Source organism: Erythrolamprus reginae, chromosome Z (genome assembly GCF_031021105.1).
Source record: "Erythrolamprus reginae isolate rEryReg1 chromosome Z, rEryReg1.hap1, whole genome shotgun sequence".
Taxonomy (NCBI): Eukaryota; Metazoa; Chordata; class Lepidosauria; order Squamata; family Dipsadidae; genus Erythrolamprus; species Erythrolamprus reginae.
The window spans coordinates 121,212,927-121,285,015 of NC_091963.1; the positions used below are offsets into that span (position 1 = coordinate 121,212,927).

General features: G+C 38.0%; 5 protein-coding genes across 5 annotated transcripts in view; all 5 read left to right on the forward strand.

The window, feature by feature from the left end:
• The first annotated feature begins 6,552 nt into the window (after positions 1 to 6,552).
• On the forward strand, positions 6,553 to 7,491 carry LOC139153908 (olfactory receptor 10A7-like). Its single transcript, XM_070728329.1, has one exon. It carries the CDS (start codon positions 6,553 to 6,555, stop codon positions 7,489 to 7,491), a length of 939 nt encoding a protein of 312 aa, XP_070584430.1.
• A 1,768-nt stretch (positions 7,492 to 9,259) lies between these two features.
• Positions 9,260 to 31,210, forward strand: LOC139153909 (olfactory receptor 10A7-like; the record flags this gene model as incomplete). Its single annotated transcript, XM_070728330.1, has 3 exons — positions 9,260 to 9,358; positions 26,645 to 27,550; positions 31,193 to 31,210. Coding segments are annotated over exons 1-3 (1,023 nt in total), but the record flags the coding sequence as incomplete, so codon positions are not given.
• Positions 31,211 to 31,611: 401 nt separating this feature from the next.
• Positions 31,612 to 47,784, forward strand: LOC139153910 (vomeronasal type-2 receptor 26-like). The gene is made up of 6 exons (XM_070728331.1): positions 31,612 to 31,622; positions 31,928 to 32,219; positions 32,818 to 33,675; positions 35,095 to 35,322; positions 36,608 to 36,734; positions 46,883 to 47,784. The coding sequence occupies exons 1-6, from the start codon at positions 31,612 to 31,614 to the stop codon at positions 47,782 to 47,784; spliced, it is 2,418 nt and encodes an 805-aa protein (XP_070584432.1).
• Positions 47,785 to 54,940: 7,156 nt separating this feature from the next.
• Positions 54,941 to 62,736, forward strand: LOC139153911 (vomeronasal type-2 receptor 26-like). The gene is made up of 6 exons (XM_070728332.1): positions 54,941 to 55,200; positions 56,409 to 56,700; positions 57,333 to 58,178; positions 58,807 to 59,034; positions 60,134 to 60,260; positions 61,835 to 62,736. Exons 1-6 carry the CDS (start codon positions 54,941 to 54,943, stop codon positions 62,734 to 62,736), a joined length of 2,655 nt encoding a protein of 884 aa, XP_070584433.1.
• Positions 62,737 to 66,053: 3,317 nt separating this feature from the next.
• Positions 66,054 to 72,089, forward strand: part of LOC139153912 (vomeronasal type-2 receptor 26-like) — a 10,019-nt gene continuing 3,983 nt past the window's right edge. Inside the window, exons 1-4 of the mRNA XM_070728333.1 lie at positions 66,054 to 66,147; positions 68,540 to 68,708; positions 69,908 to 70,199; positions 70,832 to 71,677. Coding sequence (XP_070584434.1) covers positions 66,054 to 66,147; positions 68,540 to 68,708; positions 69,908 to 70,199; positions 70,832 to 71,677 — 1,401 coding nt within the window. The remainder of the gene's footprint in view (positions 66,148 to 68,539; positions 68,709 to 69,907; positions 70,200 to 70,831; positions 71,678 to 72,089) is intronic.

The window sequence follows — 72,089 nt, forward strand, 5'->3', positions numbered from 1 at the left end:
TTGTAACAATCTTAACCATAGTAAGCATAATTAGAAATAATTTTATGTTAGTTTACGTTGGAACAATTTTGCATATTCCTAAGTTTTTCTTCCTCAAAAAATTATTATTATTATTATTATTATTATTATTATTATTATTATTATTATTATTAATTAGATTTGTATGCTGCCCCTCTCTGTAGACTCGGGGCAGCTCACAGCAATAATAAAAACAATGTACAACAAATCTAATATTTAAAAGTATCTAAAAAACCGTTATTTAAAAAGCAAGACATACATACAAACATACCATACATAAAATATATAGGCCTGGGGGAGATGTCTCAATTCCCCCATGCCTGATGGAAGAGGTGGGTTTTAAGGAGTTTAGGAAAGGCAAGGAGGGTGGGGGCAATCCTAATCTCCGGGGGGCTGGTTCTAGAGGGTCGTGGCCGCCACAGAGAAGACTCTTCCCCTGGGTCCCACCAGATGACATTGTTTAGTCGATGGGACCTGGAGAAGGCCAACTCTGTGGGACCTAACCGGCCTCTGGGATTCGTGCGGCAGAAGGCGGTCTCGGAGATATTCTAGTCTGATGCCCTGAAGGGCTTTATAGGTCATAACCAACACTTTGAATTGTGACCGGAACTGATTGGCAACCAATTCAGACTGCAGAGTGTTGGGATAACATGGGTATACCTAGGGAAGCCAATGATTGCTCTTCTAGCTGCATTGGACACGATCTGAATCTTCTGAACACTTTTCAAAGGTAGCCCCATGTGGAGAGCATTACAGTAGTCGAACCTTGAGGTGATGAAGGCATGAGTGACTGTGAGCAGTGACTCCCGGTCCAGATAGGGCCACAACTGGTGCACCAGGTGAATCTGGGCAAACGCCTCCCTCGCCATTGCTGAAAGATGGTTCTCTAATGTAAGCTGTGGATCGAGGAGGATGGCCAAGTTGCGGACCCTCTCTGAGGGGGTCAGTAATTCCCCCCCCCAGGTTAATGGACGGACAGATGGAATTATCCTTGGGGGGCAAAACCCACAGCCACTCCATCTTATCAGGATTGAGTTTGAGTCTGTTGACACCCATGCAGACTCCAACAGCCTCCAGGCACCGGCACTTCACTTCCACTGCTTTGTTGACTGGACATGGGGTGGAAATGTACAACTGGGTATCATCCCCTGCCTGCTATTTAATATCTACATGAAACCACTGGGCGAGATCATCCAAGGCCATTGGGTGAGGTATTATCAGTATGCTGATGATACCTCACCCCATGGCCTTGGATGATCTCGCCCAGTGGTTTCATGTAGATATTAAATAGCAGGCAGGAGAGGACCAACCCCTGAGGCACCCCACAAGGGAGAAGCCTAGAGGTCAACCTCTGACCCCCACTAACACCGACCACGACCGACCGGAGAAGTAGGAGGAGCACCACTGAAGAACAGTGCCTCCCACTCCCAACCACTCCAGCCGGCACAGAAGGATACCATAGTCGATGGTGTCGAAAGCTGCTGAGAGGTCAAGAAGCACCAGGACAGAGGATAAACCCCTGTCCCGGGCCCACCAGAGATTATCCATCAATGCGACCAAAGCTGTTTCCATGCTGTAGCCGGGCCTAAATCCTGACTGTTGAGGGCCTAGATAATTGGCTTCTTCCAAGGACTGCTGGAATTGGAGCGCCAGCACCTTCTCAACAACCTCCCCCATAAATGGGAGGTTGGAGACTGGACGGTAGTTATTAAGCACGGTTGGGACCAGGGAAGGCTTCTTGAGGAGGGGGCGCACAAGTGCCTTCTTGTAAAGAGCCAGGAAGGACCCGGAAGCGTTGATAATCTCCTGGACCCACCTCCGCGTCACCTTTCAGCTGGCCAAAACCAACCAAGAGAGACATTGATCCAGTAAGCAGGTGGCGGAACTCACAGCTCCAATGGCCTTGTCCACTTCATCAGGTGTCACCAAGTCAAACCCCTCCCGGACAGGTGGACAAGGATGGGACCCAGTCACCTCAATTAACTCCTTGTCATCCGACACTGCTATCCAATTGGAGTCAAGGTCTGCCCGGATCTGAATGACTTTATCAGCAAAAAATGAGTTAAACTCCTTGGCACTGCTCTGTAAGGGCTCCCCAACTCCCTCCTGGTTAAGAAGGGAGCGGGTCACCCTAAACAGAGTTGCTGGGCTGGATTCCACTGATGCAATCAAGGTGGCATTGTACATGCATCTTGCCGCCTTGAGCGCCACTTTGTAAGTCTTAATGTGAGCTCTTACAAGTGTTCGGTCAGATTTGGATTTACTCTTCCTCCATCGCTTCTCTAGACGTCTCTTCTGGCGTTTCAACTCCTGGAGTTCCTCAGTAAACCAAGAAGCCCTCCGGGGTCTAGTGCCACAGAGAGGTCGCAACAGCGCAATTCGGTCAAGAGCCTCCGTCGCAGCTCTATTCCAGCCCACAGCAAGAGACTCTGATGAGCTGTGGATGAGTGAATCTGGTAAAACCTCAAGCACTCTCTGAAAGCCCTCTGGGTCTATCAGGAGACTGGGGCAGAACCACCTAGTATTTCCTCCTGCCTGCGGGGAAGGATTGGAGCCAAGGAATCAAGCTGCAGTAGAAAATAATCTGATCATGACAAAGGCAACACTTCTAAGCCCCATAGTCTCAGACCATTACTCAGTAGCTCTGAGAGGAATACCATGTTGGGTGCGTGTCCACCCTCATGAGTCGGACCCTAAACTACTTGAGTCAGGTACATGGCTCTCATGGTGGCCATGGTGCTAACTCAGAGGAACCGCTGAGTGATGGCAGATTGAAATCCCCCTGGGCAATGAGTATATATGCTCGTATATTGCTGCAGTTGAAGGTAAAGTGGTCATTTACAGGAAGGACATTTTGGTATATGATTTTATGAACTACATTTAGATCAGATCGGAGGCGACGTAGTTGTAAATTATCTAATCTCAGTATTTCAAGATTGATGAAGCAGGATGATGCTGGAATTGTCATTTCAACCATTGAGGATGAATTCCTGACATGAAACATTTCCTTTTTTTTTGTGCGGAAAAGTTTTTAAAATTTTTCTCCATTTATAAACTATACAAGGGCTGCAAAAAAATCGAATAAATAAATAAATAAATAAATAAATAAATAAATAAATACAATATTATATACTTTCAATCTTCAATACAATAAACTTAAATTTATTTTCAGTATTTTTTTATTTATTTTTTATTTATTGGATTTGTATACCGCCCCTCACCCAGGACTCTCCCAGGACAACAAATGCTGCCTCCTTTATTTTTATTACCTGGAAAACTTCGATATAAACTTTTTCAATATCCTTATTCAAATTTACAGTACTATTTGCTATTACATTTAATCTAATTTTATTATATAGAGATCAAAGTGCTTATTTTCAATTGTCATGCATCCTTATTTACTTCTTAAATATTTCTTTACCTTTGTCTTATTCTAAATGCCCTTCAAAGAAAATCGCTTAGTCTTAAAGATTAATTATCCATATATATATATGGAACACGAAGCTTGGAACTTCAGCCTGATGATGGTGAATGTGATTTCACCGAAACGTCGCATAGACATGCAAAATATTACACAGGGCAAAACCCGAACTCAGAACAATCTACATATATATATATATATATATATATATATATATATATATATATATATATATATATATAATCTAAATATTACAAAATGTTATCATAACAATATCATTCCAGAGAAAGAGAAAAAAACCAAATTATATCAATTCAAGAAGTTCTTCGTCCTTCTTCTTTCCGCTTCCTTTCTTTCCATTATAATTCACACAAAAGGACAATATAATGTAATGTAACAATCTCAAAAAACAATTATCTTGCTCTATTTCTAAGTTTTCAAATCTTTTTTAAGTTTATATCTCAATCTAAAAATCATAATAATCCTACACACGCTGTATCTTTCCTTTTTTTATCCCTCCTTCCATTGTAATCAATTGCATGTGTTCTCTCATTATATTCAGTCAGTTCGCTTTACTCAGCTAATTCATAGGGTTTTTTTTTCCTTTGTCCAACAATAACAACTGGTTATTTCTCTCACAGGGAAAGTGAAACCCACCACAGCTATGGAAGTCTTGATTAAGCAATGCACAAGGACTTCCAAAACAGCCAGAGCAGTTTCAGACTGTATCTAGAAAGGCATAGTGTCAAATCACATTGGAAAGAATATAACAGCCATCACAGTTATGGGAATCTCCCTCTAGATTTGTCTTCCTAAATTTAAGAAATTCTGAAATTTCTTATCCAGAAACTTAAATCTGAATACAACCTAATCTAAATCTAAAACTGTTTAAACATTGGATTTGTATGTGATGTTTTACTTGTTGTGATCCGCTCTGAGTCCTCGGAGAGGAGTGGCATACAAATCTAATAAATTATTATTATTATTATTATTATTATTATTATTATTATTATTATTATTATTATTATTATTAATTATTATTATTAATTATTATTATTAAATGTTAATAACAGCAGTCAACCATTCCTTTTTATTTAAACAGGGAATAAGTTTAAGCAATTAATTTATCAACCACTTATCACATAGATTTTTTTAAAACAAATGTTCACGAATATGAAATAGCAGTTGAAATTTATTCATTTCTGTGTCTTTCCTCTTTGTTCTGAATTTGGCTGCATTGAAGAAAGAACTTTATAAATTATTTGGAGAGCTATTAAATGAAGTTATGGACTTCTTTCACACGGCAATGTGGTATATCTCATGGGAAGAAAATCTGAAAATCTGAATCTCTATTAAATTTATTTACATTACTCAGGTTGATTTATGTAACTGAGCTCAGGGAATTCATTACAATAATTTTTCTATACTTTGCTTTAAAGAGGATTTAAGTTGTTTTTAGTACTATGAAAACATCAAGCAAACCATAATTCAACAGTGTAGAATAATCCATTGATACATAACTATACAACTACCTATATAATTGCAGTGTTTTTGTTATATTTTTGGAAAATTGTAAGGCAGCATAGACACACTGACCAACATCGATAAATTCTAGTGATTATAATATACATTCATAGAGTGAATCCCATTAATCACAATGGGAGCTTCTTCTGGATAAGGTTAGATTTACTCTGTGATCTTAGCACATTTCAGGAAAAAAATAACTCAGTTTTAACAGGACACCACTGATTAAATCACTTCTTTTCATATTGATTCAGAATTTTCATGCTTGAAAAAAAGACCATAATTCTCTTTTAAGAAAGGAAGGCGACATCCTCAATAATTACATCTTTCTAATAAAAATTAATAGAGTTTTGGATTCTCTCAATTATCCAGTGAACTAATTATGAACCTTTTTGATTAATTCATTCTATTCTCCTGAGAATCTACTCTTACTAGTTCTTTGGGAATGCTTAATAAGAGAAGTATGTATACCAGTGAAAAGATTTAATAATGGCTAAAAGAGATGGAATCTTGTGAAAGAAGGTAGGTAAATCATTTATTTCTTCTGTACGAAACTTTATAATCAGTTCCTGTAGCACGGTAAGATATGAGTCAATGTTCATATTTGCTGGTACTATGTAACTAGCCATGATTGTAGCTTCATAAAGAGAAAATGATAAATTGTATATCAGTCAATGAACATGTAACACAGCCAGCTTAATACTTGTTGGTTTTCCCTCCCTTCATTCCTATTTTTAGAAATGTCTAGATTTATATTTAACTGTTTTCACTCACCATTAGCAGAATATGAAAACAAAGTAAAAGGAAGAGTATGGAATTCTTTGAATGTTTTTAAAATTGAATAGGAATGTTTAAGGACAGCACTTTGAGACATTTAAGTATTAACAGAAGCAACAACATTTACTAACAACATGCTGCTAGTAGAATTGGAGTCATTTAGTTTACTGTTCTTCAAAAATTCTAGAAAGCAAAAAAGGTTCTAGAAAGCAAAATCACTTATATAGATTGACCTGTTTTTTCTTTTTTTCTTTTATTTGTCCTTAGGATGGGGTGGAAAAACATCTTTAGTTCCAGGAATGCAGCTATTTATTTCTCTTTCCACTGAGTTAAAATGAGAATGTGGCATTCATTTTTATGGCTTCCTTGAATCTTGTTTGAATGTTGGTTTTTATCACCATATGACATTTATCTATAAGTGGCTCCCATTAATGTTTCCAAAACTTCTGTATATTCTCAGATTTTTTTTACACCCTCTAGAGTGAGTTGAGCTAATAAAAAATTCTCCCTATTTCCTTTAAATTTCAGCTAGTCTGTAAATGACATCTAGATTTAAAACATATGTAATAGAAGAGAAAGAATAGAAATATTCTTTCTTTTGTTTTAAAAATGGTAAATTAAGAAATTAAAAATCAGTCTTTGTTTTTAAGAAAGATTGTTTGGAATATATCAAATCTAAATTAGGATTTAATTATATTGAAATCTTAATGTACTTTCTGTGTCTATCCCAAATCACTAGGTTTTTTGTAAATACTTTTATTTTTAAAAAATATATTATTGTTATTATAATCATCATCCAGATAAAATCATCAATGGAAAACCAGAATAAAAGCACCAGATTTATTATTTTGGGATTTTCTGGTAATCTGGAAATGCATGTCTTGCTTTTTATATTGTTTTTGGCCATGTATGTCATGTCATTGTTGGGGAATGCATTAATATGCATTGTCATCAGACTTGATCCTTCTCTTCACATGCCAATGTGCTATTTCATTGCCAGTCTGTCTTTTGTGGATATTTGTTATACATCTGTCACTGCTCCCAAAATGCTAGTAAACTTCCTTTCGGAGGACAAATCTATCTCCTTTGTTGGCTGTGCTGCCCAGCTATATTTCCTTCTCTCACTAGGAACTACAGAGTGCTTTCTTCTTGCAGCCATGGCTTATGATCGCTTCTTGGCCATCTGTAATCCGTTGCGCTATCCTTTAATTATGAACAAACAGCTTTGTGCCTTTCTAGTAGCTGGGTCATGGGCTAGTGGGATTTTGCTTTCACTAGGCCAGACAACTCTGATATTTTCTTTGTCTTTTTGTGATGAACATTGGATCAACTATTTCTTTTGTGACATCCCACCACTCTTGAAGCTAGCCTGTGGAGATACCTATCTAAATGAAATCACAGTCTTTATGGCTGGGCTGCTAATCACTCTTATCCCTTTATTGCTAATCCTGTTTTCCTATGCCCACATAATCAACACTGTGCTGAAAATTGCATCTGCAAAGGAGAGGCAGAAAGTTTTTTCCACCTGCTCCTCACACATTATTGTTATCACTTTGTTCTATGGATCTGCTAGTGCAATGTACCTGAGGCCCAGATCTATCTATGTCTTTGAAAGAGATAAATTTCTAGCTCTGCTTTATTCCATTGTAACACCAACTTTGAATCCTATTATTTATAGCTGGAGAAACAACGAGGTAAATAAAGCTCTCAAAAGAAGGTTTGCTTTAACATTGTCCCCTTACAGAAGATAATTAAAAGTAATGAAATTAATCCAAAGAAATTATTTTGAGGTGATTACATTTTTCAACTTCTTATTTGTGTTAAAATGTCACATATAAGTCAATAAATGTCACATATAAGTTTAGTTCATATTTGTAGTGGTGTATTTTATTTCTCAAAAAGTTGTATTTTTATTTACTCTTTTTTCTTAGTAGGTGGACTGAGAATCAACATTTCCATTAGATAGTTAACAGTCAAGCTGAAATTATAAATAATAATAATAAGTTAATCAAATAAAAATAGTAAAGTGAGCAAACTTCCTCAAACCTCCAAATATGTTACCCAGATCAAATCTACATATCAAAACATAAAGTCTGTAAACACAAATAAAGTTAATAAAATTTGGTCTCCCAATATAACTGCATGTCCACAAAAATAAACATCAAAGATATACATACCCACACAGAGACACACACCCTTCAAATGTAGCCATAGAAACAACTTATAGATACTTTTCATACTATGACAAACCTCCCTATAAAAACATGTCTCTGTATTCCATTTCTCTGCAGCTGACCCTAAATGCAAAGTTTTTTGCTTTTAAGAATAAATTTATTCTTTTGCAATTCCTCTTCAAGTTGGAACCCCAAATTATTCTTCTGACATTATTAAAACATAACTAGATTAGACTCTACAAACTTTAATAGCAACAAGAACAATAATTTGACAAATAAATTATGTATGTGATATAATCAATTTATGGTTTAAGTTTTGAGATTTATATGTATTTAATGCAATGATCAAAATATTATATATATATATATATATATTATTAATACATACATACATACATACATACATACATACATACATATATATATATTCATAGATTTTCACGGGTACAGGTATGATGATCTTGGCATATTGCTGAGCCAGCGACTTACCCTCCACCGGATTTGCTGCGGTGCCGGGGAAATGCGGTCCCGGCGTAGCCGCCATCTTGTTGGCCAGCATCTTGTGAGATTTCATGAGATCCCACCCAGACCTGTCATCGGCGCTGGCTGATGATGTCGTTCGGGGTGTGGCCAGCAAGCCCTTTATAAAGGGCAGCACTGGCTTGGGGCATCCTTTTCACCCCGACGACAAGCAGGCAAACACCCGGCTGGAGTTTGCCAAAGAGCTGAGTGGCCATTTTGAAGTGGCCTCATGGCGTCGGCTATTTTAGGGGGCAAGAAGAGCCTCGCATCCCCCCCACTTGTCTCAGGGGGATCCGGTTCGGGAATCAGCCCTTACTTGGCCCTTTGGAGGCCTGCTGCCCCTTTTGGCCTTGCTAGGCCCAGGGGTGTGGGTGGGATTTGGACAGGCCTTCAGGCCTGGTCTAGGCCTTCATGGCCCTGGTGGTACTTTGGGGCCAGGCATGGTAGCTGGCTCCACACACCCTCTCCATGGGAGGATTAGGGGTTTCTATTCAGGCATGCTTTTAGTTAAAAGGGAATGGGTTGCTTGGTTGGCATAGCCCCTAAGAAGCAAAGGGCCTTGCCTCCCGCCCCTGAGCCGGTGGCTAGGCCACACAGGATATTACAGCCCTCGGTCAGGGCTAGGCTGGCCAATGAGGAGGCCCAGAATAGGGCCAGGAGGATAGGGGGTAGGCCTCAGGACACACCGGCGGGTGACTCATCTTTACCTGCTCATTCCTGGTCTAGGGTCATAGAACATTTGGATGAGTTGAACGCCAGGTGGCTCTCCATTTATGGGCCGGGAGGCCCAGCCCCTTCAGCTCCTGTGGCCCTTGGGAGACCCATGAGTGATGTGGAGGCCCAGACCGGGCAGGCTTCGTCTCTGGCAGCGGTATCTGGAATGGTCTCTGCGGGATCTTCTTCAGGGACACCTGGTGCCATGGTGAGAGGGTCATGCAAATGCACTACACACTGCCCCTCCCCTTATCTGGGCAGGTTTTCATGTCCCCGGCTTTGGGGAGTGGGGCCACTAGCTATACCGGGATTTGCCCTGCTTTTACGTGTAATCAGGTTTGGGCTACACCTGCTGCTTCCGCTGCAGTGGCCCAGACTCCCATGGCATCTGCTGCCCCTCTGGCTGGGGCAGGCACAGGGGCCATGGTGGCAGCTATGGTGCCAGATCCTTTGGCTTCCATCCGGGCTGTTGCCATTCCCTGGGGATTGCCTTCCACCCCCTTGGGCTTTCACCTGCATCCCTCCATTAGGGAGTGAATTTGGAAGGGGGAATATGTGGATTTGTTCTCCCTTCTTAATCGTGAAGTGCCCAAGAAGGACAAGGAAAAAGAGGTGAAGACTGACTGATCAAAAAAGTTCAAGGTAGATAGGTGCTTCAGCTCATGGCTGTACGCCTTTTTGACCTATATGTCAGTGGTCATTGAGAGGGAGCCCGTGCTGGCTGCCTCCATGATTAAGTACATTGATCTCATCGGCCGGGCTCACTACGAGTACGAGGGTACTGCATGGTTGCAGTATGATGAGTCTTTCAGGATACGTATGGCATTTGAATGCACCCTGCCTTGGGACATGGTGATCCCCAATTTATGATTCCATGCAACTCAGCTCACATGGGCTGGTGAGTGCACTGAGTGCACTGACAGTGGCCACTTTATGAAGGCCAAGCCAGTTACAACTCCCATGACTCGCACTGGAGTTGGCACGGGGACGAGGGCTGCTCCCCCGTGTCATGATTTTGCAGCTAGGGGCCTTGTTTTTGCCCCTCCTGCAGATTTAGACATGCATATGGGAATTGTGGGGGCTCCCACACTACCCACGCTTGCCTTAAAAGGAGGGCCCCAAGGATGGGAAGGAGGGGGCTGGACCGTCCAAATATCAGCCTCCCCCTGGGGGAAAACGGCCCCAGTCCAGTTAGGCTGGAAGTGTTAGAAATTATGCTGAGGGACTATCACCCATGTAGAAGCGTGGCTGCACTTCTGCAGGGTTTTCGGGAGGGCTTTAGGATACCCTATTTTTGACCTAGGGGGGCCTTCATGTCTAGCAACCTTAAGTCGGTTGTTGGATATGAGGACATTGTTAGATCTAAGATCCAGAAAGAGGTGGCCGAGGGCAGAGTTTTGGGCCCTTTTGCTTGCCCGCCTTCGCCTGCCCTACGGGTTTCACCTCTGGGGGTGGTCCCCAAGAAGGCCAGTGGTGAATTTCGGTTGATTCACCATTTGTCCCCTAAAGAGGAGTCAGTGAATGATTACATTCCTGACGAGCTTTGTTCAGTTCACTACGCGTCCTTTGACGCAGCAGTGGGTCCATCTGTAAAATTTCTCCTATTATCTCTGCCATCTTTGCTGTTAAGTTTTCATCTTTTTCCTCACTTATATTTTGAAATCTCAATCCATGTGAGGCAGATCGTAATTCCAAATTGTTTGGTAAATTATGAAAAAGTTCATCTAAGGAAATTTTCTATGTAGTTTTTATCATACGTGATTGCTAAACTTTAACTTTCTTTTTGGAAACTAAACCCCTACATCTTTGAAGGACTTGTGCAAAAGGATAAGCTGAAAAGATGACTATAATAATATGTATCTAATACCAGTCCAACCTAGAATGATCTATTAGAACATCATGACATTATCACATAATTAGGTGAAAAGTTATTAAGTCATTGAAACTCATTTCAATGTATACCTGCACAGGATTGCACTAACACCTTGATTTCATTCAATGTTCAGACTTGTATCTTCTTTTGTTGTTTCTGTCCTGCCACAAATAGTTTGAATTCCATGCAAGTCTTAAAGCACTGCATAGCCAATCTATATTTATCTTGTTTCCCTGTATCAACTTCAGATCTTCTCCCCTATTTCAAGAATATGTCATACATATTCCCACAATTTCTGCGTCTTAGAAATAGTATTTCAATGCATTCTTCTCACAATGTGAATAACCAAATAATTGAATGCAAAGGTAATTCAACTGCTAAATTAAGTTTCCTTTAGAGCAGGGGTAGGGAACGTTGGCTCTTCTGTGACTTGTGGACTTCAACTCCCAGAATTCCTGAGCTAGCATGATTGGCTCAGGAATTCTGGGAGTTGAAGTCCACAAGTCATAGAAGAGCCAACGTTCCCTACCCCTGCTTTAGAGTGTCAACTCTTAAAACTAGTACAGTGGTACCTCGAGATACGAGTTTAATTCGTTCTGGACCTGGGCTCTTAAGTCGAGCAGCTCTTATCTCGAACGACTTTTCCCCATAGGAATTAATGTAAATAATTTTAATTGGTTCCAGCCCTCAAAAAACTCACAAAGTTAGTCTAAATTATGCAGAAAGACATGTTTTTAATGAAGAAATGTACATGTACATATAAATGAATAATGAAGTTTCTTTCACTTAACTTGTAAACTTTCTTAAACTTTTAAATTTACATATGTTCAACTTCTCTGCCACCCAATCCTGTAGGACAGAGGTCCCCAACCCTTTTTGCACCAGGGACCGGCTTTAAGCGATCAAGAGAGGAATGGGTGAATGAATGGACGGAGGGTGGGAAGGAAGGAAGGAAAGAGGGAAGGGACAGGAACAGAGGAAGGAAGCAAGGAAACTTATGAAAGGGGAGAGTAAGAGAGGAATGAGTGAAGGGAGGGAGGGAGGGAAGAAGGTGGGAAGGAGAAAGAAAAGAAGAAATAGAGGAAGGGAAGGTAAAAGAGAGAAAGAAAAAGAGCAAGAAAGAAAGAAAGAAAGAAAGAAAGAAAGGGGGAAGGGACAGGAACAGAGGAAGGAAGCAAGGAAACTTATGAAAGGGGAGAGTAAGAGAGGAATGAGTGATGAGAGGGAGGGAGGGAAGAAGGTGGGAAGGAGAAAGAAAAGAAGAAATAGAGGAAGGGAAGGTAAAAGAGAGAAAGAAAAAGAGCAAGAAAGAAAGAAAGAAAGAAAGAAAGGGGGAAGGGACAGGAACAGAGGAAGGAAGCAAGGAAACTTATGAAAGGGGAGAGTAAGAGAGGAATGAGTGAAGGGAGGGAGGGAGGGAAGAAGGTGGGAAGGAGAAAGAAAAGAAGAAATAGAGGAAGGGAAGGGAAAAGAGAGAAAGAAAAAGAGCAAGAAAGAAAGCTGCAAGCACCCCCCGAGCCCCCCAGGCCGGCTGCAACCTTTTAAAACACGCGCGCCACTTCACAGCTGTCTCCTGAAGCCGAACGCGGAAGTTAGCGTTTGGCTTCAGGAGACAGCTCCTTGGCGCTTGTATCTCGAATTTGGGCTTGTAAGTAGAACAAAAATATCTCTCCCCTCCCAGCTCTTATCTCGAGTTGCTCTTAAGTAGAGCAGCTCTTATGTCGGGGTTCCACTGTATTTCAGTAAAAACAATTGAAGGAAAGCATTCTGATACTTTCAATCTCCTTAAACAGCTTTTAATTCTGTATTTGTGTGAATTTCTGATACGCCTTATTAAACACTTCTCCTCTCCCCCTCCATTGGCTGTCATAGTTAGTAACTGTTAGAAAGATAATTTATTACAAAATAATCACCAAAACCTTCATACAGCAGAAAAGTCTTCTCCCAGAGAAGATAGGGGTTTTTTTTAATTCCCTTATGCAGATTCCAAATGAGAATTTAATATTGCAAAAATTTCTCTCTTTAAAAAAGAGAAAATTGGCAGACTAAAAGGCAAAAAAAGAAATATAGAATAAATTATAAACTTCCTATCCACAAAATATAAAGCAGAATGTTCATTTTTTTTTAATGCTAGAATGGTTTATTCTAGGGACTTCTTTTAAAATGTCATTTTTATATTGATTAGTGAGCTTCTATTTTCCTATTTTATGATTCCTTTGGAATTCTGAAAATATTTCACCCCAAAAAAAGCCATAACAATTTTTGTCTTTAATCCAAGTGCCAGATTTTTTAAAATAGATAATATATATTTCAAAACCTTTCAATATATTCACTTTGTTGTTGTGAGCCGCCCCGAGTCTACAGAGAGGGGCGACATATGAAGAGTCATTTTTGTTTTTTTGTTTGCTTGTTTATAACATTGCTTTAATAACACTGTTCAATATACTTTTTTAAAAAAGTTTTGCTTTCTAAAAAACGTTTAGTGAACACTTATGTATTTTTAGAATAACTGTATCACATAGAGCTCAGGAGAAATATGAAATTAACTTTTAATGACTATAATATATTTAAACACATATAGTTTCTGACATGCTGTATAAGTTCAAGAGGGCTAAAAGTGTTTTAATGGTGATTTTCATTGTATTCAGTGTCCATAGCATCTTGCAGCAGTGTCAAACAATAGTCAGCAAGTACTGATGGATTCCGGTTGCGAAATCATTCAAGGTTGCCAACATATCAAAAACATTTCCCCCTCCTATTTTTTCAATTACAACTCTCTGAAGGAAATTGGGCTGAAGAATATCTTACAGCTGCAGTATACAAAGGTTAGGAGACTTTGAGGATTTTTGTTGCTTTAACAACCACTTTGAGGTTTTGTTGCAAGGTGAAGTGCGCCACAATAAACAAACAAACAAAAAGGAACATGGTGGGGGTGATTTATTATTTATTTATGTTTAAACAAACTGCCAGAACACTGGAAAAGAGTTGATGTAGTTCCCATCTTCAAGAAAGGGGGAAAAAAACCCAGATCCAGGGAACTACAGACCTATCAGCCTGATCTCAATACCAGGGAAGATTTGGGAAAATATAATTAAGTAACAAATCAATGAACACCTAGAAACAAACAAAGTCATAACCAAAAGCCAACATGGGTTGTCAAAAACAGATCATGCCAGACTAATCTTATTGCACTCTTTGACAAATTGACAAAATTAGTGGACCAGGGGGATGCTGTTGATTTGGTTTACTTGGACTTTAGTAAGGCTTGTGTCAAAGAAGACCATAACCTACTACTAAATAAAGTAGAAAAATGTGGGATGGACAGCAACACCTCCAGATGGATTCAAAACTGGCTAACCAACCACATTCAATGTGTAGTACTTAATGGAACTACATCTCCATGAAGGGATATATGCAGGGGAGTACCCCAAGGTTCTGCTTTATGCTCAGTATTCTTCAATCAATGACTTGTATGAGGGGATGGATGGAGAACTTATCAAATTTGCAGATGACACTAAACTGGCAGGAATAACCAACACTCCAGTAGATAGGCACAAAATACAGAAGGATCTTGACAAACTTGAACAATGGGCGCTATCTAACAAAATGAAATTCAATGGTGAAAAAAGTAAGGTTCTACAATTAGGCAAGAAAAACAAAACACACAGGTACGGTATATCTGGTACATTGATCAACAGTAGTAACTGTGAGATGGATCTTGGAGTCCTAGTGGACAACCATTTAAATATGAGCCAGCAGTGTACAGCAGCTGCCCAAAAAGCCAACACAGTTCTAGGCTGTATTAACAGAGGGATAAAATCAAGATCACATGAAGTGTTAATACCACTTTATAAGGCCTTGGTAAGGCCACACTTGGAATACTGCATTTACCATGATGCAAAAAGGATGTTGAGACTCTAGAAAGAGTGAAGAATAGAGCAACTAAGATGATTAGGGGACTGGAGGGTAAAGCATATGAAGAATGGTTGCAGGAACTGGGCATGGCTAGTTTAATGAAAAGAAGGACCAGGGGAGAAATGATAGCAATGTTCCAATATCTCAGTGGTTGCCACAAAGAAGGAGTCAATCTATTCTCCAAAACACCCGAGGGGGGAGTAAGAAGCAATGGGTGGAAACTAAATAAGGAGAGAAGTAACTTAGAACTAAGGAGTTAGAACAATAGGACAATTAATCAGTGGAATAGCTTGCCTCCAGAAGTTGTGAATGCTCCAACAGAGGAAGTTTTTAAGAAGATGTTGGATAACCATCTGTCTGTAGGGTTTCCTGCCTAAGCAGTGGGTTGGACTAGAAGACCTCCAAGGTCCCTTCCAACTCTGTTGTTGTTGTTGTTGTTGTTGTTATATAGTCTTCGGAGAGGGGCGGCATACAAATCTAATAAATATTATTATTATTATTATTATTATTATTATTATTATTATTATTATTATTATTACTACTACTACTATACTTTCCTTGGTTTGTATATCCCATTTAGTTTTTTATTGTTTTTAAAACTAAGTGCTATGACCAAAAAAAGATGTAAAGTAGAGCACTTCAGAGGCATGTGATCAACCTTCACCAGGAGTGCCCAACTTTTGGGCCAGAAACAGGCTACATAAGCCCCATGCACACCCACCGGCTGCTCACACAAATGGAGCTGTGCATGCTTGTCCACACCTGCTTATCACTTGCAGGGAACTATCTTTCCCCCTTCACTGGACCTACAACAAAAGCTGGGGACCACTGGCCTGCCCCAAAGCAATACATACACTTTACTATCTCAAAGAGATTAAATATGCAACAAAAAGGCTAGCTATGAGCTGAATTTTGCTCTGTACTCAAATGTATTTTTAAAATATACCTAAATTCAGGCTATTCCTCGCCCCCACTTTTTGGAAATTAAGAGTCAAATACCTTGTTTGTCACTTTGACACTTCCAGTTTATCTTATTTGATACCATATTTGATACCCACAACAAGCAAATGCATCGAACCTTACATAGTTACTTAAAAAATAGCATAAGACAATAACAAAATAAATATATACTATATGTATTTTTTACAAACTACAATGACGTTTGCTACTGAGACACTTTTTCTTCCCCTTTCATGTCCCTATAATTATTTTAGGTGTATTTTACCCATCTGGAATTCAGACATAAATTAGAAGATTCTCTATCCAGAAGAAAAGAACTGTACTTCATCTTGCAATTATCTTTATTATATTGCTCTGCATAAACAAAGTAAAAAGGCAAAATCTTTGCTTAAAATGATTATGCATATGTGAGGGTGCTGCAAAGTCCCTGAGGGGAACGAGTCTTCAGAGGGACTTAGAGCAACCCCAGCCATGGGGGGGGTCACTCACGAACGCGAATCCTAGAAAGAAAACTTGGACACATTTCTCTCCGGGTGAAATGACACAGTATTGAGCTGTGCATGTCCTTTTATTGGGGGAATATGCAAATGGGAGTGATTACACGTACATGTCAAGTGATATAAAAACATCCAATAACGTAACTCTAAGATATGACACAACTTCCGAGTCCTTCCTATCTACATATGGCACGTAACCAGTTTCTACTGAACAATGTCTCTCATGGCCAATTTTCTGGGACCTTTTGTTGTTTGAAAAGCTATCTCCTGTTTACCACAAAGCAAGGCCTATTATCGCTGCCTTCGTCCTGTTTACCCCAGGAAATGTAAACATGCATCCTTTAATCACACAGTTCTCATTCTGCTGACACATTCTTGTTATTCGAGGAAAGCTGCCTTGAACCGCTTTATGGCCAGTCACTTCCTCAAGCAGAGTTCACCAGAAATGCAGACTTATCTTATGTGGTTTTTACGTTCAGTCCTATTTTGGCTAATGAAGTCGGAGTGTATGAGGCATTTATGTCAGAAGTCCAGATATCAAATCCTATCCTAACATTATGTGGCAGCTACACATATGTTTACATCACTAGCATTGTTGTAGATGCATTTAAACATTGCTTTCCTATAATTAAAACGTCATAGAAACAACAAATTTGAAGAAAATGTGTTTGATTTACATTTAATTATATTTAATTTAAACCAGTCTTTGAAATGATTCAAGATTCATACATTTTAACTCCTTGAAAATTAAGTAAATTTCTTTACCCTCCTGTTCCCTCACAGTGAATCTAGAAGAAGAAACTAGTAAAAAGATCGGCTGAATTTTGGAAAATTATAAATTCTAATCCCACCTTAGACAAAACAATTTACAAGCATTTGCATAAGCACAGCATTGTGCTTACTGTCCCTGTCTTACTGTTCTATTGTCCTCATTTATCTGTACTTAATTTGTTTATCTTTACGTCTATACCTATACCTGCTATCTTGTTATATTTGACAAACAAATTTTTAAAAATGATGTTGGACCAGTCGTTCTCTTCAACTTTATTTTATAAACTATAGTTAATAAAAGCAAATTGTAATCTATTCTGGCATTGCACAGTTGCAAATTCTAATTAGTTTTTTTAAAAAAAATGCAATTATCACCTCAATGAATCAGAACATGGCATTACCTAAATACATTTTGAACTTGGAAATTGTTGTGGACAGTAATGGTGAATAGAGCCTATAAATCCATTCCTAGTTATCCCAAGCTTTTATTATTATTATTATTATTATTATTATTATTATTATTATTATTATAGAATAAATGTGCAACAGAATAATTTTTGCATTTTTGAAAATATTTTGGAATAAAAAAGTATTATGATTCAAATCATGCAGATATCTATTGTTGACTTGCATGTGGATATAAGGTTGAATGTAGAGAAATTTGGCTTCCCAGATGACCTTGCATTAAAGTAGGTGTCTGCAATAATAAATGCAATTTTTCAATTGGAACAAGCATCCTCATTTTTAAAAATTTAACAAACTAGGCTTTAAGAAAATTTTGAAAAACAAAGCATAAAGAAATATACAAATACATATTATATGGTTTAAGATATGTCTTTATCATCATTAACAACAAAATCATCTACCTAATTGTAATAATGGCAATAATAATTTAAAAATTAGATGGGTAAGGCAATATTTTGAGGAATTGTCTACAAAATCAACAAAAATAATGTTCCATACTCATACAGAATTTTGCTAGTATCTGTTTTATGGCATCTTTTACTGGTTTGTTTCTTAGACTGTAGATAACAGGATTAAGCATTGCAGGGCCCATTGTATAGATGAGAGAGAGGAGCTTGCCTAAAGAATCAGAATAATCAAACTTGGGACTTAAGTAAGCAAACATAGCTGTGCAATAGAAGAGGATAACTGAGGCCATATGTGAAGAACATGTGCCTAAGGCCCTTTGCTTTCCAGCTGGTACAGTAAGTTTAGAGATGGCAGTAATAATCAAAGTATAGGAAACCAGGATGAATACAAATGGGATGATAAGAACCAGGAATACAGCTAGAATATTTTCTACATTATTTATAAAATTTCTTGGATAATTCAGTCTCATCAGTGGAGAGATATCACAGAAGAAGTGATTAATAACATTAGAATCACATAAGGGTAGAGAAAATATCAACCATGTTTGTAGTAGAGATACAAACAGACCAGTAACCAAACACCCAAAGACAAAGAGGAAACAGGTCCTCCTGGTCATAAGTCTCATATAATGCAAGGGATGACAAATTGCCAAGTAACGATCATACGCCATTACAGCCAGGAGGTAACATATAACAGTTCCCAGGAAAATGTAAAAAAACATCTGCATGGCACACCCCAAGAATGAGATAGTTTTCCTCTTTTTTATAAAGTGTACAAGCATTTGAGGCAGAATGACAGATGTAAAACAGATATCCAAGAAAGATAAATGCCTAAGGAAAAAATACATGGGAGTGTGTAGAGCCTGACTAGAAATAGTGGCCACAAAAACTACCAGGTTGCCCATCAGGATAAAAATATAGATTATCAGGAAAACAGCAAAAAGCAAAGCTTGTAAATCAGTTCTTGCAGAAATTCCAAGGAGTACAAATTCAGTAGGAGTAGTATGATTCTCACTCATAATTTTTGAGTGCCTTTTCTGTATGGAAGGAAGCAGAGAACAAAGAAAATACATATATATATTTAGGACTTGGTCATTTCTTACATTTATGACAAGAGAATCAACAATGTTAACTTTATTCAAATACCAGAACCTTACTTATGGTGTTGACTTTTAAATTGTAAACATATGATTTGTACTTTTCTAATCTGAAACAAGTTTGATTTTATCTTGAATTCTTCTGAGTTTGAAATGTACATGTGCATTCAAAATCCATTTACAACATCCGTTACAAGTCAAACATTAAATTAAAAGGGAAGGAATTATTTGATTGCCAATAAGAAAATTGATTGAAAAGTGCACTTCATATATCTTATCTAAGAGTAACACTAATAATAAATTCAGCTGAATATATTGCTCCAGGTTTGTTCCTTTGTTAGACTATATAAGGGAAAATATTTATGATACAATTTTTCTGCTTCCATTCACTGCTACATAAGATTAAAGAATTAATATCTCTTATATTTAAATGAAAGAGATACAAAATGCATTCACTTGCATGTATCAAGAATGTAAAGATGTTAAGAGAAATTTGGAATGTTTTTGAACAATTAAGTATTTGAAAACCTAAGACCAGAAAAATAAATAATTATGTTTATAGACACAAATATGCTTATATCTGCTCTTAAGATCTGCAAATATATGACAATTTGTGTTTTTTAAATAACTAAAGGTATTGATCTCTATAATTGAACTATATCCCTATAATTATAAGCACTATCACTGTTTTCATGGAATCCTCTTATATCTTTTTCATTAATTCTATTTCTAGCTAAGCTCAGGATATATAGCTCTTACACAGTTTTATATAATCTACATATTGATAGAAATGCTATTTTTAAAATGCATTCTACTGTATATATTTTGACACATATAGAATATCCTTGTTTAAAACAGTAAAAATAGCTAGCAAGATATCTAAAAAGAATTTTTAAAAATCTAGGCTGAATATGATCTGAAGAGGAATATTTACCAGTGAAAAGCTGAACTTCTCTTAAAATTTTAATGTAGTTTTCAAATACTCATGCAGTAAATAATTATTGACGTTTAGTGATTATAGTTCACTTTCTACAAAGAGTTCTAAGCACTTCTATATAGGAGAAGGGGTTATATTGAAAGCAATAGTATACAGAATGATGACTGAATTTAATTTCTTTCAATTAATTTCCATTGGGAGTTCCCATAGGAGAACCATGGAATATTTCAACAGAACTTTGATTTAATACAATTTACACACCCTTTCCCATTTATTTGACAATAACTGTTGGCTTGCTCTGCCTGCCTGCCTGCCTGCCTACCTACCTATCTACCTACCTACTTGTCTGTCTGTCTGTCTATCACTTATGCTTGTAGGATTTTGCTGCTATGTGATGACAGACTGCCATGAACTCTAGGGTGTTATGAAGTTTGGGATTCTTTGGGAAATGAAAGTAAGTGCTCTATCTCCTTGAGACATCCAGCTGGAAGAAGGAGCTGCATATTAAACTACACTTGGACTGGGTATTAAGAAAACATCCTTCCCGAGTCTGATTAGCTATACTGAGGTGGACAATAAGAGACAGTTAATGGAGGGGAAAGTAGAACCTAAGGATTTTGACAGTTGTGTACTATACAGTGGTACCTCAAGATAAGAACCCCTCATCTTATGAACAACTCGAGATACGAACCCAGGGTTCAGAAAAAATTTGCCTCTTCTTACGAACTTTTTTCGTGTTACGAACGCCAAAACCGAACATCCAGGTTCGGCATTCGGGAGGCTGCTGGGAAGCCCCCTGGCTGTTTTAAAAGGTGACAGCCGGGCTGGGGGGCTTCCCAGCAGCCTCCTGAACCCCAAACTTTTGCCAAACGTCCGGGTTCGGGGTTTGGGAGGCTGCTGGGAAGCACCCCAGCCCGGCTGTGACCTTTCAAAACACCCGGGGGGGTTCCCAGCAGCCTCCAACTGCCGAACGCGGAAGTTCGGCTTTGGCGTTCGGCTTTGGGAGGCTGCTGGGAAGCCACCCGGCTGTTTTAAAAGGTGACAGCTGGGCTGGGGGGCTTCCCAGCAGCCTCCCGAACCCCGAACTTTTGCTGAACTTCTGGGTTCAGGGTTTGGGAGGCTGCTGGGAAGCGCCCCAGCCTGGCTGTGACCTTTTAAAACAGCCGGGGGGCTTCCCAGCAGCCTCCGAACCCTGAACTTTTGCCGATCTTCCGGGTTTGACAGGTCAACCACAGGACCACCTTCTTTCTCTGCCTTTCCTTTTCCTATGCAAGACAAAGCCACTAGCGCTGTGACCTTTTAAAACAGCCGGGGGGCTTCCCAGCAGCCTCCGAACGCTGAACGCGGAAGTTCGGGTTTGGCGTTCGGCTTCGGGAGGCTGCTGGGAAGCCACCCGGCTGTTTTAAAAGGTGACAGCCGGGCTGGGGGGCTTCCAGCAGCCTCCCGAACCCCAAACCCAGAGGTTTGGCAAAAGTTCGGGGTTCGGGAGGATGCTAGGAAGCCCCCCAGCCCAGCTGTCACCTTTTAAAACAGCCGGGTGGCTTTCCAGCAGCCTCCTGAAGCCGAACGCCAAACCCGAACTTCCGCGTTCAGCATTTGGAGGCTGCTGGGAAGCCGCCCGGCTGTTTTAAAAGGTGACAGCTGGGCTGGGGGGCTTCCCAGATGAAGGTGCAGCATTCAGGTTGAACTAGAATTAGAGAAAGAATGCCTTGTAAAACTTAAATGCCCACGCAGCAGTAGAGCCTTTGTATTAGACAAAAAAAACATCAAAATCAGATACATGAAGTCGCCCCATGTTTGAACCAAAATTAAATTTCCGAGCGCACTAGTGGCTTCAGATTACATAGAAGAAAGAGATGCAGAGATAGGAATTGGCCCTTGTTTTACCCAAAAATAAATTGAAAGAGCTCTAATGGCTTTTTTATATATAGAATAAAAAGAAATGCACAGAAAGAAATTGAAAGAAAGTGGCCCAGAGGTGGACCCAAAAGTACGAGTGCCAGAGGTCAGTAGTGAGACAAAAGTGCCCTTCCACCCCTTTTTATGCATTTATTTATTTTTTCAATTTTTATGCCACGATTCTCCTTAGAGTCTGGCCGGCTTACAAATTGTTAGCCATTGCACTTTTTAATTACTTGAATGGCTCGATTGATCACTTATACATGAACTTTTTGCACCCAACCAATCTGCACATTGGACAAGTCCCCCTCCCTCTGGATACAGGAAATGGCATTTGTCCTGCAAGCAGGTGTTGCTTTGCAAGACTGGAAGTTCTCCAGACTGCACTGGAGACCTTTTCTTCAGACAGGTACAGGAGTCCCCCTCCCTCTGGATACAGGAAATAGCGTTTGCCCTGCAAGCAGATGTTGCTTTGCAAGACTGGAAGTTCTCCAGACTGCACTGGAGACCTTTTCTTCAGACAGGTACAGGAATCCCCCTCCCTCTGGATACAGGAAATGGTATTCGCCCTGCAAGCAGGTGTTGCTTTGCAAGACTGGAAGTTCCCCAGACTGCACTTTTCATTTGTCATTTGTAGAGAAAATGAATGAAAGGGAAAAAAAAGTTGAAAAATGTTAAAGTGCAAGTATGATGTTGAAGAGTTTTACATCATCAGCGAAGAGGACACAGTTGCTTGTGATGTAATCGCAAAAGTCAATGATGTAGAGAATGAAGAGCATTGGTCCCAGTACACTACCTTGGGGAACACCGCTTTTAACTGGGATGGGGGTGGATATGGTGCTTCCTATTTTGACCACTTGTTGTCTGTTTGACAGGAATGCTGTAGTCCAGCTGTGGAGGGATCCTGAGATGCCATAGGATTGGAGTTTTAGGAGTAGTTTGTTGTGGACCACTGAATCAAAGGCTTTGCGGAAGTCGATATAAATTGCATCTATAGATTTGCATCTAGATGTCCATATATTTTTGCAGTAGAGGAGCTGCAGGCTGCAGGATAGTTTTTTTTCTGAATCCAAATTGTTTGTTAGAGAGCAAATTATTAATTTCTAGATGGAGAGTAATTGATTTGTTTATTATTGATTCCATGACTTTTCATGGGATGCAGCATAGTGATATTGGTCTGTAGTTATCGACAAGAGAGGGCTCTCCTTGTTTGAAGATGGGGATGACCATTGCTTTCAACCATAGCTTAGGAAGTGTGCTGGTTCTGAAGGATTTTTCTAAAATTATGCTTAGTTGTTCAGCTATGGCAGAAGGGAGCTTTTTTAGGAAGTAAGCACATAGACCATCTGGTCTGACTGATAGAGAAGGTTTAAGGTCAGGTAATGCTTTTTCAACTCAGTCTTCAGAGAAGTCTACTTTGGTTAGGTCGTTGAGGGAGTTTGAGGTGCGATTGATGAAATTGGGGGATGAACCATTGCTGTTAACAAAGACAGAGCCAAAGAAGAGTTGAGGATGTTGGCTTTGGATGAATCATCATGGTATTCTTTGTTGTTGGGTCCTTTGAGAGGTGGGATAGGTCTTGTTGAAAAAGTTGTAGAAAGCTCTATTAGATTTAGTGCACAGGAGGTGTTCTTCTTGTTTGCTGTAGTAGCTAAGGCATTCTGCTTTTACTTGATTGCAAATGCTTTTATATCAGATTTTGAAGTTGGCATCAAAAAAGCTTTTCTTCCAGAGAGGTGTTTTACTTGTTTGTAATTTTCTTATTGAGATGGGGAGATTTTTTGGGTTTTTTTGTGGTACATGTTAGAGGTATACGAAGCCTGATAATAATTTTCATTTTGAGTAGGAATGTGTTGTAGAGGTTATCAGTGGTGTAGCATTCAGAGAATAGAGTTTTCCAGTTTAATGTTGAGAGGTGGGCTTCAATGAGTTCATAGTTCGCTTTTTTGAAATTGAATTTTGGTGTTTTATTATTTTGGTGGATCATAGTGTGGCTTAGGTTGAGACTGAAGTTTATCATGTTGTGGTCGCTGTTGGAAAATGGTTCTGTTATTTGTAAGCCATATATTGCACTTTTGCTGTTGCAGAAGATGAGATCCAGACAGTTATCAAGTCTGGTATTGTTAGTTACTAGTTGGTTGAGTCCCAGATAGGTGACGGTATTATATATAATAGAATGGATGGGTTCCGTGCTGCATTCATTTAAGGATCAGTTAATGTGTGGCAGGTTGAGGTCTCCGAGAAAGATAATGGGGTATGGGCAGTTGGTTCCCCACTTTAGTAATGTTGATAATTTGTTTGCATGTTCGATGTTGTAGTCCAGGGCTCTGTAGCAGAGTAAGAAGCAAATTGTCATATTTAGGGATAAATCACAGACAATAGTTTCAGGTATCAATAAATCCTGTGCAACTTTGAGGATTTTTAGGTTCAGCAATTTTTTGTAGAATATAGCTACTCTGCCTCCTTTGCGGGATTCACGGTCTGAGCGGAAAACATGGTAGTTTTTTTATGTGATAATGGAGTCCGGGTAGGAAGCATTTAGCCATGTTTCACATATAAAAATTATATCGAGGTTGGAGGTGACAAGTAGAAAGAGTAATTCAGACATCTTGTTGACTAAATTTCTAGCATTTAATAGTTTAGATTTGAGATTGGTATTCTGTTGGGGATTGGTTTTGGGTTGGTTAGAGGAAGCCTTATGCCACACCAGGAGGCTGAAGTCAGAATTTCTTCCATCCTCTAATACACACCCGTTTCCTGTTTTGTTTGATGGATTAGCATAGGTGGATTGACCTAGTTTTGCTGACCATTAAAGCTAGGTTTCCCACAGCTGAGAATGAACATTTGTCTTGTAACCAGCACAGGTGCCTAATCAGCACCCTGAAAACTCCATCTCTCAAGGAGCCTAGCCAGACTTTTGCATGCCAGTCACTGAGATGGAAGGTGAGGTGGAGCTAATAGGTGGCTAAGCTAAGTGCCTGAAGAATCCCAACTAGCAGGCAGGGAGGCAGAACATCCCAACTCTGGCAGCTCTGCAGGAAAAGAAACTGCTTTTTTTTTCTTTTTTGGCAAGACGACCTGATGGAGGGTTGCATTGTGGCTCTGTGTCATAATAGGTTTCAGGAGGAAGACGGGATTCCCGTCTCTCTTATTGTGAAGCGTGTGGGTGTTCATTCAATCTATTTCAACTTCACAAGATCTTTTTATTTCACAAGAAGTTGGAATTGATTGAGTGAAACAGAGAACAGAGAAACACAATTGGAGCTGGGTTGGGGTGACTACACGTGTGTCAACAGAGAGGGTACTGCCTGCCATGTCTGGTATATATGCTTATGAACAGTGAAGGGCTACCAAAATGTTCACTACCACACTGTGCGTGTGGCTTATGCAGGACACTCTGCATTTTCTTTCAACATCTTTCAGTGCAAACTCTGGGGTGGAGCTCCATTTTCACTACCTCACTGTGTGTTGTGTCCCCCCCAATCCAGGTAGTAGCCCACCCCTGATTATGAAACTTTGATTTCAAAGGTTCGCTATCAGGGGGCTAGACAGTTCAGTTCAGAAGAATGTATGGTTGCAAATCAGAAAGCAAGCCCAATGAAAAAAAGATGGACGTAATTGCTGTAAATGGATATTTAGCCTTAATTGGAAAGCTATGAAATGATATGATAACCTCTGTATATCTCTATATCCCAGACAGGATTTGAGACTAAGATCAAGACAATCATTACAGGGTGCAGACTAATGTCAACCAAAGAAAATTTCTTGTCAATCTTTGAAGCCATTTGATTTCATAAGAAACTATAATTTAGGCAATCAATTTAATTCCCAATTGCATTTTCTCAATACCCACTGTGTATATTTTCAGTTTTACTTGTTATGTTTACATAATAAGTTAGAATCCATAGAGTCCCGTAGATTTTAATGAGAATATAAATTCATTACTAACTATTAAACAAGTAGTCCATGATGTAGTGGCATCATCTGTTTTTCTATTCAGAAACTAATGCTCTATTACACCAGAAGGAATATACAACCATCATAACAACTTTACCAAAACGACAAAGAATATATCATTTTATGCAAAGACATTTACAGCCAGTGAATCAGAATAAAAGTTAATCATTGTTCTAGAGGTAAACCTCTGCTTTCTCTTTTATTTTCTTGACTTGAGTGAAAATTCTTTTTTAAAAATATAAATTAATGGAAATAATTTTTTCTCCACTGTAAAGGAGAAGAAATAAATAATCCTTATTTTATAGATATATCTTCATTGAACAATTGTGAGTTTAAAACAAACACTGTTTGAAGATAACCATAAATATTTATTTTACATTTTAAATACAGACATTTCTGGACTAACTTTAATCATGCACTCAGCATTTGAAAAAAAAGAAAAAAAATCCAAACAGAATGTATGTTTCCAATAGCTATATACCTAAACATTGCATATACTTATCACTATATTAGAATGCAAGATCATTTTATATTTTTAATACATGCATTGATTTAACAATACAAAATTAATACAAACAAATATAAAAAAGAAAAATTAAAAAGTGCAAAATAAAAGGAAATAAAAAGGAAAAGAAATGGGAAAAAATAAAGAAGTAACTCATAATGTTCTGTACAATGAGAATTTTCATTTATCTTTTTTTCATTTTCTCCCTCAGATGATATTTATTGGGGACTATAGCCTGATAAATCAAACCCTGGCACCTGGCTTCATCTTCCTTGAATATACCAATAATTCTGGAGTGCAAGTGTTACTGTTTGTTGGGTTCTTTACTGTGTATACACTGACACTTTTTGGGAATGGATTGATTATAATCCTCACTTTTATTGATTTAGCCCTTCATACACCCATGTACTTCTTTTTGCGAATCTTGTCTTTTTTAGAGATTTTGTACACTTCAGTAACCCTCCCTAAGATATTAGTGAATACTATATCTGAATCCAAAACTATTTCATTCATAGGTTGTGCAACTCAGATGTATTTTCTTCTTTCTTTTGGAACAGTTGAATGTTATCTCTTGGCTGTCATGGCTTATGACCGTTGTATAGCAATATGCTACCCATTACATTATGTCCTGGTTATGAACCAAAATGTTTGTGCTCAAATGGCTATTGCGGCTTGGATTTGTGGAATTGTAATGCCACTTGGCAATGTAGTTTGGATTTTTTCTTTGCCCTGTTGTGGTCCCAACCAGATTAATCACTTCTTCTGTGATGTTCCACCACTGTTGAGGTTAGCTTGCACTGATACCACAAGAAATGAGATATTCACCCTTACCTTAAGTGTGCTAATCACACTCTTCCCCTTTCTGCTGATTTTGGTTTCTTATATCCGTATCTTTTTCACTATAGTAAATATGCCATCAGTTAGAAGTCAAAATAAAGCATTTCCCACTTGCTCATCACATCTCATTGTGGTTACCTTGTTTTATGGTTCTGCCAGTGCAACATATCTACATCCAAAATCCAATCACATAGAAAATGTAGATAGGATGATTGCCTTGCTTTATTCCATTATCACCCCAATGTTGAACCCTATGATCTATAGCCTGAGAAACAAGGAAGTGAGGAATGCCCTAAGAAAATTAATGGGGGCAAAGAACTGATTGCCTTGAGAATTGGACAAATACTTTTGTGGAAAGTTTTTATTAGATGTTTTTAATTTATTTAAAATAGAATAGAACAGAATAGAATTCTTTATTGGCTAAGTGTGATTGAACAAACAAGGAATTTGTCTTGGTGAATATGCTCTCAGTGCACATAAAAGAAAAAGATACATTTGTCAAGAATAAATAAATATTATGTGCTTTACTTTGAGAGATCAATGCTTATGATATACATTTTCTGACAATTTATCTCATTTCCATTTCAGATAATAAAGATATTAAAGAGTGAGGGACTGTGTGGTGATGCCATCTGCTGGTGGAGGAATTGTTAGTGAGAAATTGCATATGCTCTGAGTGTCTGTTCAGCTGTGCCTTGAAGAAAGAACTTAACTGGCTTAAGTAGAGTGTTGATAATTTTCCTTTCTTATAAAATGTTATCAATAAGAAATGAAAGAAAATATTGTGAACCTTAAGTATGAATTTTAAATGAACTTCAGAAAAAATAGAAAGTGATATTAAATATTAAATATTAAACACTAACAAACAATTTGGTTTCAGAAAAAAATTATCCTCCAACCTGCAACTCCTTCACTGCAAAAATATATGGATTACACATCTTGATCAGAGAAAATCTATAGATGCAATTTATATTGACTTTTGCAAAGCCTTCAACTCATTGGTTCAGGACAAACTACTTCTAAAACTCAAATCTTACGGCATCTCAGGATCCCTCCATAGTTTTTCTTTTCTTTCTTTCCTCACTTTTTTTCTACACTTTTCCATTGTCTTTTCTCTTCTCTATTTTTCCCACCATTTGCTTTTGTTTTTTTATATATTATAACATAAACAAATTAAAATTGTTAAAAATGGGAAAAGAAAAGTGATTATTTTTCTGAGTTCTTCTGATCCATTGTCTATTGCTAGATCTTCTAAAAGGCAATATTTTTCTCCATTCATATGCAAATATATAAATATAATGGCATTACAACTGAGCTCCCTGTCTCAACAGAAAGGCTCTTTTCTCCCTCAAGCATTTAGTCATTTCTTGGTAAGCTAGAAAGATCTCCAACATCATGGAAAGTCAATAAATATGTTTAATTTCACTATGGGAATCAGGGAGATTGGGAGCCAGGCAGGTAGGGATCAGGGAAGAGGGGAGAAAGAGAGGCAGGGACCCAAGAAACCAAGGATGCAGGGATATGGGGAGGCAGGAAGCCAGGGAGGCAGAGTGGCAGAAAGGCAGGAAGCCAGGGATTCAAAGAACCAGGAAAACAGAGATGATAGTTAATATCTCCAAAAGACATTAGAATATTGGACACATGAATGCTAAGTAACCCAAAAAGTTATCCAATGTGCATAAAATTCACAGTATTTTTCCCCAAATATGATCCTTTTATTTTCCATAATCAAATAATTCCATAATTAAATATCAATGATAAATATATTAGATAAGGCAACAGTGATGTTATGAACAGAGCAGATGGGAAAGAAATGTTGCAATTAAAATAAAATGAGTATATGGTTTCTGTGCTATTATTACTGATACCTCCTATTATCTGGGATAATAGGGAAGTATTATCACTGGGAATACAATATTTTAATTTCAAAGGGATCAGAATAACACTTCATGCACAATCCTTTCTAGATTAATATCCATTCTGCTGTAAGAAACATAAAAGAAAACAGGTATCATAGGGTAGATTTGATTTGAGGATGTTGATATTAATATTCTTGCTGCTTTTGTTTCCTCATATAGTGAGTCAAATTCAGGTTGCTCTGTTTAAAGCACAATTTTCCAAGTAAAGAGTGCACAGATATTCATTGCCAGGGGACTTCATATATGGAGGTATTGTTTTCTTTTCTATCTTCAATAAGAAGCAAATTGTCTTTAATCAACTTCAACTGGAACCTGACTTATCTAACATGTTGATATTCATACCTTCATTTTCCTCTTATATACTTATATTTCATATGTGGCATATTTCATATGTGGCAGGACCCAAAATGTGAGAAACATATCTAGTACTCCCTGCATAACATTTCCATTTTTTCCAACCCACCAGAGGAGAGTTTATTTATTATTTTATTTATTTATTTATTTATTGGATTTGTATGCCGCCCCTCTCCGTAGACTCCAAGTTTTCTTGAATGGCCACTTATGTGAAACAGTTTCTGTTTATTTGGAAGGTAATTTTAAGAAATGAAATGAGATTTCAAAAGTTTCTGGCTTTAAAATTCCAGCAAAGTAATATTCTACCCAACCTCCCACAGAAGAAACTGTGTAAGGACTTTATTTAGAATAGCCCAAATACACTGCAGCAACCCACAACATCAGAGAAGGGAAATATCCAACATATCCACACAACTTTATCAAAAAGTCCCCGACTACTCAACCCAATATTTAACAAGCAACACAAACTCTAAAAGAATCACACTGCTATTCATCAAGAACATCTCAGAAACCAATAAAAGACTACATGGAATCAACTAGCACACAAGCCAACTAAAGCCCCTCAAAACATTCTATGCAAATCAAAAGTCCCAACAACCCCAGAAGAAAACACAGGAGTCATCTTCAACATACAAAATAAGAACTGCAACAAACTCTGGACAATAGGTAGAACATATCCATGAACACCAATAGAAGACATGATGAAAATTCTTTAATTTCACAACATATTGACAGTTTTAATCATAATATGCATTGAAATATTGCATCCTGGTCTTCCTTCTCAAACTTTATCTCCCCCCCAACTAATTATGCTAATTTGTTAGTTAACAAATAAAGAAAATAAGAGAAATAAGGATTTTTTTATGGACAAAAAAGAAAAAGAAAGGGAACAGCCCCCACGACATTGCTGTTGTTAACATGAACATTATTATTGGTACCTGCTATTTAGCCATATCACAGGAATACAAGATTTTCAGTCCAAAGGGACCAAAATAATTATAATTGGAAAAGTCTTCTTCAGGTTGTAGTGACCAAAAATAAAACTATAAGCAGTAGTAATCAGATATTCTCATGACAATTCAAAAAAAATGGGAGAAAGAAAAAGGAATGCTACTTTGCAAGGCAGATTTGAATTTAGTATGTTGATACTAATATTGCTACTGCTTCTATTTCTTCACACAGTGAGCCAAACTCATTTTGCTAAATGTAGGGCATGGCAATTTCCACCAAGAGTTCACAGATATTCACAGTCAGGAGATTTCCTATATGGAGGTATTGCTTTATTGAGCATCTTCGATACCAGGCAAATTGTCTTCAACCAATTTCCTCCTGAACCTGACTTATCTGAGATGTTGGTATCCTTATTTTTTTCCTGTTACCAATTTATATTTTGTATTTAGTCGAATCCAACATATAGGAAATATATTTAACTCTGCTTATAAAGCCTTTCCCTTCCCTGGAAAAGAGGAATTGCCAGGGATAAAAATATGCTTTGTGAAAAAAATTATGTATTCAAGCTGTGACCTGTTTCTTTTGAAAACAACTTTAAAAAATTAAGCAAGATTTTTTTAAAATAAACCAATAAGGATTAATTTTTTCAGTTCAATTTTCATTCCATTGTGTGCAGAAATGTTCAAACTTGTTTCCAGGTGAAAAAAGCTTTCAAAAAGACCAAATATAAGTACCTAAAATGATCAGTTTGCAGTCCGGGTCAAATAGACCCGGGAACATAACATTAGGGAGTTTTTTCGAACAGAACAGCAGGGTTAAAATACCACTATATAATTTTTTAAGGTGTGATCTTTGTAAATCTGGTTTGGGATGTTATTGTTGTTACTATGATTGTGAAATCTGTAAACTGTCAAATCAAATTAACATTAAGGATTATAGAAAGTCATACTACGGAGACATAACTTTCCTTTCGCAGATTTTAATAGTAATTTGTTACATTAATTGTCTAGCATCACTAGGAGATATACTTTTTGACTCACATATAACCCCACAAATATATCATTATTGTAAAGCTCACTAAGGCAGTCAATTATATTCCCACTTCCATTCCACAAGAATGCATAGGATGTTGTCTTTTTCTCACTTCATTTGTACTCTTATCATTTAAAAATGTTTGTTTATCCATGTAATTAAATTAGTCACACTGCTCTTAATGGCAGATAAAACTGGTTGAAGCATGAGATATGAATATCAGGAAAATTTCAGTTTCAGGGGTATTACACAAAACAAGAAATAGTGCCTTCTTTATCAAGATCTTACAATATTTTAATGTACAAGAAAAAGCTTACTGTAAAAAACCATAAGGCTGACATTATAATAATAAATATAAAGTTTGTCACATGCTGAAAATATATATTGAAATCCTTTTGCAGGGTAGTGACAGAGAATTATCAACACATCTTAGCTTTGGCCTTTGCTGTAAAGGAAATAAATGAAAACCCTATAATGTTACCCAACATTACATTGGGGTTCAATATTTTTGACAACTATATGAGTTCCAAGTGGACCTATCATGCTGCATTACAATTTCTCTCCTCAAAAAACAATCTTTTACCCAACTATAAATGTGGCACCCAGGATGCTCTATTGGCAGTTACTGAGGATCTGACCTCTGAACGTTCCCATCAGAAACCCAATATTTTGGGCATCTACAAAATTCCACAGGTAGGATGCATATATGTAGAGAATAAGGTAGAAAATGTGTTAAGATTTAATGCTAACAAATATTCATTGTTGCTACTGACAATTGTGAAGAATAACTTTAGAATACATTGCCAATAATTAAGGGAGGATAAACATGAAGGTAAGGATGAGGAGGAGGAGGAGGAAGAAGAAGAAGAAGAAGAAGAAGAAGAAGAAGAAGAAGAAGAAAACGAAGAAGAAGAAAGATAAATGAAGAACCCAAGTCATCTACAGGGTTTCTGAACTCAATAACAATTATAAAGTAAGAGAAACTTTGCCCACATACTGTATATCATATGTCTCCATCAAGCCATAGCCACAAACTTTGTTTTATATTAAAATACCATATTTTGCTCAGTGTTACATTTTTCTGAGTACAAACGGGGTAAACAATTTCATTGTTTTTACTTAAAACAATTCAATAAAATTTAAAGATCTGAAATTAAGATATCATATACTATTAAACTGCAATGATTGTAACAATTGAAAAAGAACAAACTCAGAAAAAGATCTGGATTATTCAAATACTGAAATTCCATTATTTTTGAAAAGCTCTTTTTTTCTCTCTATGTCTTTTCAGTTTATTTATGGCTCTGGAATGATAGTAACAGAAAAGAACAATTTGCTTTACTACTATCAGATGATTCCAAATGTACTGTTTCAATACAGAGGGATTATGAAATTACTCCATCATTTCAACTGGAATTGGATTGCATTCTTTATTGCCAATGGGTTGCATTTAGAGAGTGTCATAAATGTCATCATTCCAGAATTTTCAAAAAATGGAATCTGTACTGCAGAGGTATTTACATTCATTTTGTGTTCTGATGTAAACTTCAGAAAATGTGCAGCAAAATTTTATTATCAAGTCATGAACAGCAAAGCCAATGTACTGGTTTTCAGTGGAGACATGAAATCCGCGATCTTCTTAAGATGGTTACTATCTTCTGTAGTTCAACGCATGATAAAGAACTCATTAGAAAAACCTAAAGGCCATGTTTGGCTTCTGACTTCTGGGATGGAGTTAAAGAGCCTTATTGGACATACTGATTGGTATATATCAGAATTCCATGGTGCTTTTTCCTTTATAGCTCAGTCCAATGAAATCCAGAGATTCCAGCAATTTATCCAGAACAGAAACATTTTGAATTCAAAAGGAGATGGTTTTGTAAGAGATTTCTGGGCTAGGGCCTTTGATTGTCCATTCCAAGGCTCTAGGTTTCATAATAAGAATGGGGATGCCTGCACAGGGTTCGAAAAGCTAGAGAATCTCCCTGAGCATGTCTTTCCAATGAGGATATCTGGCCAAAGCTATAGTATCTACAATGCTGTTCATGCTGTGGCTCATGCCTTACATGCCATCTGTTTATCAGTTTCCAGAAATAATTTAATGGAAGAAAGAGATAAAATGAAATGCCTGAATCAGCAGCCTTGGCAGGTAATTAACTTAAATAGAGTTTATACTTTAAATACTTTTGCTATTGATTTTAGCCAAATATCAGGATGTATTAATTCTTTCAATCCATAAAACTGTTTCTCCAGCCCACTTATTTCACAATATTTCTCCAAAATAACTGAAGACTTTAGTCCTGCTTGTTGTGTTTTCTTTCCTCTCCTTTCTTGAAAGGAATGCTCTATAATATTTATAATCCACTTTCCTTGCTATTTCCAACCTTCTCTTTTTAAATACAAAAAAACCATTCTATTTTATACTTTTGCTATTTCTATTTTGTATTTGGTTGTGCTGAATCCCAAGAATGTTATTAAAGTTAGTCTAAGTAAGTGTGGTGTTAGATTACAATACCATTTAAAAATGTTTACTACTTGTGATCTTTTATAGTTATCTCTCCTAATTAGTTGTAGATTTATATTTTTCATTGTAAAATTATTGCAGTTATATACGATTGTTTTCATTTTAATCTTGTTCTGCAATTTTATGTTAATAATGTTATTGTTCCCTTATTTTATTCCATCCATGTGACTTTGCATCTTTATTTCCAATTTATATAGAATTGTTATATATTAGTTATTTGTTCCATATTGGTTTAGGACCAAATATTTTAATTTTATTATAGTGTTGTTATCATTTTTTCTGAAATAAAATTGATTGAACTCCTGACATGTATGCATTTTCATAAAATGACTAATAGTTCAATTAACAAAGAAGAAAATATATCTTGTGATATGAAATTATGATATAATTTTCTTAAGTAATATTTAAAGGAAAAATTCTGAGTATAAGAGGTGTAAATCTAAATCATATTATTTTTAAAATGTATCTTTTTGACTGGAAAATGTTTTGAATCAGAAGGCATGTGAATGAAAGTCCCTTGGGCAATTTTGTTTTATGTACAGAACTACTTACGGTGCTGAATGTATTGAGCAATGTCCTGAATAAACAATAAGGAGAAAAAAACATCATAGTACTAGAAAAAAATATTATTATTTGGAAACAGATATAGGAAGGACAAAAGAAAGAAGGGAAAAAGTAGAAGTAGGAATTAGTAGCATGAAGCCTGCTGAGTGACCTTGTACAAATCATTATCTATCAGCAAAAGGAAGAAGGCAATGACAAGCCATTATTGCAAGAACAGTTATTAATCCATCTTGACTTTAAAACCAAAAAAAATAACTAAACAGAAATTCACAGAAAGAATGGAGTGGAGATACAAAAATAAGTGGAGAATACTATGGATAAATACTTTAATAATAAAGATCAGTTTTTCATTTTAATTTTTTTTAAATAAACTGTTCATATGATGGTTTCAAAGACAAATTAATCTTAAGGAAAACAACTCAAGGCAAAATTGAAGTCAGTGGAATCTCAATAACTTTTTTCTGTCTGTTTTCAATCCAGCTATCTTATTTCCTAAAATCATTATCATTTAACAACAGTGCTGGAGACAAAATTTCCTTTAACCAGGAGGGCTCTCTGGTTGCAGGATTTGACATCATAAATTGGGTCACATTCCCAAATCAATCTTTCATTGGAGTGAAAGTTGGAAGGATGGATCAATGGGCATCTCCAGATAAACAACTTATCATTAAGGAAAAGAAAATAATATGGCACCAAGGATATAACCAAGTAGATAAAATATATTTTTATTATTTTTTTGTTTTTCAATTTGTATTGTTTCCCCATCTCATGAAATTAATCTGGGTGTTGTAAAATAAATATCAACTAAGAGGGAGGAGGAATCACATATTATAATTGGGAACTATTAAATGGGATCCTCTTTGCACTCAGTGCTCAAGGACGTAGAACTAATTCTTTAAGCCCTTATGTAAGCATCCTGATTTTTGTATGGGTGGTTCACATAAGGCTATAGCTGAATAGAAAAGACACATTTTATAGATCCTGCCAATAATCATTTCTTGTCCCAAAGCATGCCAATCTTGTACCAATGGAAACATCCAAATGCTCTTTATTGCACAGTTTGTTGCAATAACTCATACAGAAAGTTACACAATCCTGGGTGATAGTAAAGAAAACCACTCTGTCTAGGAGCAATTGTAATTGTCACATAATCCAAATATGTACAAATATTATTCTAGCTATAGTTGCCATTTGTTCTTTTAGCAGGAGACATGAGTGTAAGTAAAATCCCAGATTGTGTAACAAGCCTGTCTGGGATTGTGAAATACAGTAGTACCTCTAGATACGAGCTGCTCCACATGCGAGTATTCCAAGTTACGAGCTGAGCCGTGAGCAAAATTTCTGTTCGACACAAATTCGGGATATGAGCCGAGCGTCCACTAGGTGGCGCAAGAATTCCATTTTTTCCAGTTATCTCGGCGCAAAAAGCCAAATCTAAATGCATTGGTTCGAGATATGAATTGATCGACATATGAGGTCGGCTCTGGCACGAATTAAACTCGTATGTCGAGGTACCACTGTACTAGTGTATCTCAGAAGTAAAGATGGAACAACCTTGACACCAATAGGCCAAAATAGCCAAAGCCACTCAGCTTTATTTATGTACAGCTGAAGCCTCCGATACCCTATCCTGGCTCCTATAACCTCCTGGCACTTGACCAGGATGTCAAATCAGGAAGCTTAGGGTAGACATATAGAGCTGGATATTATTAGCATACTAATGATACCTCACTGCAAACTAGTGCAGTACAGATACCTCACCTGGTAGCCGCAACAATTTCAGTTAAGCCTATGTTGATTAAAAGGCTATAGAATTACAGACTTGATTCTATTTTAATATGCGCAACAGCAATAGTAAAAACTTCTATACTTAAAAATTTAAAAACCTTTCTACATGTCATGTTCCAAGCATTAATGATTACAAGAAGATATAACTACTTTAAATAAAGCAATATCTTTATGAATAATCTTCTTCACCTTATACTGCCAACAGACAAAACCTATCTCTATGTGTAATGCCAATTGTAAGCCTGGTTATCACAAGGAGACAAAGGAAGGAGAACCATTTTGTTGTTACAATTGTGTACCTTGTCCAAATGGGTGGATAGCTAACAAAACAGGTAAGGTTGTTTGTAAGATATAAAGAAACTGAACAAAAAAAATGATGCAACATGAAGATATTTCCTATTATGATATGAATGAACACATCCTAATTCTCTATATAGTATTTATGAGAGTGCAGAAGCAATACAATGAGAATATGATTTGGCTAAGAAGATAGATGGAAGAACTGTCGACTGACTGACTTTCCCTTTATTGTTATTTAGTTTTTTAATGCTTTTATTGTTTTTATTGATTTTTAGCTATGTCATATAGCTGAATTAGTATTTTAGTATTAAGATAATTTTAATTTTATTTTTAACTTCTTTTTAATTAAATTATTGGGGGGTTCTTAAAATGATGGATAATTGGGGTGGGTATAGTATGTATGGAATGAATAATTGTTATGGGTGGGGTGGGTGGGGTTATGATATGGGTGAGGTGAATGGGAATGATGCAAATGATATATGTGGACTACCTGACGCTGTAGAGGCAGGAGGGAGGGCACCTATCCCTGGGGGGGGGGGGCAGAGGGTCAGAATATTCCGGTGTTGATGGGGAGAGGCAGATATGGTGGGAGCCACGGAGCTAGCCATTCCAGGGGAAGGAGGGATTGCTGCTTAATAACGATCCCTTGTTCCGGCTCTGTGAGCTCAACCCAGAATACTGGTGACGAGTGTAATTCTGGCCCTGGGCTCAAGCTGCTGCTACCCAATGCCAGGTCGGTGGTAAATAAAGCTCTCCTCATCTGAGATTTGATCCTGGATCAGGAGGCCGACCTGGCATTATTTATTTATTTATTACTTAGATTTGTATGCCGCCCCTCTCCGAAGACTCGGGGCGGCTCACAACATGTAGAAACAAATCATAAGCAATCAGACAAATTTAAAATATTTAAATATTTAAAAAACCCCATATGCTAACAGTCACACACACAGACATACCATGCATAAATTAAACGTGCCCAGGGGGAGATGTTTCAGTTCCCCCATGCCTGACGGCAAAGGTGGGTTTTAAGGAGTTTACGGAAGGCAGGAAGAGTAGGGGCAGTTCTAATCTCCGGGGGGAGTTGGTTCCAGAGGGCCGGGGCCGCCACAGAGAAGGCTCTTCCCCTGGGGCCCGCCAACCAACATTGTTTAGTTGACAGGACCCGGGGAAGGCCCACTCTGTGGGACCTAATCGGTCGCTGGGATTCGTGCGGCAGGAGGCGGTCTCGGAGATATTCTGGTCCGATGCCATGAAGGGCTTTAAACGTCATAACCAACACTTTGAATTGTGACCGGAAATTGATCGGCAACCAATGCAGACTGCGGAGTGATGGTGAAACATGGGCATACCTAGGTAGGCCCATGACTGCTCTCGCAGCTGCATTTTGCACGATCTGAAGTTTCCGAACACTTTTCAAAGGTAGCCCCATGTAGAGAGCATTACAGTAGTCGAACCTCGAGGTGATGAGGGCATGAGTGACTGTGAGCAATGAGTCCCGGTCCAGATAGGGCCGCAACTGGTGCACCAGGCGAACCTGGGCAAACGCCCCCCTCGCCACAACTGAAAGATGTTGTTCTAATGTGAGCTGTGGATCGAGGAGGACGCCCAAGTTGCGGACCCTCTCTGAGGGGGTCAATAATTCCCCCCCCAGGGTGATGGACGGACAGATGGGATTGTCCTTGGGAGGCAGAACCCACAGCCACTCCGTCTTATCCGGGTTGAGCTTGAGTCTGTTGACACCCATCCAGGCCCCAACAGCCTCCAGGCACCGGCACATCACTTCCACTGCTTCGTTGACTGGGCATGGGGTGGAGATGTAAAGCTGGGTATCATCCGCATATTGATGATACCTCACCCCATGTCCTTGGATGATCTCGCCCAGCGGTTTCATGTAGATGTTGAATAGCAGGGGGGAGAGGACCGACCCCTGAGGCACCCCACAAGGGAGAAACCTAGGAGTCGACCTCTGGCCCCCCACTAACACCGACTGCGACCAGCCAGAGAGGTAGGAGGAGAACCACTGAAGGACAGTGCCTCCCACTCCCAACCCCTCCAGCCGGTGCAGAAGGATACCATGGTCGATGGTATCGAAAGCCACTGAGAGGTCAAGGAGCACCAGGACAGAGGATAAACCCCTGTCCCGGGCCCGCCAGAGATCATCCATCAACGCGACCAAAGCGGTTTCCGTGCTGTAACCGGCCCTGAAACCCGACTGCTGGGGACCTAGATAATCGGCTTCTTCCAAGGACCGCTGGAGCTGGAGTGCCACCACCTTCTCGACAACCTTCCCCATAAAGGGAAGGTTGGAGACTGGACGATAGTTGTTAAGTACGGCTGGGTCCAGGGAGGGCTTCTTGAGGAGGGGGCGCACAAGCGCTTCTTTATAGAGTGATGGAAAAACTCCCCTCCCCAAGGAAGTGTTGGTAATCTCCTGGGCCCAGCTCCGTGTCACCTCCCTGCTGGCCGAAACCAACCAGGAGGGACACGGATCCAGTAAACAGGTGGTGGAACTCACAGCTCCAATGGCCTTGTCCACTTCATCAGGTGTCACCAGATCAAACTCTTCCCAGACAGGTGGACAAGTACGTGCCCCAGTCACCTTGACTGACTCGTTGTCAGTCGACTCTGTTTTACAATTGGAGTCGAGGTCGGCTCGGATCCGAGCGACTTTATCAGCGAAAAACGTGTTAAAGTCCTCGGCACTACTCTGTAAGGGCTCCCCAACTCCCCCCTGGTTAAGAAGGGAGCGGGTCACAGTAAACAGAGCGACCGGGCGGGATTCCGCTGATGCAATCAAGGCGGCATGGTACGCGCATCTTGCCGCCTTGAGCGCCACTTTGTAAGTCTTAATAAAAGCTCTTACAAGTGTTCGGTCGGATTCAGACCTACTCTTCCTCCATCGCTTCTCTAGACGTCTCTTCTGGCGTTTCAACTCCCAGAGCTCCTCGTTGAACCATGGAGCTCTACGGGGTCTAGCACCTCGGAGAGGTCGCAAAGACGCAATCCGGTCAAGAGCCTCCGCTGCGGCCTTGTTCCAGGCTTCCGCAAGAGACTCTGCCGAACTGTGGACAAGTGCCTCTGGTATAACTCCAAGCGCCGTCTGAAAGCCCTCAGGGTCCATCAGGCATCTGGGGCGGAACATCTTAATTAGTTCCGCCTCCCTGCGGGGAAGGATTGGAGCCAGGAAGTCAAGCCGTAGTAGGAAATGGTCTGACCATGACAAAGGCAACGCATCTAAGCCCCTTAGTCTCAGACCATTACTCAGTTGCTCAGAAAGGAATACCATGTCAGGTGCGTGCCCTCCCTCGTGAGTCGGACCCTGAACTACTTGAGTCAGGTCCATGGCTGTCATGGTGGCCATGAACTCCTGTGCCAACCCAGAGGTTTCGCCGAGTGACGGCAGATTGAAGTCCCCCAGGACAATAAGTCCGGGGAACTCCACCGCCAACCCGGCTACCTCCTCGAGTAGCACAGGCAGGGCTTTTGACACGCAGCTGGGAGGCAGGTACGTGAGAAATAAGCCCACCTGAACCCCTAAGTCCAACTTCATCAAGAGAGACTCGCAACCCGCAATTTCCGGAGCAATGAGTCCACGCAGGCAAAGGCTCTCCCTGGCAACAATAGCCACTCCTCCCCCCCTTCCCTGGGGTCGAGGTTGATGCCATATCTGAAACCCGGCTGGGCAAATTTCAGAGAGGGGAACACCTCCCTCCGGGCCCAGCCAGGTTTCAGTAATACAAGCCAGGTCGGCCTCCTCATCCAGGATCAGGTCCCGGATGAGGAGAGCTTTATTTACCACCGACCTGGCATTGAGCAGCAGCAACCTGAGCCCAGGGCCAGAGTTACACTCATCACCAGTACCCAAGATTGGGTTCACAGAGCCGGAACAACGGACCGTTATTAAGCAACGGTCCCTCGTTCCCCTGGAACGGCTAACTCTGTGACCCCTGCCGTATCTGCCTCTCCCCAGCAACACAGGGATATTCCGACCCTCTGCCACCCCAGAGATCGGTGTAACTGAAACCTGGCTGGGCCAGGAGGGAGGAGTTCCTCTCTCTGAAATCTGCCCAGCCAGGTTTCAGATATGGCATCATCCTCGATCCCAGGGAAGGGGGGGAGGAGTGTCTATTATAGTAAGGGAGAGCCTTGGCCTACGTAGACTCGTTGCCCCAGAGATTGCGGGTTGCGAGTCCCTCCTGGTGAAGTTGGACTTAGGGGTTCAGGTGGGCCTGTTTCTCATGTACCTGCCTCCCAGCTGCGTGCCACAAGCCCTGCCTGTGCTACTCGAGGAGGTAGCCGGGCTGGCAGTGGGGTTCCCCAGAATTATTGTCTTGGGGGACTTTAACCTGCCGTCACTCAGCGAAACCTCTGGACTGGCAAAGGAGTTCATGGCCACCATGACAGCCATGGACCAGACCCAAGTAGTACAGGGTCCAACCCATGAGGGGGGCACGCACCCAACATGGTATTCCTCTCTGAGCAATTGAGTAATGGTCTGAGACTAAGGGGCTTAGAAGTGTTGCCTTTGTCATGGTCAGACCATTTTCTACTGCGGCTTGACTTCCTGGCTCCAATTCTTCCTTGCAGTGAGGCGGAACCGATTAGGTTGTTCTGCCCCAGATGCCTGATGGATCCAGAAGGTTTTCAGAAGGTGCTTGGGGTTATTCCAGATACACACGTCCACAGTTTGACAGAGTCTCTGGCTGAGGCCTGGAACAAGGCTGCAGCAGAGGCTCTTGACCAAATTGCGCCGTTGCGACCACTCCACGGCACTAGACCCTGTAGAGCTCCATGGTTCAATGAGGAGCTCCGGGAGTTGAAACACCAGAAGAGATGTCTAGAGAAGTGATGGAGGAAGAGTAAGTCCGAATCCGATCGAACACTGGTAAGAGCTTACATTAAGACTTACAAAATGGCGCTCAAGGCAAGATGTGCGTATCATGCCGCCTTGATTGCATCAGCAGAATCCCACCCAGCCCCTCTGTTTAGGGTGACCCGCTCCCTTCTTAACCAGGGGGGAGTTGGGGAGCCCTTGCAGAGTAGTGCCAAGGATTTTAACACGTTTTTCACTGATAAAATCACTCGGATCCGAGCGGGCCTTGACTCTAATTGGAAAACAGAGTCGACTGACAATGAGTCAGTCGAGGTGACTGGGGCCCGTACTTGTCCATCTGTCTGGGAAGAGTTTGATCTGGTGACACCTAATGAAGTGGACAAGGCCATTGGAGCTGTGAGTTCTGCCACTTGTTTACTGGATCCGTGTCCCTCCTGGCTGGTTTCGGCCAGCAGGGAGGTGACACGGAGCTGGGTCCAGGAGATTGTCAATGCTTCTTTGGGGAGGGGGTCCTTTCCGGATCCCTACAAGGAGGCATTTGTGCGCCCCCTCCTCAAGAAGCCTTTCCTGGACCCAGTCATTCTCAATAACTATCGCCCAGTCTTCAACCTTCCCTTTATGGGGAAGGTTGTTGAGAAGGTGGTGGCACTGATTATATAGGCCCCCAGCAGTCAGGATTCAGGCCCAGCTACAGCATGGTAACTGCTTTGTTTGCGTTGATGGATGATCTCTGGCAGGCCCAGGACAGGGGTTTATCCTCTGTCCTGGTGCTTCTTGGCCCCTCAGCGGCTTTTGATACCATCGACCATGGTATCCTTCTGCGCCAGCTGGAGGGGTTGGGAGTGGGAGGCACTATTCTCCAGTGGTTCTCCTCCTACCTCTCCGGCCGGTCACAGTTGGTGTTAGCGGGGGGTCAGAGGTCAACCTCTAGGTCACTCCCTAGTGGGGTACCTCAGGGGTCGGTCCTCTCCCCCCTACTATTTAATATCTGCATGAAACCACTGGGTGAGATCATTCAAGGGCATGGGGTGAGGTATCATCAATATGCAGATGATACCCAGTTTTACATCTCCACCCCTTGTCCAGGCAGTGAAGCAGTGGAAGTGATGTGCTGGTGTCTGGAGGCTGTTGGGGTCTGGATGGGTGTCAACAGACTCAAACTCAACCCTGATAAGATGGAGTGGCTGTCGGTTTTGCCTCCCAAGGACAATCCCATCTGTCCATCCATTATCCTGGGGGGGAAATCATTAACCCCCTCAGAGAGAGTCCACAACTTGGGCATCCTCCTCGATCCACAGCTCACATTAGAGAAACATCTTTCAGCTGTGGCGAGGGGGGCATTTGCCCAGGTCCGCCTGGTGCACCAGTTGCGGCCCTATTTGGACTGGGACTCACTGCTCACAGTCACTCATGCCCTCATCACCTCGACGCTCAGCTACTGTAACACTCTCTACATGGGGCTATCTTTGAAAAGTGTTCAGAAACTTCAGATTGTGCAGAATGCAGTTTTGAGAGCTATCGTGGGCTTTCCTAAATATGCCCATGTTACACCAACACTCGGCAGTTTGCATTGGTTGCTGATCGGTTTCCGGTCACAATTCAAAGTGTTGGTTATGACCTTTAAAGCCCTCCATGGCATCGGGCCAGGATATCTCCGGGACCGCCTTCTGCAGCACGAATCCCAGCGACCGGTTAGGTCCCACAGAGTTGGCCTTCTCCGGGTCCTGTTGACTAAACAATGTCATCTGGCAGGACCCAGGGGAAGAGCCTTCTCTTTGGCAGCCCTGACCCTCTGGAACCAACTCCCCCCAGATATCAGAGTTGCCCCCACCCTCCTTGCCTTTTGTAAGCTCCTTAAAACCCACCTCTATCGTCAGGCATGGGGGAATTGAGATATTCCCTTCCCCCTAGGCTTACAAAATTTATGCATGGTATGTTTGTATATATGATTGGTTTCTTAAATTGGGGTTTTTAAACTACTTTTAATATTAGATTTGTTTATATTATTTTTTACTGTTGTTAGTCGCCCCGAGTCTATGGAGAGGGGCGGCATACAAATCTATTTAATAAATAAATAATAAATAAATAAAGATGGGGAATTCATCAAATTTGCAGATGACACCTAACTAGCACCAATGGCCATTACTCCAGAAGATAGGCTTAAGATACAGAGGGATGTTGACAAACCTGAACATTGGGCACTATCTAATGGTGGTGGTGAAAAAAGCAAAGTTCTACATTTAGGCAAGAAAAACAATTTTCATAGGTACAGTGTATGTGGTAGCTTGCTAACTGTGAGAGGGATCTTGGAGTCCTAGTGGACAATCATTTAAATATGAGCCAGCAATGTGCTGCGGCTGTCAAAGAAGCCAACAGAGTTCTAGGCTCATAAAAAGAGGGATCGAATTAAAATCATGTGAAGTGTTAACACCACTTTCTAATAGCTTGGTAAGGCCACACTTGGAATACTGTATCTAGTTTTGGTTGCCATTATTTTAAAAAGATATTGATACTCTAGAAAGAGTGCAGAGAAGAGCAACAATGATGATTAGAGGACTGGAGGCTAAAACATATGAAGAACAGTTGCAGGAACTGGGTATGTCTAGTTTAATTAGATTAATTTAATTAGAACTAAGGAGAAATTTCCTGATATAACAAGGACCAGTGGAGACATGATAACAAAGAAGAAGGAGTCAAGGTATTCTCCAAACTACTGAAGTTTGCATAGAATACAACAGTGATTGGTCTCATTTGAGACAACACTGAAACTGCATACAGACAGGAGGTTGAACAACTAGCCTTGTGGTGCAACCAGAACAATCTAGAACTGAACACACTCAGAATTGTAGAAATAGTGGTAGACTTTAGGAGAAACCATCCCATTCTGTCACCTCTCACAATACTAGACAACCCAGTATCAACAGTAGAGGCCTTCAAATTTCTAGGTTCTATCATATCTCAAGACCTAAAATGATCACCTAACATCAAAAACATCATTAAAAAAGCACAACAAAGAATGTTCTTTCTGCACCTACTCAGGAAGCTCAAACTGCCCAAGCAACTGCTGATACAGTTCTACAGAGGAATCATTGAGTCTGTCATCTGCACCTCTATAATTATCTGGTTTGGTTTTGCAACCCAACCAGACTGGCACAGACTTCAGAGGATAATCAGAACTGCAGAAAAAAAAAACAATTGCTGCCTTCCATTGTGGATCGGTATACTGCATGAGTCAAAAAGAAGACTATAAAAATATTTACTAACACCTTGCATCCTGGACTTAAACTGTTTCAACTCCTACCCTCAAAACATCATTACAGAGCACTGCACACCAAGACAACTAGACAAAATAACATTTTTTTCTCAAATGCCATTACTCTGCTAAGCAAATAATCACTCTGCTAAACAAATAATTCAAACTATTTACTAAGTCTGCACTACTATTACTACTAGTTTTTTCTCATCATTCGTATCAGCCATTTCCTCCCACTTATGACTGTATGACTGTAATCTATTGCTTGTATCCTCAAGATCTTTATTAATATTGATTGTTTCTTCATTGCTTATTTGACCCCTATGACGATCATTTTGTACCTAGTGAAGGGCTACCAAAATTTTTACTACAACTCTGTGGGCATGGTTTATGCAGGATGCCCTGCCTTTGCTTTCACCTTTCAGTGCAAATTGGGTGTAGAGCTCCATTTTTGCTACCCCACTGCATCCCTCCCCATATGGGCAGCAGCCCACCCCTGGTTGTATCTCATAATTCTTGACAAATATATATTTTCTTTTATGTACATTAAGAGTATATGCACCAAAGACAAATTTCTTGTGTGTCCAATCACACTTGACCAATAAAGAATTCTATTCTACCCTATTCAAAGCACCTGAAGGTAGGACAAGAAGCAGTGGGTGGAAAATAGTCAAGAAGAGAAGCAAATTAGAACTAAGGAGAAATTTCCTGATATAACAATTAATCAGTGGAACAGTTTGCCTCCAGAGGTGGTAAATGCTTCAACACTAGAAGTTTTTAAGAAGAGATTGGATAACTATTTATCTGAAGTAGTGAAGGGTTCTTTACCTAAGCAGAGGGTTGGACTAGAAGACCTCCAAGGTCCAAACTCTGTTATTTTATTCAATTTTTTAAAAACATTTTTGCTTAATCCTCTTGATGAAGATTAAAAGAAAACTATTAATTTGATAATAGTAATGATCCCAAATTGTTTCCCCAGCCTAGATTTTGGGCTCCATCTCAAGCAAAATGTAGTGGGAAAACCTTTATTCAGTTTCACCTAGTGTTCCACTAGGTGTTTACATGCTTATTTCAATCTTAATGTCTAGCAATGCTAATTTATTCTTTTATTGCCAATTAAGAGGTTTAAAATCTTATTAAAGGTTCTGCAAAAACTACTACACACATAAAACTTCTATGTAAATGGCATTAAAAAACATTATTACTTTTTTCTTATTAATTTTCTTTTTTTAGAAACTATTAAATTTTCAATTTTTATTGAAAAACAATAATATGATTATACTTTTAGTAATTCTGCATTGTTACATATAAATGTTTCATAACTACTTTTCATCACAGTACTCTTATTCAAACCTTATTACTTTAACACAATTATACATTTCTATTTACATATACAGACATATTTAGATCGTATATCTTTGTTAATTTTGAGTTATCCATGAACTCTCCTAAATTCAATCCATTTTTTTTGCCACTGTTGCCATGTCCCATAATATTCTGATTCTTTTTATCGTTCCATTGTGAGTTTGTCCATTTCGGAACATTCATAAATTATATTGGTTATTACTTTTCCTGGGGGGAGTCTCTGCATTTTTCCAAAATTGGGTGAAAGTAATCCTAGCTGCAGTTGTGATATGCAATATTAAGTATTCTTTTACTCTTACTGTATTCTTTTTTTAAAATTTCCAACAAGAACAGCTCTGGAGTAAATTATATTGTTATATGTGTTATTTTCTGTAGCCATTTATGCATTTTATTCCATTTTTTTTGTCTCAGAACATAACCACCACATGTGAAATGTGTCATTGGTTGTTTTGCATTGCAACAATTTGGATTTATTTTTAGATATATATTTTGCCAATTGGGTCAGGGCAAAATGCCATCTATAACACATCTTATAATAATTTTCTTTATATGTTACAGATTTGGATAATTTAAGGTTTCCATTCCATACTTATTCCCAATCTACCAAATGAATATTATGCCCTGTATTTTGTGCCCAGACTATCATAGGTTGCTTGTCCACATCTTCATTCCTTTCATATTGTAATAAATAGCTATAGAGTTCTTATTAATTTTCTAAACATTTCCAGATATGGATGATTGTTTCAAATGCCCAGAAAATCAATATGCAAACCAGGAACGAAACATGTGCATTCCAAAGATTTTAAGCTACTTGTATTATGAAGAACCATTAGGTATCAGCATAGCAAGTTGCACAATCTTGTTGTCTGCTATCACAATTCTGATCTTAAAGACATTTTGGAAACATCACAATACTCACATAGTGAAAGCAAACAATCGAGACCTTTCTTACATTCTTCTCATCTCACTTCTGTTCTGTTTCCTTTGTTCATTGCTCTTCCTCGGAAGGCCACTAACAATAACATGTCTCCTCCGCCAAACTACCTTTGGGGTCATTTTTACTATGGTGGTTTCTTGTGTGTTGGCAAAAACTATTATCGTAGTTCTGGCTTTCATGGCCACAAAGCCAGGATCCAAGATGAAGAAGTGGGCAGGGAGAAGACTGGCGAACTCCATTGTTTTCTCTTGTACTTTTCTTCAAGTAGGGATATGTATTGTATGGCTCGCAACATCTCCCCCCTTCCCAGATAGTGATATGCTTTCCATGAGTGAAGAAATTGTCCTTCAATGTAATGAATCATCACCCATCATGCTTTATCTTGTTTTGAGCTACATGGGTTTATTGGCCATTGCCAGCTTCACCGTAGCTTTCTTTGCCCGGAAGCTGCCAGACACTTTTAATGAAGCCAAATTCATCACTTTCAGCATGTTGGTGTTTTGCAGTGTGTGGCTGACTTTTGTTCCAACTTACTTGAGCACCAAAGGAAAATATATGGTCACTGTGGAGATTTTCTCTATTTTATCTTCCAGTGCCGGATTGCTGGCTTGTATCTTTGCTCCCAAATGCTACATTATTCTGTTGAGACCTGAACTGAACAAAAAAGAGCATTTAATCAGCAGGAAAACCTGAAGATATCATCTTTGCCGAAGTTGATTCATGGATTGGAGTCATATGAAAGATACTTAAGAGATTTAGTTATACTTTCTCATGATCAATGTTCTTTTTTTATTTAAAAAAGTCCCTAGTTATAGTTGTAATCTTTCTCCATGTATCTTACCTAATTTTTATTTTGATATATCACTATAAAAACTTATTTTGATAGCTATGTTTACAAAATAACAAATAGTCCTGGAATTTTATTCATTTTCCAATATAATTAAATATTAGACCTTGTATTCTATTGTAGCATGCTAATCACTGTATATGGTTATGCCATGTTTAATCTCAAGTATTTAATAAAAGTGAAATAGTAGTCGAACGTGGCTTTAGAAACATTGCTACATCATTTTATTCTTTGAACCAAGAGAAGTAACATTTTTTTAATGTTATGAATCCCACACATCTGATTGTCAAATTACGTTGTTGCAAGTTGCATTCATTATTCTTTTTGATAAAATCTCTTTCTTGGTATCTCTCCATATTTAATAGCTAAAAAGGTGGCACCTTGGTCTCATAACATTAATTAAGTTGTGGACTTTCAATCAATTTGGAAATCTATATTACATTTGAAAATTTGAATCTTTGATACTTTTTAGTTATTTCATTCCCAGCTACAGTGATACCTTGTCTTACGAATTTAATTGGTTCCAGGACTAGGTTCGTAAGGCGAAAAGTTCCTAAGATGAAACAATGTTTCCCATAGGAATCAATGGAAAAGCGATTAGGTTAGGTTAGGTTAGGTTTATTGGATTTATATGCCGCCCCTCTCCGCAAACTCGGGGCGGCTCACAACAATAATAAAAAAACAGTACAGTACACAATACCAAATCCAATGCCCACCCATCCAGTTACAATTTAAATTAATAATCTCATAAAAACAGTATATATAAAAAACAGGCACACAGTCAATCAATCAACAAAACAACATGGGCAAGGGGGAGGTGTTTTAGTTCCCCCATGCCTGACGGCAAAGGTGGGTGTTAAGGAGTTTACGAAAGGCAGGGAGGGTGGGGGCAATCCTAATCTCAGGGGGGAGCTGGTCCAAGAGGGTCGGGGCCCCCACAGAGAAGGCTCTTCCCCTGGGTCCCGCCAGACGACATTGTTTAGTCGACGGGACCCGGAGAAGGCCAACTCTGTGGGACCTAACCGGTCGCTGGGATTCGTGCGGCAGGAGGCGGTCCCGAAGATATTCTGGTCCGGTGCCATGAAGGGCTTTATAGGTCATAACCAACACTTTGAATCGTGACCGGAAACTGATCGGCAGCCAATGCAGACTGCGGAGTGTTGGAGTGATATGGGCATACTTGGAGAAGCCCATAATTGCTCTCGCAGCTGCATTCTGCACGATCTGAAGTTTCCGAACACTTTTCAAAGATAGCCCCATGTAGAGAGCGTTACAGAAGTCGAGCCTCGAGGTGATGAGGGCATGAGTGACTGTGAGCAATGACTCCCGGTCCAGATAGGGTCGCAACTGGCGCACCAGGCGAACCTGGGCAAACGCCCCCCTCGCCACAGCTGAAAGGTGTTTTTCTAATGTGAGCTGTGGATCGAGGAGGACGCCCAAGTTGCGGACCCTCTCTGAGGGGGTCAATAATCCCCCCCCAGGGTAATGGACGGACAGATAGAATTGTCCTTGGGAGGCAAAACCCACAGCCACTCCGTCTTGTCTGGGTTGAGTTTGAGTTTGTTGACACCCATCCAGGCCCCAACAGATTAATGTGTGCAAGCCCAAAATTCACCCCTTTTGCCAGCTGAAGTGCCCGTTCTTGCGCTGGTGGGACTCCCCTGAGGCTCCCTTCCATGGGAAAGGCCACCTCTGGACTTCTGTGTTTTTGCAATGCTGTAGGGGAATCCCAGCAATGCAAAATTAGGCGTGTCGCTGGCAACGGAAGGTCCGGAGGTGGGGTTTCCCAACGAGAGGAGCCTTCGCCTGGCAACAGAAGTCCGGAGGCGGAGCATCCCAGCAGAAGTGGCAGGTTCGTAAGGTGAAAATAGTTTGGAAGAAGAGGCAAAAAAATCTTAAACCCCGGGTTCATATCTCGAAAAGTTTGTATGACGAGGGGTTCGTATCACTGTATAGGACAACTCCACTGTACATTGGTTTTCAACAAAGTTCTTAACTGATTCAATTATCTGTTTACTGTTGACTGATTTTAAAACATTCTCATAATCAACAATAACACTTTAAAAATAATAGGATTGCTGTTAAATGAAAATTAATTGCTGCTAGTGATTTACAGCATTTTTAATAAAAATAATATACTGTTTTATTTTGTTTTGCTACATGTAGAATATCTCCATGCTATACATTTGAGTATTTTCTTTTAAAAAATAACTAAAGACCCTTACTCTTCCTAAATAAAATAAAAAAGATTATAAGCTAAGAAAAAAAGGATGATAATAAAAAAGAAAAGAAAAAGGAACCAAGCACTCTTACTATTAAAGAATTTAAAAATAATCAAAAAGAAAGGAAAAGAAAGAGAAAAAAACTCCAAAATATTAATTACTCATCAACTCATTGTTTATCATATGCATTTATCATATTATAATCATATAGCGTATAACATGTTGTAAAATTCCATCAATGCTTCAATACATTCATAATACCTTTCCACCTTTGCATTGCTATATATATTTCAATATTTCCGAGTATAGTTAGTATTAAAAAAGGGAAAAAAAGGAAAACTTAACAATTTCACAATCATTAACTCGCATCAGTATTTTACTATTATAAATGTAAATGTAGCTGTAAATTATTATCCATATAATTCTATACTTCTGATACAATTTTATAAATTCATATATCATTTTTAGAACAATGTTAATTTTGTTTAATTGTATCTTTTTTTCAATTCATATTTAGTAATCAATCATCCATCCTCAAATTTCCAGTTCTCTTGCCAAACCCCTATTGTTTTATATCTAATCTTTCTTGTCTTTTAAATGTCAAACACTTTCTTCCTCTCTCTCTTTCTGCCAAAAAAACCCCCCACCACAAAACAAAACATTTTTCCAGATTTTTCACTTTCCATCCCAATTTCTTTCTTATTTTGTCCATTCCAAGGTGTGAGATCACATCTATTCTCAATTCTAGTGGTTATTTTTATATAATCATCATCCTTCTATGTCATCAAAAACAATTTGAGTGCCGTTCACTTTCATCCAACCAAAGGGAGCTTCAGCTAATTTCAAGCCTGGAGCAAAATCTGGTCTAAAACCACACAAATGTAAATTTCTTCTTCTTTGACAATTCTCCAGATTGGTAAGCCTATAATTATATTGCTTATATTTATGAGTGGCTCTTCAAATATATGTCATGTGGCTCTTCAAATATATGTCATGTGTCCCAATAAACATCTGAGAAATAAATCAGAATCTCAAGATTAGCCTTCTTTCAAGTTCCAATTTATTAACAGAGCCATGTGAAATATGAACTGTAGTCAAACTGATGCTAACTTTTCTTACAGTTCTCCACCCAGGTTAAGCTTCACTTCCTGCCCCCACACCCTTCAGTTTATCACGTGGACCACTCCGGTTCTCTCTCTCTTTTTAAAATTACTTTTTATTGAAATATTTGTATTAAGAGCAAAACATATAGGCATTTCAAACAAACATATATATACACAAAAACATGAAAAAAGGAAAAAAGAAAGAAAAAGAAATCAATCAATAAATAAATCAACCAGTTTATTCATATCCATTAAATACAATGAATAATTAATTATTTTAACGGCTTTTACAAATGGTGATATTTTTTAAAAAATAATAATTTCGGTTATTTAATTTATTTACATATTTCTTACACTTTCAACTGCCTGTGATCAATCAGAAGTGCAATAACACATTTCATGTAAATCAAATTATTCATATTTTAACTTTAAATTATTATAACTTAAGTTATTTCATCATTTTTGTTTTATATTTAACTGTTTGTATCTCAATTTTGTCCTTTTCTTATTTCTAACCAATCATAAAAATTGTTCCAAATTTTGTAGTACTCTGTCTTCCTTATTATTTATTTTAAGCGTCAGCATATCTGCTTCACTGCAATCCATAATTTTCTTTATTAATACAAAATTATCTGGTAAATCTTTATGTTTCCAAAATTGTGCAATTGAAATTCTAGCTGCTGTTAATATGTGTAGTGTTATATAATGTTTTTTCCCATCCTTTATTCAATAATACCTAATAAAAATGATTCTGGTTTTTTATTGATTTCACATTTTGTGAGCTCCTTTAACCAGTTTTGTACTTTATTCCAAAATTTCTTTATTTGTGGACATGTCCACCATATGTGGAAATAAGTCCCTGCTTTCTCATTATATCTCCAGCAATTCGGTTTCAAAGAGATACATTTGCGCCAGTCATGCTGTTGGAAGATGCCACCTATAATACATTTTGTACATATTTTCTTTATATGCCGCAGATTTAGTCAATTTATAATTTTTATTCCACATTGTGTCCCATTTATCTAAGTTAATGTTGTGTCCCAGGTTTTTGTGCCAACTATGAATGTTCCCCTCCAGTTCTCTCAATGTCCATGATCTGCCCATGTACTTGCACTGGTGCTGAACAAAAGATTACCTTGAGTGTCTAGAAGAATTAATATTTTTCCCTCTCATGCAACCACTCCCTCCCCATTTTCCACAGTGCTATTCTACTTCTGGCAGGCCAAAGTCTCTAACTCAAAATGATGGCTTTGGCCTGACAGGCACCCCCTCTCCCTCAAGTCAGAAGTATGTCCTGCGAAAGGAAAGAACAAAAGAACACAAGCGGTTAATATCATTTTCAAACCCCTCTCTACCCAAATGGACTCTTTGGCTTGGTTGGGCATTTTTCATGGAATTGTTTAATTAGTTTATCAGCTTTTACGTTCCAACTTTTAATCCAGGTTGCTTCAGGAAAAGGGTATCCCTTCCAATGAATTAAATATTGTAATTGACCTCTGAATATACAGGCATCTAATTTTTTCCCCATTTCATAGTATGTTTCCCTCTGTATTATCACAGGGAGAGGTGGTGGTTGGGTGTGAAGTCTGATATTGGACCCAATTACTGGCTTTCCCCTAAAATTCTGGGTAATGTAAATTGCCAAGTAACTGGGTTTATCACTTTCACTATTAGGAATGGGTCTAAGAATTTGGGTCCTAGCTTTTTGCTAGGCATTCTCAATCAAATGTATTTGGTTGGCATAAAGACTTTCTCCTCCACTTTAAAAAGGGTTGGAGTGAATTATGTTTATAGGCTTGCTTCTTGTAGGCTTCTGCTGCTCCAGCAAGTACCTTCTTGGTGTCTTCCCATCCCTTTTTTAGCTTCTTCATCCACTTTGTTAGGGAAGTCGAAGAGGGAGGTTCTGTAGGTAATTCTGGCATTGGAACAAAATCTTGATATCTGGTGACCTGGGACGGAGTTAGTCCCATACTACTATGGACAGCATTGTTATGTGCCAATCTACCCAGTCATCCTGTTGTTAGTCCACAGAACATCTGAGGTACTGTTCCACTATAGTGTTGGCTTTCTCCACTGCTCCATTAGTGAAAGGATGGAAAGCTGAACGAAGTCCTTGTGTGGACCCAATGGCCCAAAGAAACTCCATCCAAAACTTTGCAGTGATTTGAACACACCCCCCCCCCCCCAATCAGAGATGATTCTCCGGGGGACTTGGGGGAAGGACAGAAAGGCTGAAAATTGCCAAAAATCGCCAAAAATCATCCTTATTAACAGAGCCATGTGAAATACGAATTCTAGTGAAACTGAAACTAACTTTTCCTACAGTTCTCCCCCCAAGTTAAGTTTCATCCCTTGCCCCCTCCAGTTCATCACATGGACCACTCTGGTTCTCTCAATGTCCACTATCTGCCTGTATACTTCCAGTTGGTGCTGAACAAAAGAGGACCTTGAATCTTTGGAAGGAATTTGTTGTGGCTAGTATTTTTCCTTCTCATGCAATCACCCCTCCTGAATTCCCACAATACTATTCTAGTTCTGGCAGGTCAAAATCTCCAGCTCAAAATGGTAGCTTTGGCCTGACAATATAAACATTTAGTTGGTTTCATGCATAAGACAAAACTAGAATTCATAGTTTCCTGTTTTTAAAGACTTAATAGACCTGCACCTTTCCTCATCAAGTTTAAACCTTTCTATTTCTTTGAATTTTCTTCAAAAAGAAAACATTTATTCTCTTTCAGTCATTTTTTTCATTAATTTCCCAAGATTTTTCAAAAATAATACATAAAGGAACATCACCTGCTCCTAGAGATTTAAGTAGACTCAGATTGAAAAATCATTTTCATATCATTATTCTGTTCATCTCAAAAACTAGGACTCTTTCTTCAAGATACAAGCATTCACTCTAAAAATCAAAATAACCCTTTTCACAATAATCCAAGATGATACTGTATGCTGAATTGTAATGGATTTTATTAAATTCTGTGTATTTTAATTTAGCTCAGTTCAATTCAACTGCTTTAAGTGTCACTCAGAATGAGTCAGGGAAATTGATAGCCTTTGCTTTTCTCTATGTAACTTGCCCTCAAACATATTGCAATAGAACAGTTAACTAATTAATTGGTGGCCACTGAGGCACTGTATTGTGTCACCCATATGTTTCTTTATCATTAATAGTTTGGGACATCAGAAAATATATGTTTAGTTTTACTATATGTAGCAGTGAGGCAGAAGGCGGGGAGGGAGGGGGGATGAAGTAGGGAGGCAGATGGGGGACAAAAAGCAGAAAAACATATTAATTATTTTAAAAGATGCCGGGGACATTGGGCCCTGGAATTCTTGCAAAAAGTTCTCCATCATAATATAGTGAAATCCCTATACCATTTTGAAAGAAATAGGTCCTTTTCCTCTCCATTAATTGTATGTCAAAGATAAATAAAGTAGATAAGGGAAATGGGGATGTTATGAAGAGATGGGTGGGGTAAGAATTTTGTAAATATTGTAGTTATAATAAATGTAAGGTTTGTGTGCTGTTATTACTGATACCTGCAATTTAGTCGTGCCACATGAGATACAGATTTTAATTCTAAAACTATCACAATGCAATCCATGTGCAAAATCATTTCTAGATATATAATATAATAAAACTGCTGTAAGAGATTCTCATAATAATTTGAGGAATGGGAGAACACAGGAATCCGTCTTTGCAGGTTATATTTGAATTCACATTATTGACATTAATACTCCTGTTGCTTCTGTTTCCTCATATAGTAAGTCAAACTAAGGTTAATAAATGTAGGGTATGGCATTCCCCACCAAGAGTTCACAGATATTCACAGTCAGGAGATTTCATCTATGGCGGTATCATTTCTATGACTATCAACTATGGCATGAAAATCATCTTCAACCAACTTCCACTTGAACCTGCCTTATCTGACACGTTGGTATTCCTTCCCTATTTGTTCTCTTCCTTACTTATATTTCATATTTGATAGGACCAAATATATCCAGAAATAAATCTAGCACTTGTTGCACAATAATTCCAGCCAGCCAGAGAAAGGGGAACTGCCTGGAATAGTTATTTTCTGTGAGAAGCAGTTAATGAATCCAAGCAATGACTTCTTTTTTCTAAAAGGAGCTTTAATTTTGAGTCTAATTGACTGCCTGCACAAATCCCTGAAGCTTTCTTAGCTAGATTTGCACTAGTTACTTTCCACTTTCTTGCTAGTGCCAGAAGAGTATGAATAGCCCAAAGTAAATTTGATCCGTACATAATGATGTACTAAAATGATGGTCTCCCTGTTTCAAAATTCTGTAAATACCAGACCAAACCATCTTTCTGCATATATCTGGTTTAGATATATGTCTATTTATTTACTTTCGTTATATTAATAAATTATGACAGTTAATATGTACTATAACCCTCTCCTATTTTCACCATGGATTCTAATGTTTTATTCTTTTTACAACTTCTGATGATTTTAAAGTGTGGACTCATCAACAAACAATATTTGGATGTAGATTTTGTCATGATTCTACTGCATAGAAATGTTTGTCGTTGAAATCCAAGAAATCTAATGGATAATTGAATTTCAGGAATATATTATATAATTGTTATTCACATAATTTCCAACAAGATGAAATGATTTGGTATATATAGATGAATAACCTGCCTTTTTCAAATATATTCTGACAATATTATGATAAATTGACTGTTTAAAATATTTACATTTAAAATTTTAATCTCTTTATTTCTATCACTCAAATAGCTTTTCCTCTGATACAGTTATTTCTCTTAGTTTCGTATTATAGAGTGAACACATCTGTCTATCATCAATAGAAAGTGATTTATTGAATCCAAATCCATGAAATCCTCCTCCCCAAATATTGTTTACTCTAGTTAAGCTTACAAAGGCAATCTGTCAGATTCCCACTTATGTTCCCAAGGTTATAGTTTTGCATCTTTTCTCCTTATAATTTGAAGATTGATATAAAGAATAGAAATTATTTAAACAACCCTAGGATAATGGTACTACTCTTAAAAGAAGAGATAGAGGTCAAACATTAGAAAATGAAAAATTGTACAATAAAATACCAAACTGAAAACCTGTCCAATGCTAACAGCATGTAATTAAAACTTTTGTGCAGTGTAGCCATTGAGAATTATCAGCAAATCTTAGCTTTGGCCTTTGCTGTAAAGGAAATCAATGAAAATCCCAGGATTTTACCAAATATTACACTGGGATTCAATATTTACGACAGCTATTTAAGTTCTAAATGGACCTATTATGCTGCAATACAATTTCTCTCTTCAAAAAACAACCTTGTGCCCAACTACAAGTGTGGCATCCAGGATACTCTGCTTACAGTTGCTGAAGATCTGACTTCTGAACGCTCCTATCGGAAACCCAATGTTTTAGGCATCTACAAGATACCACAGGTAGGATATTTATATGTAGAGAATGAGATAAAAATGCATGGGAGTTTTTTCACCCTAGTATAAGGACAAAAGCACCAGCCTGAAGATGACGAGGGGGCCTCATCAAAACATGAATTCGAAAATTAAGGGAGGCTAGGATAGATCTATTTTGGCCTTGTTCTGGCCTCATCAGCTAGCTATACCCTCACCGGAATTTGAACTTATGTGTTTTTTAGTTAATACTTTTATATTCAGATATGGATAGTTTTATTTGATTTCCTATATTTAGGATACTTCTACCCCAGTAGAAAGATATTTTGCTCAGAATTGTATTCCAATACCTGCTATATTACTGTAAAATAGGGATAAATTTCAGTTTTTTATTGTAAAATGTGAGACAGGAAAATGTAGAAATTGGAAAACAACAAAAGGCTTTTTAATTAAAAAAAAGATGAAAATCTCTTAAGTGCAAAAGGCTTTGGTAAGGGAAGCATTTATTATAAAATGTAGGATTGGACAAATGCTTTTAAAAATCAAGTAAAATATTTTGTAAAATTATAAAGTGGAATAAGTCCCATTTTCTATACCCTATTGAATAATGGAACATTGTGATGTTTTGAAAAACATTATTCCATATTTGAATGTCTTTTCAGGTCATATATGGCTCTGGAATGATGGTAACAGAAAAGAATCAACAGTTTTACTACTTTCAAATGATTCCAAATGTACTTTATCAGTATAGAGGGATTATGAAATTATTGCAGCATTTCAACTGGAATTGGATCTCATTCTTTATTGCCAATGGGATGCATTTAGAGACCGTCATGAATGTCATCATTCCAGAATTTGCAAAAAATGGTATCTGTACTGCAAAGGTATATACTTTCATTTTGTGTCATGGTGAAAACCGCAATAAATGTATTGAAAAATCTTATTATGAAGTCATGAACAGCAAAACTAAGGTACTGGTTTTCAGTGGAGACATGCGTTCCATGATCTATTTGAGATGGTTGCTCTCTTTTCAATTTGACTCTGTCATAAACAAGCCTGAAGGCCATGTTTGGCTTCTGACTGCTGGGATGGAGCTGAAAGGCATCATTACAGTTTCTGATTGGCATCCACTCGAATTCTGTGGTTCATTTTCCTTTACAGTTCATTCTGCGGAAATCCAGGGATTCCAGCAATTTCTCCAGAACAGAAACCCTTTGAATTCAGAAGGGGATGGTTTCATCAGAGATTTCTGGGCTCGGACATTTGACTGTCCATTTCAGAACTCTAGGTTCCAACCTAAGAATAGGGATGCCTGCACAGGGATGGAAAGACTGGAGAATCTTCCTGAGCACGTCTTTCCAATGAGAATCACAGGCCAAAGCTATAGCATCTACAATGCTGTTTATGCTGTGGCTCATGCCTTACACCTCATCAGTTCATCAGTCTCCAGACACATAGCAATGGATGAAAGGGAGAGAATAAAATATCTGAAACCACAGCTCTGGAAGGTAAAGACACAAATATTGTTAAAATAAATGATTTGTAGTATATTTGTTATGGCAGAGTTGCAGTATCCTTCAGTCCCAGCCACTATAATTAATGAGCATTTATAGTTCATTTTACAGTTAATGATGATTGCATTCTTTTCAGTTAAACTTTAATGACCACCCTATATTTATTTCCATAAAATGATTCAAATTTCAGTTAACAAAAAAGAGAAGAACATCAATCTGTGAGATACAATAGTAAATAGTATATAGTATTCTATACTATATAAAGAACATTGATCCATGAAATATTATATAGAATGGCTTATAAGGGACATAAAGACAACTGAAGTTTAAAGGTTATATTACAACGATGAAATTAAAAATACAATATTCCACATTAAGTTTCACTTTTCAATAAATTTCTCATGTTTTTGTTTCAAACCAAAAGTTAACCAATCTCAAAATAAAGCAATTTAAATTATGACCAAGATTATAATGATGTAAAAAGGTTTATCAAATAAAGAAATTCTGTGTGATATTGAAAATACTTTTTAAAATGTCAGGTAAACCTCCTTTGCAATGTCCTGCTTTCAAAAATGGAAACATCAAAATCTCAATAATTTTTGCCTTTCTTCTCCCAATTTAGCTTTTTAATCTGCTGAAAACTTTATCATTTAATAACAGTGCTGGAGATAAAATTTCCTTCAATGAGGATGGATCTCTGCTTGCAGGAATTGATATCATAAATTGGGTCACATTTCCAAACCAATCTTTTATTGGACTGAAAGTTGGAAGGATGGATCCTTGGGCACCTCCATACAAAGAATTTATCATTAAGGAAGATAAAATAGTATGGCATTATGGATTTAATCAGGTAAATAACATCTTATTATCATCTGTGGAAAAACTCAGCTTTTGATTTTGTTTCACTGATTCTCATGCCATTAGTACCAGTCAGTAAAGGGCCACCAACATTTTTATTACTGTGGACATGGCTTATGCAGGATGTCCTGCATTTTCTTTCAATATCTTTCAGTTCAAATTGGGTGTTTTGGGGTGGAGCTCCATTTTTGCTACCCCACTGCGTTCCTCCCTGTCCAGGCAGTAGCCCACCCCTGGTACCAGTGAACTTAGTTTAAATACATTCTGTTCCTTAGAGCAGTCATGTTCAACCTTTATTGAGCCACGGCACATTTTTTACATTTACAAAATCCTGGGGCACATCACCAACCAAAATGACACAAAATGACACTCTAACCAAGTACATATTATATATATAGTTAATAATATAGTTTCTAAATGTATTTATACTCAGTGTGAAACCTGGGCCTGTTTCGATGAACACAAATGGGATATCCTGGCAGTAATGGTAGTTTGGGGACTCATGTTTAATTTCCCCACGGCACACCTGACCATATCTCACGGCACACTAGTGTGTGGTGGCACACTGGTTAAAAAACACTGCCTTAGATGATTCCAATATTATCATGTATTTCTAATCAGAGTTCTTGGATTTTCCCTAATGTGCAGCCAGTTGAATGAACCCAAGAAAAGGCTTCAGAAAATGTAATCAAGTTTCCTTAAGTTTTTACTTGGTCAGTATTCGCCATAAGAAATGTGCTATGATATACCAAACTAAGAGTTCTCTATTGATTTTTCAGAATTCCAAAATCAGAATTTCCCCTATGTGAAAACAGCAACTTAGAAATGCTGATAAAAATGTAGTGGACATTCTGAACAAGATTATCTCCGTCTCATGAGATTGACAACTTTTTCAAGTTGTAATAATCACAGATAAATCAATTATTAAATATTAAGGAATATTTTGTTATTTTACCTGAGATAACCTTTCAGTAAGAATCCTTGTACTCAAAATCTTGAAAATGACACTGCATGCTATTTTGTAGTCAAGTATTAATATTTCAGAGATGAAAACTTTGAGCCTAATCCTCTTCATCTTGTCTTGCCAATAGACACAACCTATTTCTGTCTGTAACACCAATTGTAAGCCTGGTTATCACAAGGAAACAAAAGAGGGAGAACCATTTTGTTGTTACAATTGTGTGCCATGTCCAAAAGGGTGCATATCTAATAAAACAGGTGAGGTGTTACCTAAGAATATACAGACTGAACAATAACAAGTACGACAAAAGCATCAGCAAAAAACTAATATATTTTTCTATAGCTGTTTTCTACTTTTCTTATAATATGAATAACACACCTTGCTTGTTTTTGCATTATCATACATACACGTTCAGAAAATAGAACGTAAAGAGTTGTTTAACATACTTGGGCTGATTAATTAGAATTACTAGAAAATATATTTATATTAACCTGTAAAATCAATAATATTTGTCCCAGAGATATTCTCCCCACCTAAATATAGATATCAGCAGAAGCAAAAGTTATGGCCAAGAACTTTCACCCACTTTCTTAATTTTTGATGACAGGATGAAGCTAAATATGGCAGAAATGACAAAGTCAAAGAGTTGTTTAATATGCTTGGATTATTTCTGAATTAGGATTATTGTAGAGTAATCCCCACCTAGATCAAAGCATAATGGGATAGTTTAGGTCAGCAGACTTTCTCCCACCTTCAGCTTTTATCCCAATTTTTATATTTTCTGGAGCCATACTGCCCAGGAGGCATCAATTATTCTTTTCATTCCGGTAATGAATATTTTTCACAGTATTATTTCATAAATATTGTGATTTGCTTTCTTGTACTTGTACTTAATAATAGTTTTTTTATTGTTTGTAACTGTGTAGTTTGCAGACAGTTTGAGAAATAAAGTAAACACTAAAAAAAATTACTACATGGGGCACAGAACATTGTCTAAATTTGTCATTATAGTGGATGCCACAATTTATAGGCTTTAATGTTAAGTCAGATCAACCAGACACAACTTGTTATATAGAAAGTTATGTTCTTTGTTCATTCAAAGATGTCATTCATTGAGTAACAGACCAACCATTATATCCTTTCCAGTTTATCTGCGTGTGTGTGTGTGTGTGTACACACACACACACACACACACACACACACAGAGTGATACCTTGTCTTATGAACGCCCCTTCATACAAACTTTGATGCGAACCTCGGTTTTACGATTTGTTTGCCCTGTCTTATTTTCATTTTACAAACCCAAGCCCAGGTGCATGGGCTCTCTTACTGCACATGCACTCTCATACTGCGTGTGTGCTCTCTGATTGCCGCAGGGATTTCCCTGCCTTGTAACTGTCACCAAAGGGTGGGGCTGCCACATCCCGGCAGATTCCATCCCTCTTGCCAGGACAAGAGGATAGTGGTGGTGGCAGTTTCTCTTTGGGAAGTAGCAGCCGCACCGGGAATGTCACATCCACCTCCCCTCACCGGCCCCCACTCCCGAACAAGGATCCGAAGGCTGGCAGTAATGGGCAAAAGGGGTGAGCTTTGGGCTTGCATGCATTATTCGCTCTTCCATTGATTCCTATGGGGAACATTGCTTCATCTTATGAACTTTTCACCTTACGAACCTCGTCCTGGAACCAATTAAGTTCATAAGACGAGGTATTACTGTATATATATATATAAAAGTGTCCTTATAGATTCTACTTCTACTATACTGCTAACAGAAAATGAAAAATGACACATTATTACTTTTTTCCCCTTTTAATTTTGTGATTTTTGGCAGATATGGACAATTGTTTCAAATGCCCACAAGATCAGTATGCAAACAAGGAACAGATTGGATGCCTTCGAAAGGTTATTAGCTATTTGTCCTATGAGGAACCATTGGTTATGAGCATAGTCATATGTACATTCGTATTGTCAGTTACTACTGTTCAGATCTTGAAGATATTTTGGAAGTATCACAATACTCACATAGTGAAAGCAAACAATCGTGACCTTTCCTATCTTCTTCTCATCTCACTTCTGTTCTGTTTTCTTTGTTCATTGCTTTTCCTTGGCAAACCACTAACAATAACATGTCTCCTTCGTCAAACTACCTTTGGGGTTATTTTCACCATGGCAGTTTCTTGTGTCTTGGCAAAAACCCTTATTGTTGTTCTGGCTTTCTTGGCCACAAAGCCAGGATCCAAGATGAAGAAGTGGACAAGAAAAAGACTGGCAAACTTTATTGTTTTTGCTTGTACTTTTCCTCAAGTAGGCATCTGTGTTGCGTGGCTTGCAACATTCCCCCCCTTCCCAGATAGTGATATGCTTTCAATGAGTGAAGAAGTTATCCTTCAATGTAATGAATCATCACCCATTATGTTCTATCTTGTTTTGAGCTATCTGGGATTACTGGCCATTGCCAGCTTCACTGTAGCTTTCTTTGCCCGGAAGTTGCCAGACACTTTTAATGAAGCCAAATTCATCACTTTCAGCATGTTGGTATTTTGCAGTGTGTGGCTGACATTTGTTCCAACTTACTTGAGCACCAAAGGAAAATATATGGTCACCGTGGAGATCTTCTCTATCTTAACCTCTAGTGCTGGGTTGCTGGGGTGCATCTTTGTTCCCAAATGCTACATTATTGTATTGCGACCTGAGCTTAACAAAAGAGAGAATTTAATCAGCAGAAAAAACTGAAGATGTCAATTTTGCAGTAGTACCATCCTCAATATTACCAGAAGAGGGTTGGAATGACATTTAAGCAACAAAGCTTAAATTCATGATATTTCTTTCTTTCTTTCTTTCCTTCCTTCTTTTCTTTCTCTTTCCCTTCCTTCTTTCTTGTCTCTCTCTTTTCCCCTCCCTCCCTCTGTTCCTTCCTTCCTGTTTTGTATTTTATATTTTGTACTCAGTGCTCATTTTCTGGAACACAGATATAGTGGCCATAGTTTGACATCTAAACCAACAAAATCCCTTTCAAAATGTAACTTAATTTTATTAGTTTATAGAGTATATGCTATATTGGATGTCCAATATAGTGGAGCATCCATGGGAACAAGCAGAGGCAGAGTTCATATACATTTGGCCCACTACATATGAAAGTGAGAACAAAAAAGTAAAGATAAGTAGAAATTAAATCTTTATGTTGGAATCCTTGGGATAATTATTATTATTCAAAGTCAACATTCTAGCTGTACTATAGTTGAGATATAATCAGCTGATAAGATTAAACTGGTTTACTAGGTCATAGGTTCCTGTTTTATTTTTCTCCTAGAATCTATTCAGTTTACTTTGAATTTTTTTTAAAGGCAATATCATCAATGAATAATCTTTTGTATGGAGATGTGTGGAGATCATTGAGGTATGGAAGTGAATATAGCTGACATGTGTTTAATATTTCTGGCCAGATAACAACAATATTAAAAAGTACAATAGTATAACTTAAAAGATCAATCAATTTCATATCTCCAATTCACCTTTTGCAATGCCTTAATCTCCATTCTCAGTATCTTAATGCCTGACAGACAAAGCATATCTTCAAGCATTTCCACATGTTAAGAGTATGTAGACTGCCAGTTATCAAGAGGAAGATTTTATAGGGCAGGGGCTGTTGTGGAAAATGCAGTTCTTGTAAGTCCATCTATAAGGCAACATTTAAATAATTGGTCACAAAGCATGCTCATTTTATTCAATTTTGTCAAAGGAGCAGATACTCCCAGAAAATTCTCCAAATAACCTTTCCGTATGCTGTTTTCTTCTTTAGATTTGATAACCAGACCTTGAATTATTCAAGGAGATAAGTTAGGAAACAGTGCAGCTATTACAACAATGGTTTAACATCAGGGGTAGATTCTAATTTTTTTTTACTACTGGTTCTGTGGTTTACATTTGTGGGTGTGTCTTAATGGTCATATGATGAGCATAACTTTATTACCTGGTGACTGGATGCGTATAGCTTCATGGTCATGTGACTATGTGAGTGTGGCCAACTCAATGCCACTAACATCAAGGGGTTCCTCACCGGGCTTCTCCCCTCCTAGCCATTCCTTGTCACACCCAGCCTCAATATATCTATAGTTCTGTAAAAATGTTGTTCCTCCCACTTATGACTGTATGACTGTAACTTGTTGCTTGTATCCTTAAGATTTTTATTAATATTGATTGTTTCCTCATTGCTTATTTGACCCGTATTACAATGATTAAGTGTTGTACCTCATGAGTCTTGACAAATGTATCTTTTTTCTTTTATGTACACTGAGAGCATATGCACCAAAGACAAATTCCTTGTGTGTGCAATCACACTTGGCCAATAAAGAATTCTATTCTGTTCTGTTCTATTCATCTTTTTTCTTTATTATCCACATAGATGTATTTTCATAGACTACTGAAAGGAGGAAATGGCTCAAATGCAACAGGCTTTTTAGGGGCTGCCAGAAAAAAGTGGGGGGGGGGCAATGTATTTTCTAAAGCACCAGAAGGCAAAACAAGAAGCATTGGATGGAAACTGAACAAAGAGAGAAGCAGCCTTAAACTAAGGAGAAACTTCCTGACAATGAGAACCAAACTAGATTAAGAAATATTTCAGTCATAATTTCACATATATTCATGTAATACAACCTGCATATTGCTCAAAACAGTAATTGGTATTATGGCTGATGTCTGACAGCAAGCCTAAAAGTCAAAGATCACAGGTGTGCTTCTTTCTCTGTATATAAACAAAACATACCAGGAATTAAGCTGGACTTACACTATCTGATATATAAAATAAACACACACATATTTATACTATGGATGATAGATGTTGAATGCATGCAAATCTCTGAAAAATATGTGGTAACCTTGGCTAAAAGAAAGGCAGTAAAATAACTCTAGGTGTAGACAGAGTATAAAATATTAGCACATGATAAATAATGGATCAATTAAAAACCATAGAGGCTTTCCTTCCTTTCTTCTTTCTTTCCTTCCTTCCTTCTCTCTCTCTCTTCTATCTCATTCTTTCTTTTGCTCTCTCTCTAACGCACACACACACATACACACACCCAAACACCCAAACAAACACAAACTCACACATCCTCTATCTTTCTTCCTTTCTTTCTCTTTCTGTATGCATAGAAGAAAAAACCCACAATATATTTTTTTAAATCCTTTTTTTTTTAAAGAGATGGTGGCATCCAAGTACAGGCACTGACAGAACTGGTTTTGTGATGTCATTATGATGTCACCAGCAGCTTGCTACCAGTTCAGGTGAACCAGTCCAAACCAGGAGGAACTCACGTTTGTTTAACATATGGAAACTGACTTGAATGCAATACCATATAAACCTGACTGCATTGGCAGGAAGGGAGAGAGAGAGAGAGAGAGAGAGAGAGAGAAAGATGGGGAGCATGAAAGAGAGAAAGATGAAAGGAAGAAAAAGATGGAAAGAGAGGGAAAAGATGGAATGAATGAGAGAGAGAGATATATACCTTTTTCTCATAGAAAACAGACCCACAAAACCTGGGGAGGCATAGCTGGGGTTTTTTTTCATGTGAATTGGTGAGAGTGATGTCAAGTTGGCCACACCCATCCAGGTTTTGTGGCTCCCAGTGTTTTGTTTTCTGTGGGAAATGGTCCAAAAGGCTCTTTGATTTATTAAGGTTGCTGATCCCTATGCTATACAATCTGAATGTTTTCCTAGACTTATAATGCCTGCCTGAAGAACAGTTGGCAGTCATGGCTAGGAGCATCTTTCTCTCTCAGATCCATATCTTTTAAAAATCTTGGAATACCAGGGAATTGCCAGGGTACTGGAAAAAAGCTGACATAATTCCCATTTTCAATAATGGGGGTGGGGGGAACAGACCCAGGAAACTACAGACCAATCAATTTAACATCAATACTCAGGAAGATACTGGAAAATAAAATAAAAAACCAGATCTGCAAGCATCTAGAAATGAGTAAAGTAACAACTAGAAATCAGTACATCTGTTAAAAACAGATTATGCCAAACCAATGTTATTTCATTCTTTGACATAATGACTAAAGTAGTAGAGCAGCAAAATGCTGTGGACCCACTATACTTAGATTTCAGCAAGACATTCAACAAAGTAGACCACAACCTACTTCTTGGTAAGCTAGAAAAAAGTGGGATAGATAGCATCATCTTCAGATGGATTTGTAACTGGTTGACAAATTATATTCAATCAATAGTCCTTAATGTTACTATATCTACTTGGACAAAAGGAACAAATGGGCTACCACAAGGTTCCATCTTAGGCCCAGTACTCTTCAATATCTTCATAAATGACTTAGATGAGGGAACAAAATAAAATTCAATGTAGAGAAAAGTAAAGCCTTACCCTTTGGCAAGAAAAACCAAATATACATAGATTGGGAGAAACCAGGTTTAATAGCAGTAACTGTGAAAGGGATTTTGGATTTTAGTGGACAATCAGTTAAATATGAGCTAATAGTGTACAGCAGCAATAAAAAAGCCAATGCAATCCTAAATTTCATTGAGGGATTCAATCAAGATCACATGATGTACTAATACCACTCTATAAAGCCTTAGAATACTGCACCCAGTTTTTATCACCACACTATAAAAAATGTTGTGACTCTAGAAAGAGTGCAGAGAAAAGCAACAAAGATGATTAATTAAGGGAATTGAGACTAAAACATATGAAGAATGGTTACAAGAACTGAGCATGTCTAATCTAGTGAAGAAAATGGGAGGCATGATAGCACTGTTTTAATATTTGTTGGGCTTCATAGAGGGGAGAAACTCAATCTTTTTTCCAAAGCACCTAATGGAATAATTTATGGAAACTGATCAAGGAGAGATTAAACCTAGAGATAAGGACAAATTTTCTGACAGTGAGAACAATCAATCAATGGAATAGTTTCCTTCAGAGTGCTCCATCACTGGAAGCTTTCAAGAAGAGTTTAGACCGTCCTCTGTCAGAAATGGTGCAGTTTTCCTGATTGAGTGAGGGTTGGACTAATAAATGACCTAATAATATGACCTAAATAAATGATGAATGGAACAGACAATATGAGTACTTGATGAATGAAATGGTTTCTCTCCTGGACAGTGACTGTACTGTTTCAGAATAGAAATAGCAATTAGAGCTGTTTTAGAACAGAAGTAACAGAGTAACACCTGCTGGCTTGAAAGAGAAAACATTTGTGGGATACTTGTGAAATTGGAATATTGAAAGAAGAAGAAGGAGATATTTTGGTGTTTTGAATTGTCCTTTTGTCTGTCTTAAAATAAAAAAAAAGAAAAAGAAAAGGTAGGGAGACATTTTGTAATATACGAGAGTTGAACTGGATGGTATTAACTTTGTGGGAAGTGAGAATTACTACTGAGAACCCTGCTAATACTGTAATTCTTATAAGTACATTATATTTATTAAATGTTAAGCGTTACATTTTAAGTATTAAGATTAGTAGCATAAATATCACCATTGTGGATAACAATATTACTGTTGAAGTTGCCAACTGAAATAGAAATATAGAAAGAGAAAGTGTTTAATTGATACAAGCTGTATGACTGTTTTCAAAGCTGATTTAAAATTGTGATATTTAACTTTGTTATATTATCCTGTAATAGATAATTGTATATATAATTATGAATTATAGTATCAATAACCTATTAATGCTGGAGACAAGGTATCACTGTAGCTGGGAATAAAATAAGTAAAAAGTATCAAAGATTCAAATTTTCGAATGTAATATAGATATAGCTCAGTTCAATTCAACTGCTTTAAGTGTCACCCAGAATGAGTCAGGGAAATTGATAGCCTTTGCTTTTCTCTATGTAACTTGCCCTCAAACATATTGCAATAGAACAGTTATCTAATTAATTGGTGGCCACTGAGGTAATGTATTCTGTCACCCATATGTTTCTTTATCATTAATAGTTTGGGACATCAGAAAATATATGTTTAGTTTTACTATATGTAGCAGTGAGGCAGAAGGCGGTGGGGGGGAGGGGGGATGAAGTAGGGAGGCAGATGGGGGACAAAAATCAGAAAAACATATTAATTATTTTAAAAGATGCCGGGGACATTGGACCCTGGAATTCTTGCAAAAAGTTCTCCATCATAATATAGTGAAATCCCTATACCATTTTGAAACAAATAGGTCCTTTTCCTCTCCATTAATTGTATGTCAAAGATAAACAAAGTAGATAAGGGAAATGGGGATGTTATGAAGAGATGGGTGGGGTAAGAATTTTGTAAATATTGTAGTTATAATAAATGTAAGGTTTGTGTGCTGTTATTACTGATACCTGCAATTTAGTCGTGCCACATGAAATACAGATTTTAATTCTAAAACTATCACAATGCAACCCATGTGCAAAATCATTTCTAGATATATAATATAATAAAACTGCTGTAAGAGATTCTCATAATAATTTGAGGAATGGGAGAACACAGGAATCCGTCTTTGCAGGTTATATTTGAATTCACATTATTGACATTAATACTCCTGTTGCTTCTGTTTCCTCATATAGTAAGTCAAACTCAGGTTAATAAATGTAGGGTATGGCATTCCCCACCAAGAGTTCACAGATATTCACAGTCAGGAGATTTCATCTATGGCGGTATCATTTCTATGTCTATCAACTCTGGCACGAAAATCATCTTCAACCAACTTCCACTTGAACCTGCCTTATCTGACACGTTGGTATTCCTTCCCTATTTGTTCTCTTCCTTACTTATATTTCATATTTGATAGGACCAAATATATCCAGAAATAAATCTAGCCCTTGTTGCACAATAATTCCAGCCAGCCAGAGAAAGGGGAACTGCCTGGAATAGTTATTTTCTGTGAGAAGCAGTTAATGAATCCAAGCAATGACTTCTTTTTTCTAAAAGGAGCTTTAATTTTGAGTCTAATTGACTGCCTGCACAAATCCCTGAAGCTTTCTTAGCTAGATTTGCACTAGTTACTTTCCACTTTCTTGCTAGTGCCAGAAGAGTATGAATAGCCCAAAGTAAATTTGATCCGTGCCTAATGATGTACTAAAATGATGGTCTCCCTGTTTCAAAATTCTGTAAATACCAGACCAAACCGCATATATCTGGTTTAGATATATGTCTATTTATTTACTTTCGTTATATTAATAAATTATGACAGTTAATATGTAGTATAATCCTCTCCTATTTTCACCATGGATTCTAATGTTTTATTCTTTTTACAACTTCTGATGATTTTAAAGTGTGGATTCATCAACAAACAATATTTGGATGTAGATTTTGTCATGATTCTACTGCATAGAAATGTTTGTCGTTGAAATCCAAGAAATCTAATGGATAATTGAATTTCAGGAATATATTATATAATTGTTATTCACATAATTTCCAACAAGATGAAATGTTTCTGTATATATAGATGAATAACCTGCCTTTTTCAAATATATTCTGACAATATTATGATAAATTGACTGTTTAAATTATTTACATTTAAAATTTTAGTCTCTTTATTCCTATCACTCAAATAGCTTTTCCTCTGATACAGTTATTTCTCTTAGTTTCGCATTATAGAGTGAACACATCTGTCTATCATCAATAGAAAGTGATTTATTGAATACAAATCCATGAAATCCTCTTCCCCAAATATTGTTTACTCTAGTTAAGCTTACTAAGGCAATCTGTCAGATTCCCACTTATGATCACAAGGTTATAGTTTTGCATCTTTTCTCTTTATAATTTGAAGATTGATATAAAGAATAGAATTATTTAAACAACCCTAGGATAATGGTACTACTCTTAAAAGAAGAGATAGAGGTCAAACATTAGAAAATTAAAAAGTGTACAATAAAATACCAAACTGAAAACCTGTCCAATGCTAACAGCATGTAATTAAAACTTTTGTGCAGTGTAGCCATTGAGAATTATCAGCAAATCTTAGCTTTGGCCTTTGCTGTAAAGGAAATCAATGAAAACCCCAGGATTTTACCAAATATTACACTGGGATTCAATATTTACGACAGCTATTTAAGTTCTAAATGGACCTATTATGCTGCAATACAATTTCTCTCTTCAAAAAACAACCTTGTGCCCAACTACAAGTGTGGCATCCAGGATACTCTCCTTACAGTTGCTGAAGATCTGACTTCTGAACGCTCCTATCGGAAACCCAATATTTTAGGCATCTACAAGATACCACAGGTAGGATATTTATATGTAGAGAATGAGATAAAAATGCATGGGAGTTTTTTCGCCCTAGCATAAGGACAAAAGCACCAGCCTGAAGATGACGAGGGGGCCTCATCGAAACATGAATTTGAAAATTAAGGGAGGCTAGGATAGATCTATTTTCGCCTTGTTCTGGCCTCATCAGCTAGCTATACCCTTACTGGAATTTGAACTTATGTGCCTTTTAGTTAATACTTTTAAATTCAGATATGGATAGTTTTATTTGATTTCCTATATTTAGGATACTTCTACCCCAGTAGAAAGATATTTTGCTCAGAATTGTATTCCAATACCTGCTATATTACTGTAAAATAGGGATAAATTTCAGTTTTTTATTGTAAAATGTGAGACAGGAAAATGTAGAAATTGGAAAACAACAAAAGGCTTTTTAATTAAAAAAAAGATGAAAATTTCTTAAGTGCAAAAGGCTTTGGTAAGGGAAGCATTTATTACAAAATGTAGGATTGGACAAATGCTTTTAAAAATCAAGTAAAATATTTTGTAAAATTATAAAGTGGAATAACTCCCATTTTCTATACCCTATTGAATAATGGAACATTGTGATGTTTTGAAAAACATTATTCCATATTTGAATGTCTTTTCAGGTCATATATGGCTCTGGAATGATGGTAACAGAAAAGGATCAACAGTTTTACTACTTTCAAATGATTCCAAATGTACTTTATCAGTATAGAGGGATTATGAAATTATTGCAGCATTTCAACTGGAATTGGATCTCATTCTTTATTGCCAATGGGATGCATTTAGAGACTGTCATGAATGTCATCATTCCAGAATTTGCAAAAAATGGTATCTGTACTGCAAAGGTATATACTTTCATTTTGTGTCATGGTGAAAACCGTAAGAAATGTATGGAAAAATCTTATTATGAAGTCATGAACAGCAAAGCTAAGATACTGGTTTTCAGTGGAGACATGCGTTCCATGAACTATTTGAGATGGTTGCTCTCTGTTCAATTTGACTCTGTCATAGACAAGCCTGAAGGCCATGTTTGGCTTCTGACTGCTGGGATGGAGCTGAAAGGCATCATTACAGTTTCTGTTTGGCACCTACTCGAATTCTGTGGTTCATTTTCCTTTACAGTTCATTCTGCGGAAATCCAGGGATTCCAGCAATTTCTCCAGAACAGAAACCCTTTGAATTCAGAAGGGGATGGTTTCATCAGAGATTTCTGGGCTCGGACATTTGACTGTCCATTTCAGGACTCTAGGTTCCATCCTAAGAATAGGGATGCCTGCACAGGGATGGAAAGACTGGAGAATCTTCCTGAGCACATCTTTCCAATGAGAATCACAGGCCAAAGCTATAGCATCTACAATGCTGTTTATGCTGTGGCTCATGCCTTACACCTCATCAGTTCATCAATCTCCAGACACAAAGCAATGGATGAAAGGGAGAGAATAAAATATCTGAAACCACAGCTCTGGAAGGTAAAGACACAAATATTGTTAAAATAAATGATTTGTAGTATATTTGTTATGGCAGAGTTGCAGTATCCTTCAGTCCCAGCCACTATAATTAATGAGCATTTATAGTTCAGTTTACAGTTAATGAAGATTGCATTCTTTTCAGTTAAACTTTTAATGACCACCCTATATTTATTTCCATAAAATGATTCAAATTTCAGTTAACAAAAAAGAGAAGAACATCAATCTGTGAGATACAATAGTAAATAGTATATAGTATTCTATACTATATAAAGAACATTGATCCATGAAATATTATATAGAATGGCTTATAAGGGACATAAAGACAACTGAAGTTTAAAGGTTATATTACAACGATGAAATTAAAAATACAATATTCCACTCTATGTTTCACTTTTCAATAAATTTCTCATGT

Bases quoted from the DNA above. Each gene is read 5' to 3' on its own strand.
- LOC139153908 (XM_070728329.1), top strand. From the start codon at position 6,553: ATGGAAAACCAGAATAAAAGCACCAGATTTATTATTTTGGGATTTTCT.
- LOC139153910 (XM_070728331.1), top strand. The intron at 32,220-32,817 runs GTAGGATGCATA...ATGTCTTTTCAG, and splicing joins GCATCTACAAAATTCCACAG to TTTATTTATGGCTCTGGAAT. The intron at 36,735-46,882 runs GTAAGGTTGTTT...AAACATTTCCAG, and splicing joins GTGGATAGCTAACAAAACAG to ATATGGATGATTGTTTCAAA.
- LOC139153911 (XM_070728332.1), top strand. From the start codon at position 54,941: ATGGGAGAACACAGGAATCCGTCTTTGCAGGTTATATTTGAATTCACA. The intron at 55,201-56,408 runs GTTGGTATTCCT...ACTTTTGTGCAG, and splicing joins GAACCTGCCTTATCTGACAC to TGTAGCCATTGAGAATTATC. The intron at 59,035-60,133 runs GTAAATAACATC...TCTTGCCAATAG, and splicing joins GGCATTATGGATTTAATCAG to ACACAACCTATTTCTGTCTG.